General features: G+C 51.1%; 2 protein-coding genes across 2 annotated transcripts; one reads left to right on the top strand and one right to left on the bottom strand.

Annotated features, from left to right (window-relative positions):
- The first annotated feature begins 13,505 nt into the window (after positions 1–13,505).
- Positions 13,506–15,765, top strand: OPA3 (outer mitochondrial membrane lipid metabolism regulator OPA3). The gene is made up of 2 exons (XM_040442299.1): positions 13,506–13,687; positions 15,016–15,765. The coding sequence occupies exons 1-2, from the start codon at positions 13,546–13,548 to the stop codon at positions 15,324–15,326; spliced, it is 453 nt and encodes a 150-aa protein (XP_040298233.1). The 5' UTR covers positions 13,506–13,545; the 3' UTR covers positions 15,327–15,765.
- Positions 15,766–16,626: 861 nt separating this feature from the next.
- On the bottom strand, positions 16,627–58,899 carry LOC121009287 (vasodilator stimulated phosphoprotein). Its single transcript, XM_040442298.1, has 12 exons — positions 58,609–58,899; positions 51,278–51,446; positions 49,482–49,650; positions 49,340–49,400; positions 49,179–49,216; positions 48,687–48,916; positions 48,445–48,578; positions 47,032–47,108; positions 25,304–25,349; positions 23,171–23,246; positions 17,196–17,253; positions 16,627–16,894 (listed from the first exon to the last, which is right to left on the bottom strand). The coding sequence occupies exons 1-12, from the start codon at positions 58,611–58,613 to the stop codon at positions 16,857–16,859; spliced, it is 1,101 nt and encodes a 366-aa protein (XP_040298232.1). The 5' UTR covers positions 58,614–58,899; the 3' UTR covers positions 16,627–16,856.
- Between the last annotated feature and the right edge of the window lie 262 nt (positions 58,900–59,161).

The raw sequence follows: 59,161 nt of genomic DNA, 5'->3' as shown, positions 1-59,161 counted from the left end.
TATGTGTCGTGAAACTTACTGTCATCCTGTAGCCCTAGCCTAAAGCAGACCTACAGCAGTGAAGAAAAATGCCCGGGTTGTTATGGAAACCTGGAGGAAAACTGTGTGTATGTGGAGACTAAGGGCCTGCAAGCTTCTATTGGCTGATAAGGGTCATGTGACCGTGTAAATGGCAGTTGGGATTTAAGTGAAAGACTTGCAGGCTTGTATTGGCTAATGCAGTTATCTCAGGAACGGTACGTCCTAGAGAGCTGAGAACCGCAATAAAACCTTCCCGGACACCTGATGTACCTGTGGGCCAAATTTCGTGATTGTAAATGCAACGGTGCAGATTCCTTTATCAGACACCGGATGTACCTGTGTGCCAAATTTGGTTTAGATCGGTCCAGTCGTTTGGTCGCGCATAAAGAACGTCTTTACAGAAACAGATTTTTAATAATATCGGAGACGATAAGAGCTATATCTATCAGGACCTCCTCACACTTCTGCTGTATGTATCCTGGTCACCTTCTTCTACAGTCTCACAGACTCCTCACACTTCTGCTGTATGTATCCTGGTCACCTTCTTTTATAGTCTCAGCCTCCTCACACTTCTGCTGTATGTATCCTGGTCACCTTCTTTTATAGTCTCAGCCTCCTCACACTTCTGCTGTATGTATCCTGGTCACCTTCTTTTATAGTCTCAGCCTCCTCACACTTCTGCTGTATGTATCCTGGTCACCTTCTTTTATAGTCTCAGCCTCCTCACACTTCTGCTGTATGTATCCTGGTCACCTTCTTTTATGGTCTCAGCCTCCTCACACTTCTGCTGTATGTATCCTGGTCACCTTCTTTTATAGTCTCAGCCTCCTCACACTTCTGCTGTATGTATCCTGGTCACCTTCTTTTATAGTCTCAGACTCCTCACACTTCTGCTGTATGTATCCTGGTCACCTTCTTTTATGGTCTCTCAGCCTCCTCACACTTCTGCTGTATGTATCCTGGTCACCTTCTTTTATAGTCTCAGCCTCCTCACACTTCTGCTGTATGTATCCTGGTCACCTTCTTTTATAGTCTCAGCCTCCTCACACTTCTGCTGTATGTATTCTGGTCACCTTCTTTTATAGTCTCACAGCCTCCTCACACTTCTGCTGTATGTATCCTGGTCACCTCCTTCTATAGTCACAGACTCCTCACACTTCTGCTGTATGTATCCTGGTCACCTTCTTTTATAGTCTCAGCCTCCTCACACTTCTGCTGTATGTATCCTGGTCACCTTCTTCTATAGTCTCAGCCTCCTCACACTTCTGCTGTATGTATCCTGGTCACCTTCTTTTATGGTCTCACGGTCTCCTCACACTTCTGCTGTATGTATCCTGGTCACCTCCTTTTATAGTCTCACAGACTCCTCACACTTCTGCTGTATGTATGCTGGTCACCTTCTTTTATAGTCTCACAGCCTCCTCACACTTCTACTGTATGTATCCTGGTCACCTTCTTCTATAGTCTCAGCCTCCTCACACTTCTGCTGTATGTATCCTGGTCACCTCCTTCTATAGTCACAGCCTCCTCACACTTCTGCTGTATGTATCCTGGTCACCTTCTTCTATAGTCTCACGGCCTCACACTTCTGCGGTATGTATCCTGGTCACCTCCTTCTATAGTCACAGACTCCTCACACTTCTGCTGTATGTATCCTGGTCACCTTCTTCTATAGTCTCAGCCTCCTCACACTTCTGCTGTATGTATCCTGGTCACCTTCTTTTATAGTCTCAGCCTCCTCACACTTCTGCTGTATGTATCCTGGTCACCTCCTTTTATAGTCTCAGCCTCCTCACACTTCTGCTGTATGTATCCTGGTCACCTTCTTTTATAGTCTCAGCCTCCTCACACTTCTGCTGTATGTATCCTGGTCACCTTCTTTTATAGTCTCAGCCTCCTCACACTTCTGCTGTATGTATCCTGGTCACCTTCTTCTATAGTCTCACAGACTCCTCACACTTCTGCTGTATGTATCCTGGTCACCTTCTTCTATAGTCTCACAGACTCCTCACACTTCTGCTGTATGTATCCTGGTCACCTTCTTCTATAGTCTCACAGACTCCTCACACTTCTGCTGTATGTATCCTGGTCACCTCCTTTTATAGTCTCAGCCTCCTCACACTTCTGCTGTATGTATCCTGGTCACCTTCTTTTATAGTCTCACAGCCTCCTCACACTTCTGCTGTATGTATCCTGGTCACCTTCTTCTATAGTCACAGACTCCTCACACTTCTGCTGTATGTATCCTGGTCACCTTCTTCTATAGTCTCAGCCTCCTCACACTTCTGCTGTATGTATCCTGGTCACCTTCTTCTATAGTCTCAGCCTCCTCACACTTCTGCTGTATGTATCCTGGTCACCTTCTTCTATAGTCTCACAGACTCCTCACACTTCTGCTGTATGTATCCTGGTCACCTCCTTTTATAGTCTCACAGACTCCTCACACTTCTGCTGTATGCATCCTGGTCACCTCCTTCTATAGTCTCAGCCTCCTCACACTTCTGCTGTATGTATCCTGGTCACCTCCTTCTATAGTCTCACCCTCCTCACACTTCTGCTGTATGTATCCTGGTCACCTTCTTTTATAGTCTCAGCCTCCTCACACTTCTGCTGTATGTATCCTGGTCACCTTCTTCTATAGTCTCACAGACTCCTCACACTTCTGCTGTATGTATCCTGGTCACCTCCTTCTATAGTCTCAGCCTCCTCACACTTCTGCTGTATGTATCCTGGTCACCTTCTTCTATAGTCTCAGCCTCCTCACACTTCTGCTGTATGTATCCTGGTCACCTTCTTTTATAGTCACAGCCTCCTCACACTTCTGCTGTATGTATCCTGGTCACCTTCTTCTATAGTCTCACAGACTCCTCACACTTCTGCTGTATGTATCCTGGTCACCTTCTTCTATAGTCTCAGACTCCTCACACTTCTGCTGTATGTATCCTGGTCACCTCCTTCTATAGTCTCAGCCTCCTCACACTTCTGCTGTATGTATCCTGGTCACCTTCTTCTATAGTCTCACAGACTCCTCACACTTCTGCTGTATGTATCCTGGTCACCTTCTTCTATAGTCTCAGACTCCTCACACTTCTGCTGTATGTATCCTGGTCACCTTCTTCTATAGTCTCAGCCTCCTCACACTTCTGCTGTATGCATCCTGGTCACCTCCTTTTATAGTCTCAGCCTCCTCACACTTCTGCTGTATGTATCCTGGTCACCTTCTTTTATAGTCTCACAGCCTCCTCACACTTCTGCTGTATGTATCCTGGTCACCTTCTTCTATAGTCTCACAGACTCCTCACACTTCTGCTGTATGTATCCTGGTCACCTTCTTCTATAGTCTCAGACTCCTCACACTTCTGCTGTATGTATCCTGGTCACCTCCTTCTATAGTCTCAGCCTCCTCACACTTCTGCTGTATGTATCCTGGTCACCTTCTTCTATAGTCTCACGGCCTCCTCACACTTCTGCTGTATGTATCCTGGTCACCTTCTTCTATAGTCTCAGCCTCCTCACACTTCTGCTGTATGTATCCTGGTCACCTTCTTCTATAGTCTCAGCCTCCTCACACTTCTGCTGTATGTATCCTGGTCACCTTCTTCTATAGTCTCACAGACTCCTCACACTTCTGCTGTATGTATCCTGGTCACCTCCTTTTATAGTCTCAGCCTCCTCACACTTCTGCTGTATGTATCCTGGTCACCTTCTTTTATAGTCTCAGCCTCCTCACACTTCTGCTGTATGTATCCTGGTCACCTTCTTTTATAGTCTCAGCCTCCTCACACTTCTGCTGTATGTATCCTGGTCACCTTCTTCTATAGTCTCAGCCTCCTCACACTTCTGCTGTATGTATCCTGGTCACCTTCTTTTATAGTCTCAGCCTCCTCACACTTCTGCTGTATGTATCCTGGTCACCTTCTTCTATAGTCTCAGCCTCCTCACACTTCTGCTGTATGTATCCTGGTCACCTTCTTCTATAGTCTCAGCCTCCTCACACTTCTGCTGTATGTATCCTGGTCACCTTCTTTTATAGTCTCAGCCTCCTCACACTTCTGCTGTATGTATCCTGGTCACCTTCTTCTATAGTCTCAGCCTCCTCTAACTTCTGCTGTATGTATCCTGGTCACCTTCTTCTATAGTCTCACAGCCTCCTCACACTTCTGCTGTATGTATCCTGGTCACCTTCTTCTATAGTCTCAGCCTCCTCACACTTCTGCTGTATGTATCCTGGTCACCTTCTTTTATAGTCTCACAGCCTCCTCACACTTCTGCTGTATGTATCCTGGTCACCTTCTTCTATAGTCTCACCCTCCTCACACTTCTGCTGTATGTATCCTGGTCACCTCCTTCTATAGTCTCACCCTCCTCACACTTCTGCTGTATGTATCCTGGTCACCTTCTTTTATAGTCTCACAGCCTCCTCACACTTCTGCTGTATGTATCCTGGTCACCTTCTTCTATAGTCTCAGCTAGGGTTGGGCGATATACCGGTATCACGATATACCGCGGTATTAAAAAAACGGCGATATGGCGATATCGCTGTTTCCAAAATACCGCGGTATTTTGTGACGTCATCAAAGCGGTCAGCTCACATTGTGCGCTGACCGCTTCTAAACGTGCGCCCGCCCGCCGCTGCACCTTGCATAGCGCTGCCGCTGAGTAACATTACTTCCTCTCGCTCCTGGCCTGGCTCCTTCTTGCTCCGCCTCCCTTAGTCAAGTCTCCACCCACCATCTGACATCATCACCGTCGTCACCCACCGGCTCTATTGTATATGTGGCGATGGCGAATCGATCCCCTGTGTGAGTACTGGTGTCTCTGGAGAGACTTTTCCTGCAGCTGCCTCACTAGTGTGTGCTCTGGTGACGAAATTATAAACTTACTACTTCCCGCAGCGGCCGCCCCGGCTCTCCCTCCTCCTTGCTCCCATATTCAAATCTCTGCCCACCGGCATCTGATGTCAGAATCAGAGCACACAAGCGAGGCAGCCGCGGGAAAGGTATATCGCAAAGTATTACTGCATGTATGGTGGCCTGTGGCCACAAGACCTTATTATAACACCTCCTTGTGGCCCCCCATACAGTGTAACGCCTCCTTGTGGCCCCCCATACAGTGTAACGCCTCCTTGTGGCCCCCCATACAGTGTAACGCCTCCTTGTGGCCCCCCATACAGTGTAACGCCTCCTTGTGGCCCCCCATACAGTGTAACGCCTCCTTGTGGCCCCCCATACAGTGTAACGCCTCCTTGTGGCCCCCCATACAGTGTAACGCCTCCTTGTGGCCCCCCATACAGTGTAACGCCTCCTTGTGGCCCCCCATACAGTGTAACGCCTCCTTGTGGCCCCCCATACAGTGTAACGCCTCCTTGTGGCCCCCCCATACAGTGTAACGCCTCCTTGTGGCCCCCCCCCATACAGTGTAACGCCTCCTTGTGGCCCCCCCATACAGTGTAACGCCTCCTTGTGGCCCCCCCATACAGTGTAACGCCTCCTTATGGCCCCCCCATACAGTGTAATGCCTCCTTGTGGCCCCCCCATACAGTGTAACGCCTCCTTGTGGCCCCCCCATACAGTGTAACGCCTCCTTGTGGCCCCCCCATACAGTGTAATGCCTCCTTGTGGCCCCCCCATACAGTGTAACGCCTCCTTGTGGCTGTCCCCATACAGTGTAACGCCTCCTTGTGGCCCCCCCATACAGTGTAACGCCTCCTTGTGGCCCCCCCATACAGTGTAACGCCTCCTTGTGGCTGCCCCCATACAGTGTAACGCCTCCTTGTGGCCCCCCCATACAGTGTAACGCCTCCTTGTGGCTGTCCCCATACAGTGTAACGTCTCCTTGTGGCTGCCCCCATACAGTGTAACGTCTCCTTGTGGCTGCCCCCATACAGTATAACGTCTACTTGTGGCCCCCCATACAGTATAACGTCTACTTGTGGCCCCCCATACAGTATAACGTCTCCTTGTGGCTGCCCCCATACAGTATAATGTCTCCTTGTGGCCCCCCCATACAGTATAACGTCTCCTTGTGGCTGTCCCCATACAGTATAACGTCTCCTTGTGGCTGCCCCCATACAGTATAACGTCTCCTTGTGGCCCCCCATACAGTATAACGTCTCCTTGTGGCCCCCCATACAGTATAACGTCTCCTTGTGGCCCCCCATACAGTATAACGTCTCCTTGTGTTTTTTTTTTCTTTTAAACGGGTATTTATCGCGATATATATCGTTATCGCGATAAATTTTTTAATATCGTTATCGTCTGAATATTTTTGATATCGTCCAACCCTAGTCTCAGCCTCCTCACACTTCTGCTGTATGTTTCCTGGTCACCTTCTTTTATAGTCTCAGACTCCTCACACTTCTGCTGTATGTATCCTGGTCACCTTCTTCTATAGTCTCAGCCTCCTCACACTTCTGCTGTATGTATCCTGGTCACCTTCTTCTATAGTCTCAGCCTCCTCACACTTCTGCTGTATGTATCCTGGTCACCTTCTTCTATAGTCTCAGACTCCTCACACTTCTGCTGTATGTATCCTGGTCACCTTCTTCTATAGTCTCAGCCTCCTCACACTTCTGCTGTATGTTTCCTGGTCACCTTCTTTTATAGTCTCAGCCTCCTCACACTTCTGCTGTATGTATCCTGGTCACCTTCTTCTATAGTCTCAGCCTCCTCACACTTCTGCTGTATGTATCCTGGTCACCTTCTTCTATAGTCTCAGCCTCCTCACACTTCTGCTGTATGTATCCTAGTCACCTTCTTCTATAGTCTCAGCCTCCTCACACTTCTGCTGTATGTATCCTGGTCACCTTCTTCTATAGTCTCAGCCTCCTCACACTTCTGCTGTATGTATCCTGGTCACCTTCTTTTATAGTCTCAGCCTCCTCACACTTCTGCTGTATGTATCCTGGTCACCTTCTTCTATAGTCTCAGCCTCCTCACACTTCTGCTGTATGTATCCTGGTCACCTTCTTCTATAGTCTCAGCCTCCTCACACTTCTGCTGTATGTATCCTAGTCACCTTCTTCTATAGTCTCAGCCTCCTCACACTTCTGCTGTATGTATCCTGGTCACCTTCTTCTATAGTCTCAGCCTCCTCACACTTCTGCTGTATGTATCCTGGTCACCTTCTTCTATAGTCTCAGCCTCCTCACACTTCTGCTGTATGTATCCTGGTCACCTTCTTTTATAGTCTCAGCCTCCTCACACTTCTGCTGTATGTATCCTGGTCACCTTCTTCTATAGTCTCAGCCTCCTCTAACTTCTGCTGTATGTATCCTGGTCACCTTCTTCTATAGTCTCACAGCCTCCTCACACTTCTGCTGTATGTATCCTGGTCACCTTCTTCTATAGTCTCAGCCTCCTCACACTTCTGCTGTATGTATCCTGGTCACCTTCTTTTATAGTCTCACAGCCTCCTCACACTTCTGCTGTATGTATCCTGGTCACCTTCTTCTATAGTCTCACCCTCCTCACACTTCTGCTGTATGTATCCTGGTCACCTCCTTCTATAGTCTCACCCTCCTCACACTTCTGCTGTATGTATCCTGGTCACCTTCTTTTATAGTCTCACAGCCTCCTCACACTTCTGCTGTATGTATCCTGGTCACCTTCTTCTATAGTCTCAGCTAGGGTTGGGCGATATACCGGTATCACGATATACCGCGGTATTAAAAAAACGGCGATATGGCGATATCGCTGTTTCCAAAATACCGCGGTATTTTGTGACGTCATCAAAGCGGTCAGCTCACATTGTGCGCTGACCGCTTCTAAACGTGCGCCCGCCCGCCGCTGCACCTTGCATAGCGCTGCCGCTGAGTAACATTACTTCCTCTCGCTCCTGGCCTGGCTCCTTCTTGCTCCGCCTCCCTTAGTCAAGTCTCCACCCACCATCTGACATCATCACCGTCGTCACCCACCGGCTCTATTGTATATGTGGCGATGGCGAATCGATCCCCTGTGTGAGTACTGGTGTCTCTGGAGAGACTTTTCCTGCAGCTGCCTCACTAGTGTGTGCTCTGGTGACGAAATTATAAACTTACTACTTCCCGCAGCGGCCGCCCCGGCTCTCCCTCCTCCTTGCTCCCATATTCAAATCTCTGCCCACCGGCATCTGATGTCAGAATCAGAGCACACAAGCGAGGCAGCTGCAGGAAAGGTATATCGCAAAGTATTACTGCATGTATGGTGGCCTGTGGCCACAAGACCTTATTATAACACCTCCTTGTGGCCCCCCATACAGTGTAACGCCTCCTTGTGGCCCCCCATACAGTGTAACGCCTCCTTGTGGCCCCCCATACAGTGTAACGCCTCCTTGTGGCCCCCCATACAGTGTAACGCCTCCTTGTGGCCCCCCATACAGTGTAACGCCTCCTTGTGGCCCCCCATACAGTGTAACGCCTCCTTGTGGCCCCCCATACAGTGTAACGCCTCCTTGTGGCCCCCCATACAGTGTAACGCCTCCTTGTGGCCCCCCATACAGTGTAACGCCTCCTTGTGGCCCCCCATACAGTGTAACGCCTCCTTGTGGCCCCCCCATACAGTGTAACGCCTCCTTGTGGGCCCCCCCCATACAGTGTAACGCCTCCTTGTGGCCCCCCCATACAGTGTAACGCCTCCTTGTGGCCCCCCCATACAGTGTAACGCCTCCTTGTGGCCCCCCCATACAGTGTAATGCCTCCTTGTGGCCCCCCCATACAGTGTAACGCCTCCTTGTGGCCCCCCCATACAGTGTAACGCCTCCTTGTGGCCCCCCCATACAGTGTAATGCCTCCTTGTGGCCCCCCCATACAGTGTAACGCCTCCTTGTGGCTGTCCCCATACAGTGTAACGCCTCCTTGTGGCCCCCCCATACAGTGTAACGCCTCCTTGTGGCCCCCCCATACAGTGTAACGCCTCCTTGTGGCTGCCCCCATACAGTGTAACGCCTCCTTGTGGCCCCCCCATACAGTGTAACGCCTCCTTGTGGCTGTCCCCATACAGTGTAACGTCTCCTTGTGGCTGCCCCCATACAGTGTAACGTCTCCTTGTGGCTGCCCCCATACAGTATAACGTCTACTTGTGGCCCCCCATACAGTATAACGTCTACTTGTGGCCCCCCATACAGTATAACGTCTCCTTGTGGCTGCCCCCATACAGGATAATGTCTCCTTGTGGCCCCCCCATACAGTATAACGTCTCCTTGTGGCTGTCCCCATACAGTATAACGTCTCCTTGTGGCTGCCCCCATACAGTATAACGTCTCCTTGTGGCCCCCCATACAGTATAACGTCTCCTTGTGGCCCCCCATACAGTATAACGTCTCCTTGTGGCCCCCCATACAGTATAACGTCTCCTTGTGTTTTTTTTTTCTTTTAAACGGGTATTTATCGCGATATATATCGTTATCGCGATAAATTTTTTAATATCGTTATCGTCTGAATATTTTTGATATCGTCCAACCCTAGTCTCAGCCTCCTCACACTTCTGCTGTATGTTTCCTGGTCACCTTCTTTTATAGTCTCAGACTCCTCACACTTCTGCTGTATGTATCCTGGTCACCTTCTTCTATAGTCTCAGCCTCCTCACACTTCTGCTGTATGTATCCTGGTCACCTTCTTCTATAGTCTCAGCCTCCTCACACTTCTGCTGTATGTATCCTGGTCACCTTCTTCTATAGTCTCAGCCTCCTCACACTTCTGCTGTATGTATCCTGGTCACCTTCTTCTATAGTCTCAGCCTCCTCACACTTCTGCTGTATGTTTCCTGGTCACCTTCTTTTATAGTCTCAGCCTCCTCACACTTCTGCTGTATGTATCCTGGTCACCTTCTTCTATAGTCTCAGCCTCCTCACACTTCTGCTGTATGTATCCTGGTCACCTTCTTCTATAGTCTCAGCCTCCTCACACTTCTGCTGTATGTATCCTAGTCACCTTCTTCTATAGTCTCAGCCTCCTCACACTTCTGCTGTATGTATCCTGGTCACCTTCTTCTATAGTCTCAGCCTCCTCACACTTCTGCTGTATGTATCCTGGTCACCTTCTTTTATAGTCTCAGCCTCCTCACACTTCTGCTGTATGTATCCTGGTCACCTTCTTCTATAGTCTCAGCCTCCTCACACTTCTGCTGTATGTATCCTGGTCACCTTCTTCTATAGTCTCAGCCTCCTCACACTTCTGCTGTATGTATCCTAGTCACCTTCTTCTATAGTCTCAGCCTCCTCACACTTCTGCTGTATGTATCCTGGTCACCTTCTTCTATAGTCTCAGCCTCCTCACACTTCTGCTGTATGTATCCTGGTCACCTTCTTCTATAGTCTCAGCCTCCTCACACTTCTGCTGTATGTATCCTGGTCACCTTCTTTTATAGTCTCAGCCTCCTCACACTTCTGCTGTATGTATCCTGGTCACCTTCTTCTATAGTCTCAGCCTCCTCTAACTTCTGCTGTATGTATCCTGGTCACCTTCTTCTATAGTCTCACAGCCTCCTCACACTTCTGCTGTATGTATCCTGGTCACCTTCTTCTATAGTCTCAGCCTCCTCACACTTCTGCTGTATGTATCCTGGTCACCTTCTTTTATAGTCTCACAGCCTCCTCACACTTCTGCTGTATGTATCCTGGTCACCTTCTTCTATAGTCTCACCCTCCTCACACTTCTGCTGTATGTATCCTGGTCACCTCCTTCTATAGTCTCACCCTCCTCACACTTCTGCTGTATGTATCCTGGTCACCTTCTTTTATAGTCTCACAGCCTCCTCACACTTCTGCTGTATGTATCCTGGTCACCTTCTTCTATAGTCTCAGCTAGGGTTGGGCGATATACCGGTATCACGATATACCGCGGTATTAAAAAAACGGCGATATGGCGATATCGCTGTTTCCAAAATACCGCGGTATTTTGTGACGTCATCAAAGCGGTCAGCTCACATTGTGCGCTGACCGCTTCTAAACGTGCGCCCGCCCGCCGCTGCACCTTGCATAGCGCTGCCGCTGAGTAACATTACTTCCTCTCGCTCCTGGCCTGGCTCCTTCTTGCTCCGCCTCCCTTAGTCAAGTCTCCACCCACCATCTGACATCATCACCGTCGTCACCCACCGGCTCTATTGTATATGTGGCGATGGCGAATCGATCCCCTGTGTGAGTACTGGTGTCTCTGGAGAGACTTTTCCTGCAGCTGCCTCACTAGTGTGTGCTCTGGTGACGAAATTATAAACTTACTACTTCCCGCAGCGGCCGCCCCGGCTCTCCCTCCTCCTTGCTCCCATATTCAAATCTCTGCCCACCGGCATCTGATGTCAGAATCAGAGCACACAAGCGAGGCAGCCGCGGGAAAGGTATATCGCAAAGTATTACTGCATGTATGGTGGCCTGTGGCCACAAGACCTTATTATAACACCTCCTTGTGGCCCCCCATACAGTGTAACGCCTCCTTGTGGCCCCCCATACAGTGTAACGCCTCCTTGTGGCCCCCCATACAGTGTAACGCCTCCTTGTGGCCCCCCATACAGTGTAACGCCTCCTTGTGGCCCCCCATACAGTGTAACGCCTCCTTGTGGCCCCCCATACAGTGTAACGCCTCCTTGTGGCCCCCCATACAGTGTAACGCCTCCTTGTGGCCCCCCATACAGTGTAACGCCTCCTTGTGGCCCCCCATACAGTGTAACGCCTCCTTGTGGCCCCCCATACAGTGTAACGCCTCCTTGTGGCCCCCCCATACAGTGTAACGCCTCCTTGTGGGCCCCCCCCATACAGTGTAACGCCTCCTTGTGGCCCCCCCATACAGTGTAACGCCTCCTTGTGGCCCCCCCATACAGTGTAACGCCTCCTTGTGGCCCCCCCATACAGTGTAATGCCTCCTTGTGGCCCCCCCATACAGTGTAACGCCTCCTTGTGGCCCCCCCATACAGTGTAACGCCTCCTTGTGGCCCCCCCATACAGTGTAATGCCTCCTTGTGGCCCCCCCATACAGTGTAACGCCTCCTTGTGGCTGTCCCCATACAGTGTAACGCCTCCTTGTGGCCCCCCATACAGTGTAACGCCTCCTTGTGGCCCCCCCATACAGTGTAACGCCTCCTTGTGGCTGCCCCCATACAGTGTAACGCCTCCTTGTGGCCCCCCCATACAGTGTAACGCCTCCTTGTGGCTGTCCCCATACAGTGTAACGTCTCCTTGTGGCTGCCCCCATACAGTGTAACGTCTCCTTGTGGCTGCCCCCATACAGTATAACGTCTACTTGTGGCCCCCCATACAGTATAACGTCTACTTGTGGCCCCCCATACAGTATAACGTCTCCTTGTGGCTGCCCCCATACAGTATAATGTCTCCTTGTGGCCCCCCCATACAGTATAACGTCTCCTTGTGGCTGTCCCCATACAGTATAACGTCTCCTTGTGGCTGCCCCCATACAGTATAACGTCTCCTTGTGGCCCCCCATACAGTATAACGTCTCCTTGTGGCCCCCCATACAGTATAACGTCTCCTTGTGGCCCCCCATACAGTATAACGTCTCCTTGTGTTTTTTTTTTCTTTTAAACGGGTATTTATCGCGATATATATCGTTATCGCGATAAATTTTTTAATATCGTTATCGTCTGAATATTTTTGATATCGTCCAACCCTAGTCTCAGCCTCCTCACACTTCTGCTGTATGTTTCCTGGTCACCTTCTTTTATAGTCTCAGACTCCTCACACTTCTGCTGTATGTATCCTGGTCACCTTCTTCTATAGTCTCAGCCTCCTCACACTTCTGCTGTATGTATCCTGGTCACCTTCTTCTATAGTCTCAGCCTCCTCACACTTCTGCTGTATGTATCCTGGTCACCTTCTTCTATAGTCTCAGACTCCTCACACTTCTGCTGTATGTATCCTGGTCACCTTCTTCTATAGTCTCAGCCTCCTCACACTTCTGCTGTATGTATCCTGGTCACCTTCTTCTATAGTCTCAGACTCCTCACACTTCTGCTGTATGTATCCTGGTCACCTTCTTCTATAGTCTCAGCCTCCTCACACTTCTGCTGTATGTTTCCTGGTCACCTTCTTTTATAGTCTCAGCCTCCTCACACTTCTGCTGTATGTATCCTGGTCACCTTCTTCTATAGTCTCAGCCTCCTCACACTTCTGCTGTATGTATCCTGGTCACCTTCTTCTATAGTCTCAGCCTCCTCACACTTCTGCTGTATGTATCCTGGTCACCTTCTTTTATAGTCTCAGCCTCCTCACACTTCTGCTGTATGTATCCTGGTCACCTTCTTCTATAGTCTCAGCCTCCTCACACTTCTGCTGTATGTATCCTGGTCACCTTCTTCTATAGTCTCAGCCTCCTCACACTTCTGCTGTATGTATCCTGGTCACCTTCTTCTATAGTCTCAGCCTCCTCACACTTCTGCTGTATGTATCCTGGTCACCTTCTTTTATAGTCTCTCACAGACTCTGGAACAGGTTGCACTTCCCGCCTTTCTCTTTCATTGGCTGAAGCTGAAGAGGCGGGGCTTATATGGGAAAGACGTAGCGTGACGGGAGGTGGGGTTCCGGTGTGTGACGTCACCAAAGATGGTGGTGGGCGCTTTTCCCATCGCGAAGCTCCTGTACCTGGGGATCCGGCAGATCAGTAAGCCGCTCGCCAACCGGATCAAGGCGGGAGCTCGGCGCAGCGAATTCTTCCGCACCTACGTCTGCCTGCCGCCCGCTCAAGGTGATTATACACTGTAACGGCCCCGCCTTGTCTGGGACCTGGAGGGAGTCCGCCAATGGGAGCTCGGTAGTGAACGCCGCCAGCCAATCACAGGGCAGCTGCTTAAGGCGGCGCTCGTATGTTGTGAGAGGTCACCCTGATGTACAGGTTGTAGTGTGTGGGCCCCTGGGAGATGTGTGAGGGGCCCTCAGCTCTGGAGGCACTGCGGAGTCGTAGCTGGTGATACTGCCCCCAGCACCCCCATAAGAGACCGTTATAGTGTTCTCTGTAATTGCCACATGCGTGGGGCGTGCGCACTGAGGGCGCAGCGCGTGGGGCGTGGGCACTGAGGGCGCAGCGCGTGGGGTGTGTATACGGAGGGCGCAGTTTGTGACGTGCAGAGGGCGCAGCGTGTGAGGCACGGGGTGTGTACACAGAGGATGCAGCGTGTACAAAGAGGCCGCAGCGTGAGGCGTACACGGAGGCCGCAGCGTGTAACGCGTGGGGTACGTACTCACGGCGCAGCGTGTGGGGTGTACACGGAGGGCGCAGTGTGTGACGTGTGGGGTGTGGACGCGGAGGGCGCAGCGTGTGGGGTGTGGACGCGGAGGGCGCAGCGTGTGGGGTGTGGACGCGGAGGGCGCAGCGTGTGGGGTGTGGACGCGGAGGGCGCAGCGTGTGGGGTGTGGACGCGGAGGGCGCAGCGTGTGGGGTGTGGACGCGGAGGGCGCAGCGTGTGGGGTGTGGACGCGGAGGGCGCAGCGTGTGGGGTGTGGACGCGGAGGGCGCAGCGTGTGGGGTGTGGACGCGGAGGGCGCAGCGTGTGGGGTGTGGACGCGGAGGGCGCAGCGTGTGGGGTGTGGACGCGGAGGGCGCAGCGTGTGGGGTGTGGACGCGGAGGGCGCAGCGTGTGGGGTGTGGACGCGGAGGGCGCAGCGTGTGGGGTGTGGACGCGGAGGGCGCAGCGTGTGGGGTGTGGACGCGGAGGGCGCAGCGTGTGGGGTGTGGACGCGGAGGGCGCAGCGTGTGGGGTGTGGACGCGGAGGGCGCAGCGTGTGGGGTGTGTACGCGGAGGGCGCAGCGTGTGGGGTGTGTACGCGGAGGGCGCAGCATGGGGTGTACACGGAGGCCACAGCGTGTGACGCATGGGGTACGTACACAGGGCGCAGTGTGTGATGTGCAGGGTGTACACAGAAGGCGCAGCGCCCTCCAGTGGCGATGGTGGACGTGACCCATTGGGCTCCCTTAGTGGTAGATTTTGGCCCCGTTCCCCAGTACCTGCCTGGAATCTTCTGCGTCTCTTCCGCCCCCTGCTGGGCGCCTTTCACAGCCTTGTCTTCTCTTTGCAGTGTACCATTGGGTGGAGATGCGAGCGAAGATGAGGATCATGGGTTTCCGCGGAGCTGCCATTAAGCCACTGAACGAGGAGGTGGCGGCTGAACTGGGGGCGGAGCTTCTAGGGGAAGCCACCGTCTTTTTGATTGGAGGCGCTTGTTTGGTAGCAGAGTACTCGCGGCAGGCCACCAACTCCCGCCGGAAAGAGGAGGAGCTAGAGGCCAGACTAAGCAGCATGGAGGGCGAGATCGCGAGGCTGGGTCTCCTGACAGATGAGCTGGACGCTCGCGCCCGAGCCACAGAGAGGCAGCTACTGGCAAAGTGAGACTTGTGGTGAAGCTGCCACCGGCCTGGTGTCCACTCCGGCCACAGAACCCAGGGACGTGCCGTCTGAGGAGAGGCCGGGCAACACTGCCGCCGGTGCAGGGATGTGTATATGCAGGGAATAAAGGACATTGCTGGGATGTCTGCGCAGCCATCACTCCACACAACAGGCAAAACGTTTTATTTCTAGAAAACCGCTTACAAAAAAAACAGTCCAATATATATATAGATATCAGCGCAAAGTAGTCCAAAACCAACCCCCAATACCTCCAGTGTGTGACACTACTACCCCCAACCTGCCATCTCAGCAAAGGAACCCGCCACCTACAATCCTGTGAGAAGTACCCGCCACCCAAAACAGAGCAAACAATTCTGCTACAAAATTTGTACAAAAATTGAAATGATTTAAAAATATCAATAAAAAAAACCCGTCAATTATCTCATCAGAATCCTATTGGTTAAAGCTTGCAGCTTCTGCAGACCCATTCAGAGACACTCAGCTGAGTGCAGGGGACAGGAGCCTCACTGGAGGGTGGTGGGAATGTTAAAGAGGAGCAACAGCAGCTCAGGGAGAGGGGGTGGAAGAGGAGCAACAGCAGCTCGGAGCGGGGGTGGAGGAGGAGCAACAGGAGCTCAGGGAGGGGGTGGAGGAGGAGCAGCAACAGCAGGTCAGGGAGAGGAGGAGGAGGAGCAACAGCAGCTCAGGGAGCGGGGGTGGAGGAGGAGCAACAGCAGGTCAGGGAGAGGGGGTGGAGGAGGAGGAGCAACAGCAGCTCAGGGAGAGGGGGTGGAGGAGGAGCAACAGCAGCTCAGGGAGAGGGGGTGGAGGAGGAGCAACAGCAGCTCAGGGAGAGGGGGTGGAGGAGGAGCAACAGAAGCTCAGGGAGAGGGGGGTGGAGGAGGAGCAACAGCAGCTCAGGGAGAGGGGGTGGAGGAGGAGGAGCAACAGCAGGTCCGGGAGAGGGGGTGGAGGAGGAGGAGCAACAGCAGCTCAGGGAGAGGGGGTGGAGGAGGAGGAGCAACAGCAGCTCAGGGAGAGGGGGTGGAGGAGGAGCAACAGAAGCTCAGGGAGAGGGGATGGAGAAGGAGGAGCAACAGAAGCTCAGGGAGAGGGGATGGAGGAGGAGGAGCAACAGAAGCTCGGGGAGAAGGAATGAAGGAGAAGCAACAACAGCTTGGGGAGAGGGGATGGAGGAGGTGAAGAAGCTACAGCAGCAAGTGAAGAGGGGATGGAGGAGCAGAAGCAGCCAGGGTAGAGGGGCTGGAGGAGGAGCAGTTCAGGGAGAGGAGATGGAGGAGGAGCAGTTCAGGGAGAGGAGATGGAGGAGGAGCAGTTCAGGGAGAGGCACAGAGCATGTGTTAGTACAGTAGGAGCCAGCGGGCCCAGCAGCAATACAGGGCTGTGAAGGGTACAGGTTGCCCGTAGACCTTGATTGACGGGCCTGTCGCCCCCAGCATGGGAATGATTGCAGAGTCTGCGGTGCAGCGCAGTGGGTGGAGCCTGAGACTTCACAGTAGGCGGTCGCCAGAATCACGAGGTGCTGGTCCTGCGCAGTTCCTGCATGAAGGCTGAAGACAGGGTAGAAAGTGAGGAGGCTGCATTCTCTGCCAGACAGCGGCTGTTCTCACACTACAACTCCCACAATCCTCCTATCACTTCTTTGGGAGTTACGAGAACAGCCAAGCATTGGGGATAGACCCATGCTGTAAATCTCCCTCCCCCCCCCAAATATGCCCAGAGAGAACAGGGACTGAGGAAATGATCCTGCGGTGCCCTCCTCTCCCAGTGACCACCGGTATGAGATGAGGGCGCAGACACATGGAGCTGGTGTTTACAGGGCAGGTAGGTGGCCACCACTGAGGGTCTCACCTTCTATGATCTCCTCCTTCACCTTCTGCAGCTCCTTCCTCATTTCTTCCAATAACTCCTGTGGAAAGAGACAGACACTGCTATGAAAACCTGATCAGCACCTCATCTTGTCAGCAGGAGGCGCCACACACGACGGTGGAGAACATGCCTCTATCCACATGACAGCGGAGCGCAGGATAGAGGCTGCCGAGACAGGAGGCCAGATCGTCATCCCCAGCGGTGTACACCCCGTATGTGGACTGGCTAAATGTACAAACAGCATAGCCTCTGATGCCCATAAGTAGCTGCACACAGCCCAGTGCCATGGACATTGCTGTGAGGGCCCTGATCATGTGAAGACCAATCAAAAGTGTAAATCTCCTGCTGGATGTTATACACCTGTGGTGATGGTAGACTGCATGGCTAGAGGCTGGATGTTATACACTGTGGTAATAGTAGACTACACGGCTAGAGGCTGGATGTTATACACTGTGGTGATGGTAGACTACACGGCTAGAGGCTGGATGTTATACACCTGTGGTAATGGTAGACTGCACGGCTAGAGGCTGGATGTTATACACCTGTGGTAATGGTAGACTGCACGGCTAGAGGCTGGATGTTATACACCTGTGGTAATGGTAGACTGCACGGCTAGAGGCTGGATGTTATACACTGTGGTGATGGTAGACTGCACGGCTAGAGGCTGGATGTTATACACTGTGGTGATGGCAGACTGCACGGCTAGAGGCTGGATGTTATACACCTGTGGTAATGGTAGACTGCACAGCTAGAGGCTGGATGTTATACACTGTGGTAATGGCAGACTGCATGGCTAGAGGCTGGATGTTATACACTGTGGTAATGGTAGACTGCACGGCTAGAGGCTGGATGTTATACACCTGTGGTAATGGTAGACTGCACGGCTAGAGGCTGGATGTTATACACTGTGGTGATGGTAGACTGCACGGCTAGAGGCTGGATGTTATACACCTGTGGTAATGGTAGACTGCACGGCTAGAGGCTGGATGTTATACACCTGTGGTAATGGTAGACTGCACGGCTAGAGGCTGGATGTTATACACCTGTGGTGATGGTAGACTGCATGGCTAGAGGCTGGATGTTATACACTGTGGTAATGGCAGACTGCATGGCTAGAGGCTGGATGTTATAGGTCAGCGGTTCTCAACCTGGGGGTCGATCGGCCCTTTCCGGGGGGTCGCCTGAGGCTTCCTATTGTGGGTCCAGGCCCGTCGCTAACGGACAGGCAAAACAAGCAATTGCTTGGGGCCCCGAGCTGGCCCGGGGCCAAGCAGAGCCGATGCTTGTTTTGCGGCTGAGTAACTCAGAAGATCCGATGGTATATTCTAACCCCCAGGCGTTCCCATGGTGACGGGGACGCTTGCCTGGGGGTTAGAATATACCATCGGATCTGAGTTTTACGAGCTCAGTGAGATCGTAAAAACTCAAATCCAATGGTATATTCTAACCCCCAGGCGTTCCCATGGTGACAGGGACGCTTGCCTGGGGGTTAGAATATACAGGGCCAAGCCGCTCACAGCAGTATATTTATAAACTAATCAGTAACTACTTTAACTTTAATCATTGCTCATTGCTAAACTCTTTACTTGGATTATAATTTATTTGGATATGGGATATCTTACTTTGTCTTAGCTCCGGTAATAGGCAGTGCGGGGGGCGGCGGCGCTCACTCACTGACGTCACGCGCCTGCTCCTCCCACTAGGCGGCGCAGGCACGTGACGTCAGTGAGTGAGCGCCGCCCCCCGCACTGCCTGCTATTACCGGAGCTAAGAGAGTAAGATATCCCATATCCAAATAAATTCTAATCCAAGTGCCATCCACAGATCCGCCTACAGTGCCATCCACAGATCCCCCCTAAACAGTGCCATCCACAGAGCCCCCCTAAACAGTGCCATCCACAGAGCCCCCCTCCCCTAAACAGTGCCATCCACAGAGCCCCCCTCCCCTAAACAGTGCCATCCACAGAGCCCCCCTCCCCTAAACAGTGCCATCCACAGAGCCCCCCCTCCCCTAAACAGTGCCATCCACAGAGCCCCCCTCCCCTAAACAGTGCCATCCACAGAGCCCCCCTCCCCTAAACAGTGCCATCATGGCACTGTTTAGGGGAGGGGGGGATCTGTGGATGTCTTTGTGATTAATTACTCTGCTTTAATTATGTTCAATTTGTAGCAATAAAAATACATCCTGCATATCAGATATTTACATTACAATTCATAACAGTAGAAAAATCAGTTATGACGTAGCAAGGAAAAAAATGTAATGGTTGGGGGTCACCACAACATGAGGAACTGTATTAAGGGGTCAAGGGTTTAGAAAGGTTGAGAACCACTGTTATAGGTGATGTGCTTTACCTGCAGACTGTCAGCTGTAATCTGAGGGGATTTACATCCAAATCAGGTGAACGGTGCAGGAATTACAGCAGTTACATATGTGCCTCCCACTTGTTAAGGGACCAGAAGTAATGGGACAGAATAATAATCATAAATCAAACTTTCACTTTTTAATACTTGGTTGCAAATCCTTTGCAGTCAATTACAGCCTGAAGTCTGGAACGCATAGACATCACCAGACGCTGGTTTCATCCCTGGTGATGCTCTGCCAGGCCTCTACTGCAACTGTCTTCAGCTCCTGCTTGTTCTTGGGGCATTTTCCCTTCAGTTTTGTCTTCAGCAAGTGAAATGCTCAATCGGATTCAGGTCCGGTGATTGACTTGGCCATTGCAGAACATTCCACTTCTTTCCCTTATAAACTCTTTGGTTGCTTTTGCAGTATGCTTTGGGTCATTGCCCATCTGCACTGTGAAGCGCCGTCCAATGAGTTCTGAAGCATTTGGCTGAATATGAGCAGATAATATTGCCCGAAACACTTCAGAATCCATCCTGCTGCTTTTGTCAGCAGCCACCTCATCAATAAATACAAGAGAAGCAGCTCCATTGGCAGCCATACATGCCCATGCCATGACCCTACCACCAGCATGCTTCACTGATGAGGTGGTATGCTTAGGATCATGAGCAGTTCCTTTCCTTCTCCATACTCTTCTCTTCCCATCGCTCTGGTACAAGTTGATCTTGGTCTCATCTGTCCATAGGATGTTGTTCCAGAACTGTGAAGGCTTTTTTAGATGTCGTTTGGCAAACTCTAATCTGGCCTCCCTGTTTGAGGCTCACCAATGGTTTACATCTTGTGGTGAACCCTCTGTATTCACTCTGGTGAAGTCTTCTCCTGATGACTTTGACACACATACACCTACCTCCTGGAGAGTGTTCTTGATCCGGCCAACTGTTGTGAAGGGGGTTTTCTTCACCAGGGAAAGAATTCTTCGCTCATCCACCACAGTTGTTTTCCGTGGTCTTCCGGGTCTTTTGGTGTTGCTGAGATCACCGGTGCGTTCCTTCTTTGTAAGAATGTTCCAAGCAGTTGTTTTGGCCGCGCCTAAGGTTTTTGCTGTCTCTCTGATGGGTTTGTGGTGTTTTTCAGCCTAATGATGGCTTCACTGATAGTGACAGCTCTTTGGATCTCATCTTGGGAGTTGACAGCAACAGATTCCAAATACAAATAGCAGACGTGAAATGACCTCTGGACCTTTTATCTGCTCATTGTAATTGGGATAATGAGGGAATAACACACACCGGGCCATGGAACAGCTGAGAAGACAATTGTCCCATTACTTTTGGCCCCTTAACAAGTGGGAGGCACAGATGCAAACTGCTGTAATTCCTGCACCCTTCACCTGATCTGGATGTAAATCCACTCACATTACAGCTGACAGTCTGCAGGTAAAGCACATCTTGTCCGTTTCATCTCACATCCATTGTGGTGGTGTATAGAGCCAAAAATGTCAGAATTGTGTCCATGTCCCAATATTTATGGACCTGACTGTAGGTCCAAATAGTTTTCTCCATATCGTTTGTGTATATTTAGTGTCAATTCGTTCTGTGGCGCCTTGCCCTTATATACACTTCATACCTGTCTGCACCTCGTGATACATTAGTGCTTTAGTAACAGTTTACGTTTTTCCTTTATACCTACATGCACAGTCTGGTTGTGCAGCGCTGAGGGGGCGTTCTCCCTGTTACGCTCACAGTCTGGTTGTGCAGCGCTGAGGGGGCGTTCTCCCTGTTACGCTCCAGCTCACACATGAAACCTTTCGTCGGCAGTGACAGAGTGAAGCTTCAGGTGCCAGTCAGAGGTGAGGAGCGCAGGACCGGGCAGTGCCATGGCACAGCACAGCGCACCAACAGCGGTCGATTCATTCCTAAACAGCGACCTCAATCCCCCACAAAATATTTATATAAATTATAGTATAGCTCAGTCACAGGGATTATAATCCCCCCCCCCCCATAGCTCAGTCACAGGGGTTATAATAACCCCCCCCCCCCCCCATAGCTCAGTCACAGGGGTTATAATAAACCCCCCCTCCCCCAATAGCTCAGTCACAGGGGTTATAATAACCCCCCCCCCCAATAGCTCAGTCACAGGGGTTATAATAAACCCCCCCTCCCCCAATAGCTCAGTCACAGGGGTTATAATAACCCCCCCCCCCAATAGCTCAGTCACAGGGGTTATAATAAACCCCCCCCTCCCCCAATGGCTCAGTCACAGGGGTTATAATAACCCCCCCCCCAATAGCTCAGTCACAGGGGTTATAATAAACCCCCCCCCCCAATAGCTCAGTCACATGGGTTATAATCCCCCCCCCATAGCTCAGTCACATGGGTTATAATCCCCCCCCCCCATAGCTCAGTCACATGGGTTATAATCCCCCCCCCATAGCTCAGTCACATGGGTTATAATCCCCCCCCCATAGCTCAGTTACATGGGTTATAATCCCCCCCCCCATAGCTCAGTTACATGGGTTATAATCCCCCCCCATAGCTCAGTCACATGGGTTATAATCCCCCCCCCATAGCTCAGTCACATGGGTTATAATCCCCCACCCCAGTAGCTCAGTCACATGGGTTATAATCCCCCCCATAGCTCAGTCACATGGGTTATAATCCCCCCCATAGCTCAGTCACATGGGTTATAATCCCCCCCCCCATAGCTGTCACATGGGTTATAATCCCCCCCCCATAGCTGTCACATGGGTTATAATCCCCCCCCCATAGCTCAGTCACATGGGTTATAATCCCCCCCATAGCTCAGTCACATGGGTTATAACCCCCCCCCCATAGCTCAGTCACATGGGTTATAATTCCCCCCCATAGCTGTCACATGGGTTATAATCCCCCCCCCCCATAGCTCAGTCACATGGGTTATAATCCCCCCCCATAGCTCAGTCACATGGGTTATAATCCCCCCCCATAGCTCAGTCACATGGGTTATAATCCCCCCCCCCCCATAGCTCAGTCACATGGGTTATAATCCCCCCCCCCCCATAGCTCAGTCACATGGGTTATAATCCCCCCCCATAGCTCAGTCACATGGGTTATAATCCCCCCCCCCCATAGCTCAGTCACATGGGTTATAATCCCCCCCCCCCCCCCATAGCTCAGTCACATGGGTTATAATCCCCCCCCATAGCTCAGTCACATGGGTTATAATCCCCCCCATAGCTCAGTCACATGGGTTATAATCCCCCCCCCCCATAGCTCAGTCACATGGGTTATAATCCCCCCCCATAGCTCAGTCACATGGGTTATAATCCCCCCCCCATAGCTCAGTCACATGGGTTATAATCCCCCCCATAGCTCAGTCACATGGGTTATAATCCCCCCCCTAGCTCTGTCATAGAGGGTATAATCCCCCCCCCCCCATAGCTCAGTCACAGGGGTTATAATCCCCCACCCCCATAGCTCAGTCACAGGGGTTATAATCCCCCCCCTAGCTCTGTCATAGAGGGTATAATCCCCCACCCCAGTAGCTCAGTCACAGGGGTTATAATCTCTCCTTTCTCACTTGCCCCTGGACCACAAGCGGAGATGCAGACAATATGGAGGCCGCCTCATCACATTACCTGCTTAATCCTCTCCATTGAATCAGACTCCTCGGAGCTTGGGGCCACATCGGGGCTGCTGACTGTGGACTTCATCCTGTAAAGGGCACAAAGCGGTTATAGAAACCCTGGAATGATATAAAATGATGTCGGCCAGCAGCCTGTCCTAGCAGGTCCGGTGTCATACAGTCCTGTCAGGCTGCTCAGCCATGATGGCAGACCCTAGGCAGGATCTCCCCATTACCATCTATTGCAGAGCAGTGAGGCCACGCTCCCTCACCACCCCTGCTCACATTCTAGGACAGGCTGCTCAGCCATGATGGCAGACCCTAGGCAGGATCTCCCCATTACCATCTATTGCAGAGCAGTGAGGCCACGCTCCCTCACCACTCCTGCTCACATTCTAGAACAGGCTGCTCAGCCATGATGGCAGACCCTAGGCAGGATCTCCCCATTACCATCTATTGCAGAGCAGTGAGGCCACGCTCCCTCACCACTCCTGCTCACATTCTAGAACAGGCTGCTCAGCCATGATGGCAGACCCTAGGCAGGATCTCCCCATTACCATCTATTGTAGAGCAGTGAGGCCACGCTCCCTCACCACTCCTGCTCACATTCTAGGACAGGCTGCTCAGCCATGATGGCATATCCTAGGCAGGATCTCCCCATTACCATCTATTGCAGAGCAGTGAGGCCACGCTCCCTCACCACTCCTGCTCACATTCTAGGACAGGCTGCTCAGCCATGATGGCATATCCTAGGCAGGATCTCCCCATTACCATCTATTGCAGAGCAGTGAGGCCACGCTCCCTCACCACTCCTGCTCACATTCTAGGACAGGCTGCTCAGCCATGATGGCATATCCTAGGCAGGATCTCCCCATTACCATCTATTGTAGAGCAGTGAGGCCACGCTCCCTCACCACTCCTGCTCACATTCTAGGACAGGCTGCTCAGCCATGATGGCAGACCCTAGGCAGGATCTCCCCATTACCATCTATTGCAGAGCAGTGAGGCCACGCTCCCTCACCACTCCTGCTCACATTCTAGGACAGGCTGCTCAGCCATGATGGCAGACCCTAGGCAGGATCTCCCCATTACCATCTATTGCAGAGCAGTGAGGCCACGCTCCCTCACCACTCCTGCTCACATTCTAGGACAGGCTGCTCAGCCATGATGGCAGACCCTAGGCAGGATCTCCCCATTACCATCTATTGCAGAGCAGTGAGGCCACGCTCCCTCACCACTCCTGCTCACATTCTAGGACAGGCTGCTCAGCCATGATGGCAGACCCTAGGCAGGATCTCCCCATTACCATCTATTGCAGAGCAGTGAGGCCACGCTCCCTCACCACTCCTGCTCACATTCTAGGACAGGCTGCTCAGCCATGATGGCAGATCCTAGGCAGGATCTCCCCATTACCATCTATTGCAGAGCAGTGAGGCCACGCTCCCTCACCACTCCTGCTCACATTCTAGGACAGGCTGCTCAGCCATGATGGCAGACCCTAGGCAGGATCTCCCCATTACCATCTATTGCAGAGCAGTGAGGCCACGCTCCCTCACCACTCCTGCTCACATTCTAGGACAGGCTGCTCAGCCATGATGGCAGATCCTAGGCAGGATCTCCCCATTACCATCTATTGCAGAGCAGTGAGGCCATGCTCCCTCACCACTCCTGCTCACATTCTAGGACAGGCTGCTCAGCCATGATGGCAGACCCTAGGCAGGATCTCCCCATTACCATCTATTGCAGAGCAGTGAGGCCACGCTCCCTCACCACTCCTGCTCACATTCTAGGACAGGCTGCTCAGCCATGATGGCATATCCTAGGCAGGATCTCCCCATTACCATCTATTGCAGAGCAGTGAGGCCACGCTCCCTCACCACTCCTGCTCACATTCTAGGACAGGCTGCTCAGCCATGATGGCAGATCCTAGGCAGGATCTCCCCATTACCATCTATTGCAGAGCAGTGAGGCCACGCTTCCTCACCACTCCTGCTCACATTCTAGGACAGGCTGCTCAGCCATGATGGCATACCCTAGGCAGGATCTCCCCATTACCATCTACTGTAGAGCGATGAGGCCACGCTCCCTCACATTCTAGGACAGGCTGCTGGAGAAACCCTTTAACAGTTTACATGCCTAAACTCACCTCGGCAACGTGGTGCTTCCCCTGTCCCAAGGACGACGAGCCGAGTCTGAGAGACAAAAGGTGAGAGATGTACAAGTAATGTCTGAGCGGTTGTCACAGCCCCGCCCACTGCTGATATTACAGTGCCACAACTTGCATCTCCCCCCAGTGGATGGAGAAGATATTACAGAATGCTAATCTCACCACCTGCCTGGCTCCTATGGTCCGATTCTGTTTGAGCTTCAGGTGTTGACAGTGCGGCAAAGTTCCAGACAGGGACATAGGAACCAAGATGTCATAAATTCCCCTTGTGCATTGTTTGCCCGATTCTAGCAAGTTCCCCGGTTACGGCAGTCGGGGCTTTACATTTCAGTTCATATTTGCCGTTTATCCCCATTAACCCATAGGCTCCCAGCATCATAAATATATGCCAATGGGAGGGTCTTTTAACATAGCACCCGCTCGCGTGTACAGAGGATGCGACTGGCAATGATGCTGATCGGAGGTATTTAAGCCGTTAGATACCATGGTCAAGGGCGCTTCTGGGTTAAGAGCAGCTCCACCGTGTGGCGATCGGGAAAGCCGGTCACTCATTCTAATACATGGTGTCTCTCTGAAGAGACCCAGCGTATTAGAGGTGCAGTTCCTTTGTTGGCCAGCAAGTGGCAGGCCAACATGGGATAACAGCAACTGGAGCCTATACTGTACTGCTATGGAAATACAGTATAAGCTGTAAGAAATCTCAGTACTGCTTATTGTACCCTTCTAGAGGGGCTACAAAAAAGTTTTAAAAAATATAAATATAAAAAATAATATAATTTTTCCTTAGAATAAAAAATGAATAAATAAACAATAAAAAAAAATATAAACATCATGGGCATCTCCGTGTCAGAAAACTAGGCCAACATAAAGCAGACATATGGGGAATGTTGACTGATAACCATTTTATAAGGTATTAGTATCCGTCTTAAAAGTAGAATTGTGAATTTTTCCAAATTTTTGGTCAATTTTTGATTATTTTATAGATAAAGGTGAAATATATCGACTCAAATTTACTATTGTCATGAAGTACAATGTGTCACGAGAAAACAGTCTCAGAATGGCCTGGATAAATAAAAGCGTTCCAAAGTTATTACCACATAAAGTGACACAGGTCAGATTTGCAAAAAATAAAAATCGGCCTGGGATTTAAGGTGAAAATTGGCCCGGTACTAAAAAGGTTATATGGGGTTATTAGAAAGCAGAACTTGTGTGAATCGGATAGACAGATTGCTGGGTGGGGCTGGGAAGACCCGGCGGTCATGGTACACATTGGCAGCAATGACAAAGTCAGGAGAGAAGCTCAAGTCCAGGACCTCCAAGGTAGTTGTGACTGGGTGCCTCCGTCGAATGATGCTCCTAGTGCTCGCCAAGGACCATCAGCACCGCACTCGACACTATAACCACCGCAGCTTGGTTTGGGGTTTGGCTGTACTCCACCCACCGTGGACCCAAGGCCGGCTTCCAGCTTCCAGTGGGTGAACCCTCTCCTTAGTCCAGAAAGCAAAACAGGAACAGTTCTTACAAGAGCTAGGGATTATACTCTGGAGAGTATAATGATTATAGCAATCCCCAGAGTGTAGTTCTCCAATCCCCCAAACATGAGCCCAGACTTCATGAAGGGTAGAAGAGGACCTTTAATGCCAGCCAGCACTCACAATTTACACAATCCCACAGGGCAGAGGAACACCCCCTCTGCCTGTGATACAGACAATGGACTAACTCAGTATACATATACAGTTCAAGAGGTCTATGTGACGGACTGAACTGTCACTGGGGCTGCTGGAGAAGCCTGAGGGCTAGCCTCCTTCCTACGGACTATGGAACTAGAACTGTGGAGACCCCCTCAGACCTTTTGGGGTTACAAGGAACTATGAACCCCGATTTATGTGTGGAATTTATATGCCACATGTTTCCTATTGATGACTAAAGGTGTAGGGTGTGAATCCAGCAACACAAAAAGGCTCAACTCTGCACTGAGACTCCCAGTGAATGTGTTAGTTTATTTGTCCCTTTGTTCTATTGTGTTAGTGATGGGATTAACATAGCTGACTCTAGGAGTAGCCAACTCCGGTGTAGAGGAGTAGATCACCCTACGGGAAGGGGTCTGTTTGCATGCTGTTCATGTTTGATCGATTTATGTTGTTAGACTTCTTGAACTGTATATATACTGAGTTGGTCTTCAATAAAGTCAGTTCCTGTTTTACCCTCAACATAGAGCCTTGTCTCATGTGTTGGGTGGGGACAGCTATATTTACTCTGGGGATTGCCATTGGTATTATACTCCCCTGGGGTTACAACACTGTTCTACCCACTGGAAGCTGAATCCTGGTCTTGGGCCCAGGGTGGGTGGAAGACGGAGAGATCCCAACCAAGCTGCGGCGGTTCGTTGGGTCGGCAGTGGTTACGGTGTCAAGTGGAGTGCTTGCAGCCCTCAGGAAGCACTAGGAGCATCCATCAATGGAGGTACCCGGTCGGGGTGCTAGGAGATCCGTTAAATAGGTAGCAAGCAGTGGGATGGCGTCCTAGTGTGAGGAGAAGCAGCTCAGAGACACCGTTCATGGATTTACAAAATTGAGGGCAACGCTAGTATCCGTACAGTGCCTCTGTCTACAGCAGGATGGAATCGGCTAGTCTTCGAACAGCGTTACACTACGAGGAGGAGGATGACCCAGACTGGAGGGATGCAGTCCGGAAAGGCGTCTGGTACGAGGCCCTGGAAGATGTACAGCGTCGGCGGGGCGAGAGTCTCCCCAGTGAGGAGCAGCGGTTGCAGATGCGAGTGGCCCTGCAAATGCCCCTTCTGGGAGAGCAGCCCCTGGATGAGTGGGTGACAGAACTCGAGAGCCTGGTATGGAGGGAGCTTTGGCTAGACGATGCCTACCAGGCACTCTGGTGGTATGTGATTCGGCACTCCCCCTGGATGGCTGAGCACGACAGACCCGAGGGGGAGGATTATGATGGACCTGGCCTGTTGTTTGAGTCCTTCACAGACCCAGAGTTCGGAGATGCTGGAGAGTCCTGGTTCTGGGATATCTATGACTACAGGGAGGCTATGCATGACTGGGCTACAGCGAGAGAGGTGAGACAAGACCTGGCATCTCTAGTGACAAAGGAGTGGGAGCTGGAGCAGGATTACCGATACTTCCTCAGCTCAATTCGGCCCCAATATACACTGCCAGAGAGCTGGGTGGCAGTCCCAGACCTACAGCTGGGAAGACCCGACTGAAGTATCCCCTGCTTCAGTGCCAGCTGCGGAGGTAGGGGACCTCATAGACTGGTCCTGGCAGGAACCCCATATGGCAGGTGGAGATGGGACCGAGATCTCTCCACCGGCCCTACAGGGATGCTGGGCAGCCGGCCCAGATCCACCACTACAGCCAGAGTTCCCGAGAGTAGGGACAGTCGGTCCTACTCCCCAGCGGCCAAGTATGTTATTGGGAGAGCAGACAACCGGTCTCTCTCCCCAGCGGCAGTCAGCGTCACAGGAAAAGGAGATTGTAGGTCCCTCGTCCCTGCAGCAACAAGCATCACAGAGTGGAGACGGTCGGTCCTATTACCCAACACCAGACAGCATTACTGGGAGTCGAGAAAGTCGGTTGGATTCCTCGGGAAGCACTAGGAGCATCAACGGAGGTACCCAGTCGGGGTGCCAGGAGATCCATTACAGTCTAACAACGTAACTTAATCAAACATGAACAGCATGCAAACAGACATCCCCTTCCCAATGTCTTAATGACAAAATAGGGAGAGAGGAGACACATGTGATGGGATTATCTCCTGAGTGTATCATAGGGTGATCTACTCCTCTACACCGGAGTCGGCTACTCCTAGAGTCAGCTATCTTAATCCCATCACTAACACAATAGAACAAAGGGACAAATAAATTAACACATTCCTTGGAAGTCTCACTGCAGAGTTAACCCTCTTTGTGCTGCTGGCTTCACCCCTGCAACTTTAATGGGCAATAGAAACGATATGGGCTATAATACTCCACACATAAATCAGGGTCAATAGTTCCTTGTAACCCCAAGAGACTGAGAAAGGGGGTGAGGGGAAGCTCCATAGATCTGGGTCCATAGTCCTTAGGAAGGAGGCTAGCCCTCAGGCCTCTCCAGCAGCCCCAGTGAAGGTTCAGTCCGTCATAGTAGTGTTCTCCAAAATACCAGCAGTGCCACGAGCGTCACCAGAGATACAGCAGGAGCTTAGGGGTTAAATAAGTGGCTCAATAGACTATGCAGGAAGGAAGGGTTTGGGTTCATGAAGAACTGGGCCAACTTCTCTGTACAGGTTCTACAAGGGGGACGGGCTGCACCTTAATGGGGAGGGGGCGCTGTGCTGGGAGAGAACGGTCAGACAGCTGCACCTTAATGGGGAGGGGGCGCTGTGCTGGGAGAGAACGGTCAGACAGCTGCACCTTAATGGGGAGGGGGCGCTGTGCTGCGAGAGAACGGTCAGACAGCTGCACCTTAATGGGGAGGGGGCGCTGTGCTGCGAGAGAACGGTCAGACAGCTGCACCTTAATGGGGAGGGGGCGCTGTGCTGCGAGAGAACGGTCAGACAGCTGCACCTAAATGGGGAGGGGGCGCTGTGCTGCGAGAGAACGGTCAGACAGCTGCACCTTAATGGGGAGGGGGCGCTGTGCTGGGAGATAACGGTCAGACAGCTGCACCTTAATGGGGAGGGGGCGCTGTGCTGCGAGAGAACGGTCAGACAGCTGCACCTTAATGGGGAGGGGGCGCTGTGCTGCGAGAGAACGGTCAGACAGCTGCACCTTAATGGGGAGGGGGCGCTGTGCTGCGAGAGAACGGTCAGACAGCTGCACCTTAATGGGGAGGGGGCGCTGTGCTGCGAGAGAACGGTCAGACAGCTGCACCTTAATGGGGAGGGGGCGCTGTGCTGCGAGAGAACGGTCAGACAGCTGCACCTTAATGGGGAGGGGGCGCTGTGCTGCGAGAGAACGGTCAGACAGCTGCACCTTAATGGGGAGGGGGCGCTGTGCTGGGAGAGAACGGTCAGACAGCTGCACCTTAATGGGGAGGGGGCGCTGTGCTGGGAGATAACGGTCAGACAGCTGCACCTTAATGGGGAGGGGGCACTGTGCTGCGAGAGAACGGTCAGACAGCTGCACCTTAATGGGGAGGGGGCGCTGTGCTGCGAGAGAACGGTCAGACAGCTGCACCTTAATGGGGAGGGGGCGCTGTGCTGCGAGAGAACGGTCAGACAGCTGCACCTTAATGGGGAGGGGGCGCTGTGCTGCGAGAGAACGGTCAGACAGCTGCACCTTAATGGGGAGGGGGCGCTGTGCTGGGAGAGAACGGTCAGACAGCTGCACCTTAATGGGGAGGGGGCGCTGTGCTGGGAGATAACGGTCAGACAGCTGCACCTTAATGGGGAGGGGGCACTGTGCTGCGAGAGAACGGTCAGACAGCTGCACCTTAATGGGAAGGGGGCGCTGTGCTGCGAGAGAACGGTCAGACAGCTGCACCTTAATGGGGAGGGGGCGCTGTGCTGCGAGAGAACGGTCAGACAGCTGCACCTTAATGGGGAGGGGGCGCTGTGCTGCGAGAGAACGGTCAGACAGCTGCACCTTAATGGGGAGGGGGCGCTGTGCTGCGAGAGAACGGTCAGACAGCTGCACCTTAATGGGGAGGGGGCGCTGTGCTGCGAGAGAACGGTCAGACAGCTGCACCTTAATGGGGAGGGGGCGCTGTGCTGGGAGAGAACGGTCAGACAGCGGCACCTTAATGGGGAGGGGGCGCTGTGCTGGGAGAGAACGGTCAGACAGCGGCACCTTAATGGGGAGGGGGCGCTGTGCTGGGAGAGAACGGTCAGACAGCTGCACCTTAATGGGGAGGGGGCGCTGTGCTGCGAGAGAACGGTCAGACAGCTGCACCTTAATGGGGAGGGGGCGCTGTGCTGGGAGAGAACGGTCAGACAGCGGCACCTTAATGGGGAGGGGGCGCTGTGCTGGGAGAGAACGGTCAGACAGCTGCACCTTAATGGGGAGGGGGCGCTGTGCTGGGAGAGAACGGTCAGACAGCTGCACCTTAATGGGGAGGGGGCGCTGTGCTGGGAGAGAACGGTCAGACAGCGGCACCTTAATGGGGAGGGGGCGCTGTGCTGGGAGAGAACGGTCAGACAGCGGCACCTTAATGGGGAGGGGGCGCTGTGCTGCGAGAGAACGGTCAGACAGCTGCACCTTAATGGGGAGGGGGCGCTGTGCTGCGAGAGAACGGTCAGACAGCTGCACCTTAATGGGGAGGGGGCGCTGTGCTGCGAGAGAACGGTCAGACAGCTGCACCTTAATGGGGAGGGGGCGCTGTGCTGCGAGAGAACGGTCAGACAGCTGCACCTTAATGGGGAGGGGGCGCTGTGCTGGGAGATAATGGTCGGAAGGCTGGAGGAGCTTTTAAACTTGCATCTGGGGGAGTCATATTAATAAGGGGGTAGATAGTGTAGATAGAGAGTGGGATATAGGAGGGGACAGTGGGGGGTTAGTGAGGGATGGGCAGAACTGTGCACCCATGAAATACAGAGCTGCTGGTAACATGGACCTGTTACATACCAACAATATAAAACAAGGCATCAAAAAATGAATGTAGGAAATAAAATAGTAACTTAAAAATGTATGTTCACAAAAGCCAGGACTCTAGCTATCAAAATGGAGGAGCTGGAGGCTATTGTACTAGAGGAACACATGTGAACTCTTCACATGACGGGGATGTTAACCTTCAGGTTTTTACACTCTTTAGGAAAAACAGTGATAAAAGAAATGCCGGTGGCATCCCTGTATGTGGAGGACGGATATAAAGGCGAGCGTGAAAGAGGCAGTTCTGGGTGAGGATGGCGAAACCTTATGGGTGGAATTACAAAGGGGGATAAACACTGAAAAAATAATACTTTGTTTAATCTATAGACCCCTAACATCACAGAGGAGGTAGAAGTTCAGCTGTAGAACCAATTAGAGCGGCTGCACAGTGTTTATAATGAACTTCCCAGATATTGACTGGGGTCATGGCTCTAAACAAAAATCACAGAAAAAGATAAACATCCTGCATGATGCAATAAATGAATACACGGATGTACATGGCTACAATTATAAAAGAACAATTATAAAAAAATAATGCAATAACACAATAGATGCTGTGGATGTAGTGAGGGGAGTAGAGGCCTGGACAGAGGGGCGGCTGTGGATGTAGTAAGGTGAGTAGTAGTCTGGACAGAGGGGCGGCTGTGGATGTAGTGAGGTCAGTAGAAGCCTGGACAGAGGGGCGGCTGTGGATGTAGTGAGGTAAGTAGAAGCCTGGACAGAGGGGCGGCTGTGGATATAGTGAGGTGAGTAGTAGCCTGGACAGAGGGGCGGCTGTAGATGTAGTGAGGTCAGTAGAAGCCTGGACAGAGGGGCGGCTGTGGATGTAGTGAGGTGAGTAGTAGCCTGGACAGAGGGGCGGCTGTGGATATAGTGAGGTGAGTAGAAGCCTGGACAGAGGGGCGGCTGTGGATATAGTGAGGTCAGTAGTAGTCTGGACAGAGGGGCGGCTGTGGATATAGTGAGGTGAGTAGTAGCCTGGACAGAGGGGCGGCTGTGGATATAGTGAGGTGAGTAGAAGCCTGGACAGAGGGGCGGCTGTGGATGTAGGAAAATAAGTAGTATCCTGGACAGAGGGGCGGCTGTGGATATAGTGAGGTTAGTAGAAGCCTGGACAGAGGGGCGGCTGTGGATATAGTGAGGTTAGTAGAAGCCTGGACAGAGGGGCCGCTGTGGATGTAGTGAGGTGAGTAGTAGCCTGGACAGAGGGGCGGCTGTGGATGTAGTGAGGTGAGTAGAAGCCTGGACAGAGGGGCCGCTGTGGATGTAGTGAGGTGAGTAGTAACCTGGACAGAGGGGCGGCTGTGGATGTAGGGAGGCAAGTAGTATCCTGGACAGAGGGGCGGCTGTGGATATAGTGAGGTTAGTAGAAGCCTGGACAGAGGGGCCGCTGTGGATGTAGTGAGGTGAGTAGTAGCCTGGACAGAGGGGCGGCTGTGGATGTAGTGAGGTGAGTAGAAGCCTGGACAGAGGGGCCGCTGTGGATGTAGTGAGGTGAGTAGTAACCTGGACAGAGGGGCGGCTGTGGATGTAGGGAGGCAAGTAGTATCCTGGACAGAGGGGCGGCTGTGGATATAGTGAGGTTAGTAGAAGCCTGGACAGAGGGGCGGCTGTGGATATAGTGAGGTAAGTAGAAGCCTGGACAGAGGGGCGGCTGTGGATGTAGTGAGGTCAGTAGTAGTCTGGACAGAGGGACGGCTGTGGATGTAGTGAGGTGAGTAGTAGCCTGGACAGAGGGGCGGCTGTGGATATAGTGAGGTAAGTAGTAGCCTGGACAGAGGGGCCGCTGTGGATATAGTGAGGTAAGTAGAAGCCTGGACAGAGGGACGGCTGTGGATATAGTGAGGTAAGTAGAAGCCTGGACAGAGGGGCGGCTGTGGATGTAGTGAGGTCAGTAGAAGCCTGGACAGAGGGGCGGCTGTGGATGTAGTGAGGTAAGTAGAAGCCTGGACAGAGGGGCCGCTGTGGATATAGTGAGGTGAGTAGTAGCCTGGACAGAGGGGCCGCTGTGGATATAGTGAGGTGAGTAGAAGCCTGAACAGAGGGGCGGCTGTGGATATAGTGAGGTCAGTAGTAGTCTGGACAGAGGGACGGCTGTGGATGTAGTGAGGTGAGTAGAAGCCTGGACAGAGGGGCGGCTGTGGATATAGTGAGGTAAGTAGAAGCCTGGACAGAGGGGCCGCTGTGGATATAGTGAGGTGAGTAGTAGCCTGGACAGAGGGGCGGCTGTGGATATAGTGAGGTGAGTAGTAGCCTGGACAGAGGGGCGGCTGTGGATATAGTGAGGTGAGTAGTAGCCTGGACAGAGGGGCGGCTGTGGATATAGTGAGGTGAGTAGAAGCCTGGACAGAGGGGCGGCTGTGGATATAGTGAGGTGAGTAGAAGCCTGGACAGAGGGGCGGCTGTGGATATAGTGAGGTGAGTAGTAGCCTGGACAGAGGGGCGGCTGTGGATATAGTGAGGTGAGTAGTAGCCTGGACAGAGGGGCGGCTGTGGATATAGTGAGGTGAGTAGTAGTCTGGACAGTGGGGCGGCTGTGGATATAGTGAGGTTAGTAGAAGCCTGGACAGAGGGGCCGCTGTGGATGTAGTGAGGTGGGTAGAAGCCTGGACAGAGGGGCGGCTGTGGATGTAGTGAGGTGAGTAGTAGCCTGGACAGAGGGGCGGCTGTGGATATAGTGAGGTAAGTAGAAGCCTGGACAGAGGGGCGGCTGTGGATATAGTGAGGTAAGTAGTAGCCTGGACAGAGGGGCGGCTGTGGATGTAGTGAGGTGAGTAGTAGCCTGGACAGAGGGGCGGCTGTGGATGTAGTGAGGTCAGTAGAAGCCTGGACAGAGGGGCGGCTGTGGATATAGTGAGGTCAGTAGTAGTCTGGACAGAGGGGCGGCTGTGGATATAGTGAGGTAAGTAGAAGCCTGGACAGAGGGGCGGCTGTGGATATAGTGAGGTAAGTAGAAGCCTGGACAGAGGGGCGGCTGTGGATATGTACATTTGATATTGCCCCTCATAGATGTTTAATAGGTAAAATAAACATCATAGATCCAAAGTCGATTAGGTAAAAAAACATAGCTTTTAAATCCGTTTTCGTACAGCAGTAAAATGTATTTCACATTACTATTTTACATATTTTTTTAAATACACAGGAATACCGTAGTCTCGCACGACTTCGGGCGATACGAACTTAGGCTCCACGGAGCCAATACATTTTAATGCTGTACAGAAACAGCATTCAAATCGTGTTATTTGAACGAATCAACTTTGGATCTATGACGGCCTCGTTGTGCCGGAGGCTCTACTCTGCTGCACGCACGCCATCAGAGGCGTGCAGCGTTTGTTATACTAGATTTATCAAGCCTGCTTGCCCGATATCAGAGACAGGCGGGTACGGTATATGTCTCCATCACGACACTCTCACCATCAGAGTGATGAAGCAATATGTCTGAACAACACCTTCTGTGTCTGGTTGCTGTATGCTCCCGAGGAAATACTGTTTAATATCGGCAGGGAAACGCGTCGAGCAAATAAATGCGCCATCCTATGTTCAGCTCTTATAGATCATTATCCGTGCAGAGCCGCTCATATAGTGCAGTGGTGACCCAGTGGTGGGGCCATCTAATACCAGGGGTCTAATCCTTCACTCCAGGAGATATACTGGGGGTAGAAGGTTAGACCGGACATTATCTGGTTTGGACCTAGTCACCCCACTGCCCTTGTGGGCTTCATGTAGCTCCCACAAAATAAAAGGGAGACATTTTATGGCGGTGGGAGTTGAGGAGATAGTATATACATACATTTTCTATACTCCGGCTCGCACCACCAGCCTGACTGTTATATCTGGTGGAGAACCAATTTTCAATAAAAATGTTCACTCAAGCCTAATCTACATACATCATATGTCCTAGGGGGAGTAACACTGGAGAGTCACTTGTAGAGAAGGATCGGGTATTAGTAATCTACGTACATCATATGTCCTAGGAGGAGTAACACTGGAGAGTCACTTGTAGAGAAGGATCAAGTACTAATAATCTACATACATCATATGTCCTAGGAGGAGTAACACTGGAGAGTCAATTGTAGAGAAGGATCAAGTACTAATAATCTACATACATCATATGTCCTAGGAGGAGTAACACTGGAGAGTCACTTGTAGAGAAGGATCGGGTATTAGTAATCTACGTATATCATATGTCCTAGGAGGAGTAACACTGGAGAGTCACTTGTAGAGAAGGATCGGGTATTAGTAATCTACGTACATCATATGTCCTAGGAGGAGTAACACTGGAGAGTCACTTGTAGAAAAGGATCTGGTATTAATAATCTACATACATCATATGTCCTAGGGGGAGTAACACTGGAGAGTCACTTGTAGAGAAGGATCGGGTATTAGTAATCTACGTACATCATATGTCCTAGGAGGAGTAACACTGGAGAGTCACTTGTAGAGAAGGATCAAGTAATAATAATCTACATACATCATATGTCCTAGGAGGAGTAACACTGGAGAGTCAATTGTAGAGAAGGATCAAGTACTAATAATCTACATACATCATATGTCCTAGGAGGAGTAACACTGGAGAGTCACTTGTAGAAAAGGATCTGGTATTAGTAATCTACGTACATCATATGTCCTAGGAAGAGTAACACTGGAGAGTCAATTGTAGAGAAGGATCAAGTACTAATAATCTACATACATCATATGTCCTAGGAGGAGTAACACTGGAGAGTCACTTGTAGAGAAGGATCGGGTATTAGTAATCTACGTACATCATATGTCCTAGGAGGAGTAACACTGGAGAGTCACTTGTAGAGAAGGATCGGGTATTAGTAATCTACGTACATCATATGTCCTAGGAGGAGTAACACTGGAGAGTCACTTGTAGAAAAGGATCTGGTATTAATAATCTACATACATTATATGTCCTAGGAAGAGTAACACTGGAGAGTCACTTGTAGAGAAGGATCAAGTACTAATAATCTACATACATCATATGTCCTAGGAGGAGTAACACTGGAGAGTCAATTGTAGAGAAGGATCAAGTACTAATAATCTACATACATCATATGTCCTAGGAGGAGTAACACTGGAGAGTCACTTGTAGAGAAGGATCGGGTATTAGTAATCTACGTACATCATATGTCCTAGGAGGAGTAACACTGGAGAGTCACTTGTAGAGAAGGATCGGGTATTAGTAATCTACGTACATCATATGTCCTAGGAGGAGTAACACTGGAGAGTCACTTGTAGAAAAGGATCTGGTATTAATAATCTACATACATCATATGTCCTAGGGGGAGTAACACTGGAGAGTCACTTGTAGAGAAGGATCGGGTACTAACCCCCTCAGCCCCTATAGCTTAAACCCCCTGAAAGACCAGGCCACTTTTTACACTTCTGACCTACACTACTTTCACCATTTATTGCTCGGTCATGCAACTTACCACCCAAATGAATTTTACCTCCTTTTCTTCTCACTAATAGAGCTTTCATTTGGTGGTATTTCATTGCTGCTGACATTTTTACTTTTTTTGTTATTAATCAAAATTTAACGATTTTTTTTGCAAAAAAATGAAATTTTTCACTTTCAGTTGTAAAATTTTGCAAAAAAAACGACATCCATATATAAATTTTTCTCTAAATGTATTGTTCTACATGTCTTTGATAAAAAAAAAATGTTTGGGTAAAAAAAAAAATATGGTTTGGGTAAAAGTTATAGCGTTTACAAACTATGGTACAAAAATGTGAATTTCCGCTTTTTGAAGCAGCTCTGACTTTCTGAGCACCTGTCATGTTTCCTGAGGTTCTACAATGGCCAGACAGTACAAACACCCCACAAATGACCCCATTTCGGAAAGTAGACACCCTAAGGTATTCGCTGATGGGCATAGTGAGTTCATAGAACTTTTTATTTTTTGTCACAAGTTAGCGGAAAATGATGATTTTATTATTTTTTTTCTTACAAAGTCTCATATTCCACTAACTTGTGACAAAAAAGAAAAACTTCTATGAACTCACTATGCCCATCAGCGAATACCTTGGGGTGTCTTCTTTCCAAAATGGGGTCACTTGTGGGGTAGTTATACTGCCCTGGCATTCTAGGGGCCCAAATGTGTGGTAAGTAGGTAAATGACCTGTGAAATCCTAAAGGTGCTCTTTGGAATATGGGCCCCTTTGCCCACCTAGGCTGCAAAAAAGTGTCACACATCTGGTATCGCCGTATTCAGGAGAAGTTGGGCAATGTGTTTTGGGGTGTCTTTTTACATATACTCATGCTGAGTGAGAGAAATATCTCGGCAAAAGACAACTTTTCCCATTTTTTATACAAAGTTGGCATTTGACCAAGATATTTATCTCACCCAGCATGGGTATATGTAAAATGACACCCCAAAACACATTCCCCACCTTCTCCTGAGTACGGCGATACCAGATGTGTGACACTTTTTTGCAGCCTAGGTGGGCAAAGGGGCCCACATTCCTTTTATGAGGGCATTTTTAGACATTTGGATCCCAGACTTCTTCTCACGCTTTAGGGCCCCTAGAATGCCAGGGCAGTATAATTACCCCACATGTGACCCCATTTTGGAAAGAAGACACCCCAAGGTATTCAATGAGGGGCATGGCGAGTTCATAGAAATTATTTTTTTTTTGGCACAAGTTAGCGGAAATTGATATATATTTTTTTTTTTCTCACAAAGTCTCCCTTTCCGCTAACTTGGGACAAAAATTTAAATCTTTCATGGACTCAATATGCCCCTCACGGAATACCTTGGGGTGTCTTCTTTCCGAAATGGGGTCACATGTGGGGTATTTATACTGCCCTGGCATTCTAGGGGCCCTAAAGCGTGAGAAGAAGTCTGGAATATAAATGTCTAAAAAATTTTACGCATTTGGTTTCCGTGAGGGGTATGGTGAGTTCATGTGAGATTTTATTTTTCGACACAAGTTAGTGGAATATGAGACTTTGTAAGAAAAAAAAATAATAATTTCCGCTAACTTGGGCCAAAAAAATGTCTGATTGGAGCCTTACAGAGGGGTGATCAATGACAGGGGGGTGATCAATGAGAGGGGGGTGATCAATGACAGGGGGGTGATCAGGGAGTCTATATGGGGTGATCACCCCCCTGTCATTGATCACCCCCCTATAAGGCTCCATTCAGACGTCTGTATGTGTTTTGCGGATCCGATCCATCTATCAGTGGATCCGTAAAAATCATACGGATGTCTGAATGGAGCCTTACAGGGGGTTATCAATGACAGGGGGGTGATCAGGGAGTCGATCTGGGGTGATCAGGGGTGAATAAGGGGTTAATAAGTGACGGGGGGGGGGTGTAGTGTAGTGTGGTGGTGCTTGGTGCTACATATTACTGAGCTGCCTGTGTCCTCTGGTGGTCGATCCAAGCAAAGGGGACCACCAGAGGACCAAGTAGCAGGTATATTAGACGCTGTTATCAAAACAGCGTCTAATATACCTGTTAGGGGTTAAAAAAATCACATCTCCAGCCTGCCAGTGAACGATCGCCGCTGGCGGGCAGGAGATCCACTCGCTTACCTTCCGTTCCTGTGAACGAAATCTCGCGTCTCGCGAGAGGACACGCCGGCGCATCCAGGAGGAATCAATCAACCACCTCCAGGACGCGTCGCTGCGTTCGGCGGTCCGGAGGTGGTTAATAATCTATATACATCATATGTCCTAGGAGGAGTAACACTGGAGAGTCACTTGTAGAGAAGGATCGGGTACTAATAATCTACATACATCATACATCCTAGGAGGAGTAACACTGGAGAGTCACTTGTAGAGAAGGATCAGGTACTAATAATCTACATACATCATATGTCCTAGGGGGAGTAACACTGGAGAGTCACTTGTAGAGAAGGATCAGGTACTAATAATCTACATACATCCTATGTCCTAGGGGGAGTAACACTGGAGAGTCACTTGTAGAGAAGGATCGGGTATTAATAATCTACGTACATCATATGTCCTAGGGGGAGTAACACTGGAGAGTCACTTGTAGAGAAGGATCAGGTACTAATAATCTACATACATCATATGTCCTAGGGGGAGTAACACTGGAGAGTCACTTGTAGAAAAGGATCGGGTACTAATAATCTACATACATCATACATCCTAGGAGGAGTAACACTGGAGAGTCACTTGTAGAGAAGGATCAGGTACTAATAATCTACATACATCATATGTCCTAGGGGGGAGTAACACTGGAGAGTCACTTGTAGAGAAGGATCAGGTACTAATAATCTACATACATCCTATGTCCTAGGGGGAGTAACACTGGAGAGTCACTTGTAGAGAAGGATCAGGTATTAGTAATCTACGTACATCATATGTCCTAGGGGGAGTAACACTGGAGAGTCACTTGTAGAGAAGGATCGGGTACTAATAATCTACATATATCATATGTCCTAGAGGGAGTAACACTGGAGAGTCACTTGTAGAGAAGGATCGGGTATTAGTAATCTACGTACATCATATGTCCTAGGAGGAGTAACACTGGAGAGTCACTTGTAGAGAAGGATCGGGTACTAATAATCTACATACATCCTATGTCCTAGGGGGAGTAACACTGGAGAGTCACTTGTAGAGAAGGATCAGGTATTAGTAATCTACGTACATCATATGTCCTAGGAGGAGTAACACTGGAGAGTCACTTGTAGAGGACGATCAGGTACTAATAATCTACATACATCATATGTCCTAGGAGGAGTAACACTGGAGAGTCACTTGTAGAGAAGGATCGGGTACTAATAATCTACATACATCATATGTCCTAGGAGGAGTAACACTGGAGAGTCACTTGTAGAGAAGGATCAGGTACTAATAATCTACATACATCATATGTCCTAGGGGGAGTAACACTGGAGAGTCACTTGTAGAGAAGGATCGGGTACTAATAATCTACATACATCCTATGTCCTAGGGGGAGTAACACTGGAGAGTCACTTGTAGAGAAGGATCAGGTATTAGTAATCTACGTACATCATATGTCCTAGGGGGAGTAACACTGGAGAGTCACTTGTAGAGAAGGATCGGGTACTAATAATCTACATACATCATATGTCCTAGGAGGAGTAACACTGGAGAGTCACTTGTAGAGAAGGATCGGGTACTAATAATCTACATACATCATATGTCCTAGGAGGAGTAACACTGGAGAGTCACTTGTAGAGAAGGATCGGGTACTAATAATCTACATACATCATATGTCCTAGGAGGAGTAACACTGGAGAGTCACTTGTAGAGAAGGATCGGGTACTAATAATCTACATACATCATATGATGTAACACTGGAGAGTCACTTGTAGAGAAGGATCAGGTATTAGTAATCTACGTACATCATATGTCCTAGGGGGAGTAACACTGGAGAGTCACTTGTAGAGAAGGATCGGGTATTAGTAATCTACGTACATCATATGTCCTAGGAGGAGTAACACTGGAGAGTCACTTGTAGAGAAGGATCGGGTACTAATAATCTACATACATCATATGATGTAACACTGGAGAGTCACTTGTAGAGAAGGATCAGGTATTAGTAATCTACGTACATCATATGTCCTAGGGGGAGTAACACTGGAGAGTCACTTGTAGAGAAGGATCGGGTATTAGTAATCTACGTACATCATATGTCCTAGGGGGAGTAACACTGGAGAGTCACTTGTAGAGAAGGATCGGGTACTAATAATCTACATACATCATATGTCCTAGGAGGAGTAACACTGGAGAGTCACTTGTAGAAAAGCATCAGGTACTAATAATCTACATACATCATATGTCCTAGGAAGAGTAACACTGGAGAGTCACTTGTAGAAAAGCATCAGGTACTAATAATCTACATACATCATATGTCCTAGGGGGAGTAACACTGGAGAGTCACTTGTAGAGAAGGATCGGGTACTAATAATCTACATACATCATATGTCCTAGGAGGAGTAACACTGGAGAGTCACTTGTAGAAAAGCATCAGGTACTAATAATCTACATACATCATATGTCCTAGGAGGAGTAACACTGGAGAGTCACTTGTAGAAAAGCATCAGGTACTAATAATCTACATACATCATATGTCCTAGGGGGAGTAACACTGGAGAGTCACTTGTAGAGAAGGATCGGGTACTAATAATCTACATACATCATATGTCCTAGGAGGAGTAACACTGGAGAGTCACTTGTAGAGAAGGATCGGGTACTAATAATCTACATACATCATATGTCCTAGGAGGAGTAACACTGGAGAGTCACTTGTAGAGAAGGATCGGGTACTAATAATCTACATACATCATATGTCCTAGGAGGAGTAACACTGGAGAGTCACTTGTAGAGAAGGATCGGGTATTAGTAATCTACGTACATCATATGTCCTAGGAGGAGTAACACTGGAGAGTCACTTGTAGAGAACGATTTGGGTGTCCTTGTAGATAAATGATTAAATAACAGAACAATGTCAATCAGCTGCTTCTAAGACTAGCGGGATATTTTCATGTATGAAGTGAGGCATGGACTGGTTGGGCAGGGATGTAATATTACCGCTATACAAAGCGTTGATGCGGCCTCATTTGGAATATGCCGTCCAGTTCTGGGCACCAGTCCATGGAAAGGACGCCCTGGAACTGGAGAGTATAGAGGAGAGCGACTAAACTGATAAGGGGCCCGGGGGGTCTGAGTCATGGGGGAAGATTCAAATAATTACACTACTCACAAAAAGTTAGGGATATTTGTCTTTCGGGTCAAATGTCTGGAAAACGTAAAAAGTCCCTGCTCCAGTGATGTTATATCAGGAAAGTTGGGCACTTAAAGGGGTTCTGCACTTTGTTTTAACTGATGATCTATCCTCTGGATAGATCATCAGCTTCTGATCGGCGGGGGTCCGACACCCGGGACCCCCGCTGATCAGCTGTTTGAGAAGGCAGCTCCAGCAGCGCCGCGGCCTTCTCACTGTTTTACTAGCGTGGGCGGGGCTAAGGTCCATTCAAGTGAACACAGCTTAGCCCCGCCAACTCAAGTTGATACTAGTCGTGACGTCAGTGGGCCGGCGGTAAACAGTGAGAAGGCCGCGGCGCTACTGGAGCGTCGCTGCCTTCTCAAACAGCTGATCGGCGGGGGTCCTGGGTGTCGGACCCCCGCCGATCAGAAGCTGATGATCTATCCAGAGAATAGATCATCAGTTAAATGAAAGTGCAGAACCCCTTTAAGTAAAAGCAGCAATGGTGATTTCCTCATCTCAGACAATTTACCAACACAGAAGCCGACCCCAGTGCTGGGTATACGGCCACAAAGTGTCAGGGTCTCAGGAACTTGTCCTGTGGCCTTGAGCACCAATTCCAGCCTGACAACGACATCTCCTGATGTTCACAGGAAAGGGAGGTGGATGTCATTGTCCATCTGGGGACAAACGATCTGGCTTGCAAAGGTTAGGTTTCAAAGGTGAAGGAAGCTTTTCACACACTTGGTAATGATATACGGGAGGTTGCATCAACTGTTTCATTCTCTGCAGTTTTGCCTGTGCATAACCTTCAGCATGACAGGAAGCTGCGCATTAAGGAATTCAATGTATGGCTTGGTGAATGGTGTCTGAACCAAGGGTTTGGCTTTGTGTCTCATGATAGCTCTCGGAATGGAAAAGAACTGTACAAGATGGTTTGCATCTTTCTCTCAAGGTAACGAATGTCCTCGGTGAACAGTTCAAAGTATTTGCTAAAGAGCATTTAAACTAGGAAAGGGGGGCAAAAGAGTGATAATCCAGCAGTCCGACTGCCCCCCGGAACAATGGCAGAAGAGGCCAGTAGCACAAAGGTCAAGAAATGACAAGCTCAGAGTCTTGTCTACAAATGCTCGCAGTTTCGGGAATAAGATCAATGAACTTGAGGCTATAATGGCATCTGAGAATATAGATTTAGTGGCTGTTACTGAGACGTGGTTCAATGGGAGTAATGACTGGGATATAACAATACCAGGGTTCTCTCTATACAGGAAAGACAGAGAAGGCAAGAAGGGGGAGGGGTGGCCCTGTATGTGAAAGATAGCATAAAATCTAATCTAATAGAAGTTAGCGAGAACAATTTAGAGTCAGTTTGGGTTACCTTGCAGCTTGATAATCATAAGGTAACTCATGCAGGTGAGATATATACACCACCTGGCCAAGTCAAAGATTTAGATGATCTACTAGTTGAGGAAATAGCTAAAATGACATTGAAGGGGGAAGTTATCATTATGGGAGATTTCAATCTTCCTGATGTAAACTGGAAAACCAAAATAGCAAGTTCTGCCAGGAGTACAGATATTCTAAATTCCCTACTGGGATTATCTCTACAGCAAGTAGTGGAGGAGCCAACCCGGAAGGAGGCCATTCTAGATTTAGTATTCACAAATGGGAATTTGGTATCTGATATTACTGTAGGGGAAAGCTTGGGATCTAGTGATCACCAGTCAGTGTGGTTTACTATAAGTACAGCGACTGAGTCACACCACACAAAAACAAAAGTTTTAGATTTTAGAAAAACTGACTTTTCTAAAATTAGATTAGTGTTATACGAGTCCCTATCAGATTGGAACAGTTTCAGTGGAGTCCAGGAGAAATGGGACTACTTAAAAGTGGCACTATTGAAGGCAACAGAAAATTGCATTAGGCTTGTCAGTAAAAGCAAAAAAAGGAAGAGACCACTGTGGTACTCAGCAGAAGTGGCCAAAATCATTAAAAACAAAAAGATAGCATTTAGGAATTATAAAAAAAAAAAACTAAACGAGGATGACAGGGAAATTTATAAGATTAGGCAGAGAGAGGCCAAACAAGTTATAAGAGCTTCTAAAGCACAGGCAGAAGAGAAATGAGCTCAGTCAGGGAGATAAGGAGATAAGACATTCTTCAGATACATAAATGAAAAAAGGAAACTAAAACAAGGAATTAACAAATTGAAAACTAAAGAAGGAAGGTATATGGAAGAAGATAAAGAACTAGCTGACGGCCTCCATGAATACTTCTGTTCAGTTTTTACAAAGGAAAATGAAGGAGAAGGACCTCAGTTAGGCTACTTTCACACTTGTGTTCAGAGCGGGTCCGTCTGCATTATAGTTTAAAAAAATTCTAAGTGTGAAAGTAGCCTGAACGGATCCGTCCAGACTTTACATTGAAAGTCAATGGGGGACGGATCCGTTTGAAAATTTAGCCATACTGTGTCAACTTCAAACGGATCCATCCCCATTGACTTACATTGCAAGTCTGGACGGATCCGCTTGCCTCCGCACGGCCAGGCGGACACCCGAACGCTGCAAGCAGCGTTCAGGTGTCCTGCTTGCTGAGCGGAGCGGAGGTTGAACGCTGCCAGACTGATGCATTCTGAGCGGATCCGCGTCCACTCAGAATGCATTAGGGCCGGACGGATGCGTTCGGGGCCGCTTGTGAGAGCCTTCAAACGGAGCTCACAAGCGGAAGGCTTTTGATACTGTCTCCAGCAGCCGTTCACTAATGATGGACCTCGATGAGCTGGCGCATTGTCCTCCATGAAGATGACATTAGGCCTGTGTTGTTCCTGCAGACGCACAATGACTGGATTACTGATGTTCTGGATTACTGATGTTCTTCAGGTAGTTTGGGCTGTCACTGGACCACAGGCTCGTCTGGTCACCACAGTGGATGATGCAGAGCGCTCTTCTGGACGTCTCCAACATCGTTGGCAGCCATCATCTCTGCTCAGCGTGAATCGAATTTCATCAGTGAACAGCACTGAGGCCCACTGGTCCCTCGTCCAGTGTAGATGCTCTGGTCCATACAAGACGATGAGGCCTGTGCCTGGTGGTGCGGTCAGGCACCCCTGCAGGTCGTCTAGCACGCAGACCACACTGATGTAAACAGTTTCCAATGGTCTGCGGTGACATTTGGTGCCTCTCACTTCCCTTACATGTGCCTGGAGTTGTGCGGCATTCATCATCCGGTTCCGCAGGGCATTGCTCACAATGAAGTCGTCATCAGTGTGGGATGTGGCCAGAGGACGTCCACCTCTCTGCCTTTCTGTGACTCTGTATCTCTGATACAACCTGCTGGTGACTCTCTGACTCTCTAACCTCAGTGCCCACCTCCGTCTGAGAACATCCTGCTTGAAGCCTCACAATGACGAGGTACTGTTCATCAATCATTAGGTGTCGTCTTGGTCTCATGATGTCACAAACTGAGCAGCATGATGAGGAGGACGGTTTAATACTAATTCTAATTAAATCTGGAAATTTATTGGGCGATTCATGGATCAAACACCTGGTGTGAATTTTGCTGTTAAGCTCCTTGTTAGAGAAAAGCAAGTTGTGCAAAAAGTCCTGAAACACTAAACAGCTGGACATTCAGAAGGTTAGAGAAGGTGACGTTAAGTTCACCTGTAACGCTGGGTTCACACCAGAGCGTACTGAACGTACGCTCTGTATGCGCGATTGTACGGGCATTTACAATCGCGCCGCGGAGACAAGCGAACGCCCATTGTCGCGCGTTCCCGGAAGTCTATGTACGGGAACGCGCGACACTACGCCCCAAAGAAGCTCCTGAACTTCTTGGGGCGTCGGGCGTTTTACAGCGCGATCGTACGCGCTGTAAAACGCCCAGGTGAGAACCATGCCGATAGGGAATCATTGGTTTCTCCTTGTTGAGCGTCAGGTCTGAACCGGCTGTAAAGGTCAGAGGGCATTTTAGGGTCATCCTGAAATCTCACCCACAAGACAAATATCCTGGACGTTTTGAGAGTGGTCTAAGGGGGGACGTGATTAACCTTCACAAATATACAAATGGCCGTAGAGGAAATACTCTGAAAAGCTGTTCCATGCAAAATCCCCTCAAAACACAAAGGGACACTTTTCAGCCTCCGGAGGCATCAAGGCTTCTTTACTGTAAGAGCTGTGAATCGGTGGAGTATTCGGCCTCCGGACATGGCCACAGCAGGAACAGGGGGAGGCTTTAAGAATTCATCTAAGCCTTTTTTTAAAGGAAATTATATTAATGTTTATGACACTGTGTAGAAGTCGGGGTCTCGCTCCTTTTCCTAATATTCAGGCCCCCCTCCCCCATCACCCGGTTGAACTTGATGGACTTATGTCATCTTTCAACCATATTAACTATGTAATGTAACTCACCAGCCTGGCTCCGCCCACTGCTGATGTCATTATCGTCCTGTGTGGCAGTGGGGGTTGGGCGATCACTCATCTTCTTCCTATAAGAGAGAAGCCAGGAGATAGGAGCTCACTCATAATGTATGGCGACCTCACCGGCCCCGAGACACGCCCGGGGCCGGCCACCTCACCGGCCCCGAGACACGCCCGGGGCCGGCCACCTCACCGCCCCCGAGACACGCCCGGGGCCGGCCACCTCACCGGCCCCGAGACACGCGACCTCACCGCCCCCCCGTGACACGCGACCTCACCGCCCCCCCGTGACACGCGACCTCACCGCCCCCCCGTGGCACGCCCGGGGCCCGCGACCTCACCGCCCCCCCGTGGCACGCCCGGGGCCCGCGACCTCACCGCCCCCCCGTGGCACGCCCGGGGCCCGCGACCTCACCGCCCCCCCGTGGCACGCCCGGGGCCCGCGACCTCACCGCCCCCCCGTGGCACGCCCGGGGCCCGCGACCTCACCGCCCCCCCGTGGCACGCCCGGGGCCCGCGACCTCACCGCCCCCCCGTGGCACGCCCGGGGCCCGCGACCTCACCGCCCCCCCGTGGCACGCCCGGGGCCCGCGACCTCACCGCCCCCCCGTGGCACGCCCGGGGCCCGCGACCTCACCGCCCCCCCGTGGCACGCCCGGGGCCCGCGACCTCACCGCCCCCCCCGTGGCACGCCCGGGGCCCGCGACCTCACCGCCCCCCCCGTGGCACGCCCGGGGCCCGCGACCTCACCGCCCCCCCCGGGGCACGCCCGGGCCCCGCGACCTCCCCGCCCCCCCGTGGCACGCCCGGGGCCCGCGACCTCACCGCCCCCCCGTGGCACGCCCGGGGCCCGCGACCTCACCGCCCCCCCGTGGCACGCCCGGGGCCCGCGACCTCACCGCCCCCCCCGTGGCACGCCCGGGGCCCGCGACCTCACCGCCCCCCCGTGGCACGCCCGGGGCCCGCGACCTCACCGCCCCCCCGTGGCACGCCCGGGGCCCGCGACCTCACCGCCCCCCCCGTGGCACGCCCGGGGCCCGCGACCTCACCGCCCCCCCGTGGCACGCCCGGGGCCCGCGACCTCACCGCCCCCCCGTGGCACGCCCGGGGCCCGCGACCTCACCGCCCCCCCGTGGCACGCCCGGGGCCCGCGACCTCACCGCCCCCCCGTGGCACGCCCGGGGCCCGCGACCTCACCGCCCCCCCGTGGCACGCCCGGGGCCCGCGACCTCACCGCCCCCCCGTGGCACGCCCGGGGCCCGCGACCTCACCGCCCCCCCGTGGCACGCCGGGGCCCGCGACCTCACCGCCCCCCCGTGGCACGCCGGGGCCCGCGACCTCACTGCGGTGACACCCGCCTGACCCTCGTGGGACAGGCGGACATGTATGTGACACGGTTGTTACCTGCGGGCCAGCATCTGATTCATCTCCTGCATGAGTCCTCCACCTCCGCCGCCTGTCGATGCTCCTCCACTGGTGCGGCTAATGTCTGGTTTGGACGGCACCCCACTACTGGGAGAGGAGCCCCCCGACTCATCCTGTTGTAAAAGTGGGAAAAAATTGACAGTGAGCTTGTGCTCATGAAATCAGCAGAACCCCCACAATCTACCCCTCGCCCAGCCCCCTCACCCCGCCATACTTCTCACCTTTGTCGCTTTCTTCAGCTTGGCGGCAGCTAATGCGGCGGCCAGGCCTCCTCCATTGGTCACAGCTCCACCTCCTGAAGGCAGAGGGGGAGCAGGGGGAGGTCCACTCCCAGGAGGAGCTGGTGGAGCCCCAGGAGGAGGTGGTGGTCCTGGCGGTGGAGGAGGTCCTGGCGGTGCAGGAGGTCCTGGCGGTGCAGGAGGTCCAGCTGATGACGGGGTCACTGGCGCAACTAGAGGAGAAGTGAAGGGTTAGAGGCAGCCATTTTACCCTCCCCGAAACCCCACACAGAAGCTGCCGCAGTGCCTGAGACTCCCAATGTGTGAATGACAGGGGAGGATAACTCTCATCAGCCAATGGGAAATCTAAGAACACAAAATGAGGGCCACTACTAGGCATGCAGAGCCAGGGATTATCTGAAAGGTCCACTCCTGGTGGGATCTAACATTAGAGCCTAGGAGGCATGCCCGTCCAGCCCCCGCGGACCCCCTCACCTGGACTCTGGACTCTGGCCTCCAGTTCTGGCTGCAGCCTGTGGACAGAGGAGATACTGGTCAGAACAATCCCCACCACACAATGGTCACAGGACCCGGCCTTAGCTCTCATACACCAAGTATTTGGGGGAGGGGGAGATGGAGCAGGCAGCTGAACTCACTTCCTGGGTGGCTCCTGCTCTTCCACTTTGGGTCCATTCTGCTGACTGGGCCAGGCAGCACCTGCAGAGAAGAGGCCGGACTCAGACGGTGACTGTGGAGGTCCCAGAGGGCACTCGCCCCAAACACACAGAACCACCTTACCTGTGTCCAGACATTCGAGCGCCTGCAATATCCCAGCAGCGAACTGTCCGGCCTCCTCCTTACTGCCGAAGTTCAGCCCCCACACCTGCCGCGCATCCCGCCACTGGTGGAAATTGGGCGTGGCCTGATTGTACTTCAATCCACGGACCAGGGGGCAATTAATAACAACCTGAAAAAGAGAGGAATCATTGAGACGTCTGCCTGGTGCAACAGAGACAGCCTGCAGGGGCCGCTGTGATGAGGGGCTGCCCCCGAGACCTCCATGTCCAGAGACAGCCTGCAGGGGCCGCTGTGATGAGGGGCTGCCCCCGAGACCTCCATGTCCAGAGACAGCCTGCAGGGGCCGCTGTGATGAGGGGCTGCCCCCACCACCCTAACCCCGAGACCTCCATGTCCAGAGACAGCCTGCAGGGGGCGCTGTGATGAGGAGCTGCCCCCGAGACCTCCATGTCCAGAGACAGCCTGCAGGGGGCGCTGTGATGAGGGGTTGCCCCCACCACCCTAACCCCGAGACCTCCATGTCCAGAGACAGCCTGCAGGGGGCGCTGTGATGAGGAGCTGCCCCCGAGACCTCCATGTCCAGAGACAGCCTGCAGGGGGCGCTGTGATGAGGGGCTGCCCCCACCACCCTAACCCCGAGACCTCCATGTCCAGAGACAGCCTGCAGGGGGCGCTGTGATGAGGAGCTGCCCCCGAGACCTCCATGTCCAGAGACAGCCTGCAGGGGGCGCTGTGATGAGGGGCTGCCCCCGAGACCTCCATGTCCAGAGACAGCCTGCAGGGGCCGCTGTGATGAGGGGCTGCCCCCACCACCCTAACCCCGAGACCTCCATGTCCAGAGACAGCCTGCAGGGGGCGCTGTGATGAGGAGCTGCCCCCGAGACCTCCATGTCCAGAGACAGCCTGCAGGGGGCGCTGTGATGAGGGGCTGCCCCCGAGACCTCCATGTCCAGAGACAGCCTGCAGGGGCCGCTGTGATGAGGGGCTGCCCCCACCACCCTAACCCCGAGACCTCCATGTCCAGAGACAGCCTGCAGGGGGCGCTGTGATGAGGAGCTGCCCCCGAGACCTCCATGTCCAGAGACAGCCTGCAGGGGGCGCTGTGATGAGGGGCTGCCCCCGAGACCTCCATGTCCAGAGACAGCCTGCAGGGGCCGCTGTGATGAGGGGCTGCCCCCACCACCCTAACCCCGAGACCTCCATGTCCAGAGACAGCCTGCAGGGGGCGCTGTGATGAGGAGCTGCCCCCGAGACCTCCATGTCCAGAGACAGCCTGCAGGGGGCGCTGTGATGAGGGGCTGCCCCCGAGACCTCCATGTCCAGAGACAGCCTGCAGGGGGCGCTGTGATGAGGGGCTGCCCCCACCACCCTGGACTCCTCTCATTACAGTCACTCTCTCCTACAGGGCGGGGGGGGGGAGGCCCCTGAGCTTCGCAATCACCACCATCTGTTACAACACGTCCTTCCCGTGTCCACACAACATGAAGATGCTCAGGAGAGTGGAGGAGGGGAGCCCCTTTAGTTCACCCCCCCTGCCCCGAGGCAGGGGACACATTCCTGAAATAACTCATCCTCCTGGTCCCTGTCAGAACCATAGCCTGGAGGGTCTCCAGGGAAGGAAGACTCTCATCATCTCTGGGCTTCAGGTCTCTTATACGGTAACCCCAGCAAGCCCTCAAATATCAACCCTCACCCAACGTCCACCAGCAACAAGGTCCCCAGCGTCACCCCAAATAACCACACCATACACAGCGTACATACATGTAACCTACGTGATGGACACACGCAATCCATACCTGTTGATCGGAGATCTTCCGCCCCACCACGCGGTAGGTCTGGGGCCCCGGGCTGTAGTACAGCTGGACTCGGCTGTGTCCGGTGGGGCCAGCCCCGGCATTGATCCACTTCTTACTGGAATCATCATACAGCATGACGGTGGCCCTGGCGGCGACCACCGCGGTCTCACTGCAGAGAAGAACAAGACCATTATCACTACAACTCCCAACATCCCCTGACAAACAGGAGGGTCTCCAAGACCAATGATCTGTGCCGCTGGATGAGCAGATACATCAGGAGATATGTACACGTGAGCCGCCAGACCCCTCCGTGGAAAACCGTAGCATGCGCAGAGCAGCAGGGTGACATCATACAAGAAGCGATGACATCACACCCTGCACAGGACGGCACATAGGCTGACATCATACAACAAGCGATGACATCACACCCTGCACAGGGCGGCACATAGGCTGACATCATACAACAAGCGATGACATCACACCCTGCACAGGGCGGCACATAGGCTGACATCATACAACAAGCGATGACATCACACCCTGCACAGGGCGGCACATAGGCTGACATCATACAACAAGCGATGACATCACACCCTGCACAGGGCGGCACACAGGCTGACATCATACAACAAGCGATGACATCACACCCTGCACAGGGCGGCACACAGGCTGACATCATACAACAAGCGATGACATCACACCCTGCACAGGGCGGCACACAGGCTGACATCATACAAGAAGCGATGACATCACACCCTGCACAGGGCGGCACACAGGCTGACATCATACAACAAGCGATGACATCACACCCTGCACAGGGCGGCACATAGGCTGACATCATACAACAAGCGATGACATCACACCCTGCACAGGGCGGCACACAGGCTGACATCATACAAGAAGCGATGACATCACACCCTGCACAGGGCGGCACACAGGCTGACATCATACAACAAGCGATGACATCACACCCTGCACAGGGCGGCACATAGGCTGACATCATACAAGAAGCGATGACATCACACCCTGCACAGGGCGGCACATAGGCTGACATCATACAAGAAGCGATGACATCACACCCTGCACAGGGCGGCACATAGGCTGACATCATACAAGAAGCGATGACATCACACCCTGCACAGGGCGGCACATAGGCTGACATCATACAAGAAGCGATGACATCACACCCTGCACAGGGCGGCACATAGGCTGACATCATACAAGAAGCGATGACATCACACCCCACTTTCCCTGGATCTGTAGACCTGGCTCATGTGATTAGTGACTAGGACCTATAAATTAGGGCTCATGCACACAATGGTATTTTCCCCGTTTCTTTTGCGGCCCATATGCAGAACCATTCGCTGCAAAATGCGTAATGCACAACGCCAGTATCAGTGATTTGCGGACGGCAAAACACCCAACGGCCGTGTGCATGGGCCCTTATATGAGACTCAAGGTGCCGGCCTGCGGGAGTAATGGCGGACAGCGTAGCGCACACGGCTGCGCCAAGCATGGGGCGCCTCCATGTAATCTACAGCGCCAGACACAGGACCAAAATAAAGATGTGGTTTCCCCGCAGCTCCCTCTGTTCCTGCTCCCCCCGCTGTGTGTTGTGGTTTTGTCCATATAAGGCTATAAGAAGCTGATGGGAGATACCACAATAAATGAGAGGAGGGAGGAACTGAGGACGTAACAGGAGTAACAGCAAGTCAAACACCACACGTCACTGCCCCGTCTGTCACCCGGGCGTTAGAGAGAGCGGTGGGATGTCACCCTCACCCGGGCGCTAGAGAGAGCGGTGGGATGTCACCCTCACCCGGGCGCTAGAGAGAGGGGCGTGATGTCACCCTCACCCGGGCGTTAGAGAGAGCGGTGGGATGTCACCCTCACCCGGGCGTTAGAGAGAGGGGCGTGATGTCACCCTCACCCGGGCGTTAGAGAGAGGGGCGGGATGTCACCCTCACCCGGGCATTATAGAGAGCGGCGGGATGTCACCCTCACCCGGGGGTTATAGTGCGGGGCGTGATGTCACCCTCACCCGGGGGTTATAGAGCGGTGCCTAATGTCACCCTCACCCGGGGGTTATAGAGCAGGGCCTAATGTCACCCTCACCCGGGGGCTATAGAGCGGTGCCTAATGTCACCATCACCCAGGGGTTATAGAGCAGGGCCTAATGTCACCCTCACCCGGGGGTCATGGAGCGGGGCGTGAGGTCACCCTCACCCGGCCTAATGTCACCCTCTCCCGGGGGCTATAGAGCGGTGCCTAATGTCACCCTCACCCGGGGGTTATAGAGAGGGGCGTGATGTCACCCTCACCCGGGGGTTATAGTGCGGGGCGTGATGTCACCCTCACCCGGGGGTTATAGAGCGGTGCCTAATGTCACCCTCACCCAGGGGTTATAGTGCGGGGCGTGATGTCACTGGTAGGGATGAGTGAATTTCATATTTTGAATTTTTTTTTCAGTTTGTGTTGAGGTATTTAGTGAATTGCGCTATGGATTCTGTTACCACGGACCATAACGCAAATCTCTGACTGAACGCCTTTAGAGGAATTCCGTTATTCTTTCAGTCATAATATAAGTCTATGGGCTGCAGAACGGATCCGTCCCATTTCCATTATGCAGGGGAGTCCTGTAAAGGCGTTCCGTCAGAGAATTGCGTTATGGTCCGTGGTAACAGAATCCGAAACGCAATTCAGTAAATACCACAAAATATGAAATTCACTCATCTCAACATATACCACGCAGGTACAGTACACACACACACCACGCAGGTACAGTACACACAGGTACAGTACACACACACACAGGTACAGTACACACACACACAGGTACAGTACACACACACACCACGCAGGTACAGTACACACACACACACACACAACGCAGGTACAGTACACACACACACAACGCAGGTACAGTACACACACACACACACACACACACACACACACACACACACAACGCAGGTACAGTACACACAGGTACAGTACACACACACAGGTACAGTACACACACACACCACGCAGGTACAGTACACACAGGTACAGTACACACACACAGGTACAGTACACACACACACAACGCAGGTACAGTACACACACACAACGCACACAACGCAGGTACAGTACACACACACACACACACACACAACGCAGGTACAGTACACACACACACCACGCAGGTACAGTACACACACACACACACAACGCAGGTACAGTACACACACACACACACAACGCAGGTACAGTACACACACACACAACGCAGGTACAGTACACACACACACACACACACAACGCAGGTACAGTACATACACACACAACGCAGGTACAGTACATACACACACACACACACACAACGCAGGTACAGTACACACACACACACCACACAGGTACAGTACACACACACACACACCACGCAGGTACAGTACACACACACACACACACACCACGCAGGTACAGTACACACACACACACACCACGCAGGTACAGTACACACACACACCACACGCAGGTACAGTACACACACACACCACACGCAGGTACAGTACACACACACCACACAGGTACAGTACACACACACACAACGCAGGTACAGTACACACACACACACAACGCAGGTACAGTACACACACACCACGCAGGTACAGTACACACACACACACACACACCACGCAGGTACAGTACACACACACACACCACGCAGGTACAGTACACACACACACACACCAACCACGCAGGTACAGTACACACACACACACACACCAACCACGCAGGTACAGTACACACACACACACACACACCAACCACGCAGGTACAGTACACACACACACACCAACCACGCAGGTACAGTACACACACACACACACCAACCACGCAGGTACAGTACACACACACACACACACCAACCACGCAGGTACAGTACACACACACACACACACACCAACCACGCAGGTACAGTACACACACCCACACCAACCACGCAGGTACAGTACACACACACACACACACCACGCAGGTACAGTACACACACACACACACCACGCAGGTACAGTACACACACACACACACACCACGCAGGTACAGTACACACACACACACACACCACGCAGGTACAGTACACACACACACACACACCACGCAGGTACAGTACACACACACCACACAGGTACAGTACACACAGGTACAGTACACACAGGTACAGTACACACACACACACACCATGCAGGTACAGTACACACACACCACGCAGGTACAATACACACACAACGCAGGTACAGTACACACACAACGCAGGTACAGTACACACACAACGCAGGTACAGTACACACACACACAACGCAGGTACAGTACACACACACACACACCATGCAGGTACAGTACACACACACACCACGCAGGTACAATACACACACACACACAACGCAGGTACAGTACACACACAACGCAGGTACAGTACACACACAACGCAGGTACAGTACACACACAACGCAGGTACAGTACACACACAACGCAGGTACAGTACACACACACACACAACGCAGGTACAGTACACACACAACGCAGGCACAGTACACACAACGCAGGTACAGTACACACACACACACAACGCAGGTACAGTACACACACAACGCAGGCACAGTACACACAACGCAGGTACAGCACACACAACGCAGGTACAGCACACACAACGCAGGTACAGCACACACAACGCAGGTACAGCACACACAACGCAGGTACAGCACACACACACACACACACCACGCAGGTACAGTACACACACCACGCAGGTACAGTATATACACAGACAGTACAGTATACAGACAGTACAGTATACAGACAGTACAGTATACAGACAGTACAGTATACAGACAGTACAGTATACAGACAGTACAGTACAGTATACAGACAGTACAGTATACACAGACAGTACAGTATACGGTTCAGTATACAGACAGTACAGTATACATACACAGTACAGTATACACAGACAGTACAGTATACAGTACAGTATACAGACAGTACAGTATACAGTACAGTATACAGACAGTACAGTATACAGTACACAGACAGTACAGTATATACAGACAGTACACAGACAGTACAGTATATACACAGACAGTACAGTATACAGACAGTACAGTATAGACAGTACAGTATACAGACAGTACAGTATATACAGACAGTACAGTATATACACAGACAGTACAGTATACAGACAGTACAGTATACAGACAGTACAGTATACAGACAGTACAGTATATACAGACACAGTACAGTATATACAGACACAGTACAGTATACAGACACAGTACAGTATACAGACACAGTACAGTATATAGACACAGTACAGTATATACACAGACAGTACAGTATATACACACAGTACAGTATATACAGACAGTACAGTATATACAGACAGGACAGTATATACAGACAGGACAGTATATACACAGTACAGTATATACACAGACAGTACACAGACAGTACAGTATATATACACAGTACAGTATACAGAGAGTACAGTATATACACAGACAGTACAGTATATACACAGACAGTACAGTATACAGACAGTACAGTATACAGACAGTACAGTATATACACACAGTACAGTATACACAGACAGTACAGTATATACACACACAGTACAGTATATACACACACAGTACAGTATATATACACACAGTACAGTATATACAGACAGTACAGTATATACACACACAGTACAGTATATACACACACAGTACAGTATATACACAGACAGTACAGTATATATACACACAGTACAGTATATACACACACAGTACAGTATATACAGACAGTACAGTATATACACACACAGTACAGTATATACACACAGTACAGTATATACACACACAGTACAGTATATATACACACAGTACAGTATATATACACACAGTACAGTATATATACACACAGTACAGTATATACACACACAGTACAGTATATACAGACAGTACAGTATATACACACACAGTACAGTATATACACACACAGTACAGTATATACACACACAGTACAGTATATACACACACAGTACAGTATATACACACACAGTACAGTATATACACACACAGTACAGTATATACACACACAGTACAGTATATACACACACAGTACAGTATATACACACACAGTACAGTATATACACACACAGTACAGTATATACACACACAGTACAGTATATACACACAGTACAGTATATACACACACAGTACAGTATATACACACACAGTACAGTATATACACACACAGTACAGTATATATACACACAGTACAGTATATACACACACAGTACAGTATATACACACACAGTACAGTATATACACACACAGTACAGTATATATACACACAGTACAGTATATATACACACAGTACAGTATATACAGACAGTACAGTATATACACACACAGTACAGTATATACACACACAGTACAGTATATACACAGACAGTACAGTATATATACACACAGTACAGTATATATACACACAGTACAGTATATATACAGACAGTACAGTATATACACACACAGTACAGTATATACACACACAGTACAGTATATACACACACAGTACAGTATATACACACAGTACAGTATATATACACACAGTACAGTATATACACAGACAGTACAGTATATACACACACAGTACAGTATATACACACACAGTACAGTATATACACACAGTACAGTATATACACACACAGTACAGTATATACACACACAGTACAGTATATACACACACAGTACAGTATACACACACAGTACAGTATATATACACACAGTACAGTATATACAGACAGTACAGTATATATACACACAGTACAGTATATACACACACAGTACAGTATATACACACAGTACAGTATATACACACACAGTACAGTATATACACACACAGTACAGTATATACACACACAGTACAGTATATATACACACAGTACAGTATATACACACAGTACAGTATATATACACACAGTACAGTATATACACACACAGTACAGTATATATACACACAGTACAGTATATACACACACAGTACAGTATATATACACACAGTACAGTATATACAGACAGTACAGTATATACACACACAGTACAGTATATACACACACAGTACAGTATATACACAGACAGTACAGTATATACACACACAGTACAGTATATACACACACAGTACAGTATATATACACACAGTACAGTATATATACACACACAGTACAGTATATACACACACAGTACAGTATATCTCTCTCTATCACACAGCTCGGGGTGTAGAGGACGCCCCCGCTCGGCTCTCACCTCATCCTGGCGGCGCCTCCTGCTGGTAGGAATGGGAGCTGCTCACCTGTGCGGCCCCTCAGCTATCTGAGCATAGCAGGAAGTCACCCCCAGCTGTCCGCAGCCGCCCCCGCCCTACAGCCGTCTGTCTCCTGCCCCAATCTCTCCCACCTGCCCCCTGTCTGTCTCTCTCTCCAGCCCCTGTCTGTCTCTCCCACCTGCCCCGTGTCTCTCTCTCTCTCCCTGTCTGTCTCTTTCTCTGGGTCGCTATCACTTCCTCTCTCGCGTAGTTCAGCCTTCTCTTAAAGCGGCCACCAGCCACAGCCCCTGCTCTTAAAGCAGCAACGCCACATATCCGGGGGAGGGCAGATCTCTAAAAGTAACCAATAGCAGACCTGCGCACAGCTACCAATCACAGCACGGCTTTCAATTAACAGAGCCGGAAAATGACATGAAAGCTGTGCTCTAATTGGTTACTGTGCTGTGCCAGATTTGGGCATTAAAAAGTATATTACTGCTGACAACCTGCCTGTATATCCTGTCTGAGAGGTAGTCACAGCCCCGCCCCTGCTGA

The sequence above is a fragment of the Bufo bufo genome, chromosome 8 (genome assembly GCF_905171765.1).
Source record: "Bufo bufo chromosome 8, aBufBuf1.1, whole genome shotgun sequence".
NCBI classification, from domain to species: Eukaryota; Metazoa; Chordata; class Amphibia; order Anura; family Bufonidae; genus Bufo; species Bufo bufo.
This window is presented reverse-complemented; position numbering and strand designations above follow the sequence as displayed.

Excerpts from the sequence above, each read along its gene's own strand:
- OPA3 (XM_040442299.1), top strand. The coding sequence starts at position 13,546 with ATGGTGGTGGGCGCTTTTCCCATCGCGAAGCTCCTGTACCTGGGGATC. Across the intron at positions 13,688-15,015 it reads CTGCCTGCCGCCCGCTCAAG|TGTACCATTGGGTGGAGATG; the intron begins GTGATTATACAC and ends TTCTCTTTGCAG.
- LOC121009287 (XM_040442298.1), bottom strand. Across the intron at positions 48,579-48,686 it reads AGCTGAAGAAAGCGACAAAG|GATGAGTCGGGGGGCTCCTC; the intron begins GTGAGAAGTATG and ends CTTTTACAACAG. Across the intron at positions 25,350-47,031 it reads CAGTGGGCGGAGCCAGGCTG|ACTCGGCTCGTCGTCCTTGG; the intron begins GTGAGTTACATT and ends TTTGTCTCTCAG.